General features: G+C 37.5%; 1 pseudogene; it reads right to left on the bottom strand.

The window, feature by feature from the left end:
• Window positions 1-42,418: 42,418 nt before the first annotated feature.
• Window positions 42,419-46,137, bottom strand: LOC149161176 (3-oxo-Delta(4,5)-steroid 5-beta-reductase-like; annotated as a pseudogene).
• Window positions 46,138-72,089: the final 25,952 nt, after the last annotated feature.

The raw sequence follows: 72,089 nt of genomic DNA, 5'->3' as shown, positions 1-72,089 counted from the left end.
GGCGATTCTTATTGCAACACGTGGCAAAAATATAATGGTCAGATCTGCGTTGTCCATATTGCAGCGTGTGGCAAGCATCTAATGCCCAGATCTGGACCGTCCATATTGGACCACGTGGCAAGCATATAACGCCCAGATCTGGCCATCCACCATATTGCGCGACATAGCGACCGAATCTTGGTCGCCCAGATTGTGCCACATGGCGGAGATCCGAAAGCCAGATCTCGACTGTCCAGAGTGCGCCACGTGGCTGAGATCCGACTGCTAGATCTTGGTTTTCCAAATTGCGCCACGTGGTAGAGATATGATGGGTAGATCTCGATTGTCCTAATCGAGCCATGTGGCAGAGATCCGACGGTTACATCTCAATTGTCCAGATCAGGGTATGTGGGGAGATTTGACAGGTAAATCTCGGTCGTCCAAATCGCGTCACTTGGCGAAAATCTGATGGCCAGATTTTGGGCCGTTCAGATTGCATCACATGGCGAAGATTTGACGGGTAGATTTTGGCCGTTCATATTGTGCCACCTGGTAGAGATTCGACAGTCAAATCTCGGTTGTCCAGATCGTGCCACGTGGAGGAATCTGACGATTAGATCTCAGCCGTCCAGATCGCGGCTCATGGTGGATATTTGATGGTTAGATCTCGGCCATCGAGAGCGCACCATGTGGTGCAGTTCTGAAGGTTAGATGTCGTCCGTCCAAATCACGCCACGTGGCGGGCATATGATGGTTAGATCTTGGGCATCCAGATCGCGCCATGTGGTAGACATCTGACAGTTACATTTTGGTTGTCCAGATCGTGCCACGTGGTGGGCACATGACAGCCAGATCTCGGTCGTCCGGATCGTGCCACGTGGTAATTATTTGACGGTTAGATCTTGGCCATCCAAATTGTGCCACATGGCAGTTTTCTGACGGTTAGATCTTAACAGTTGAGAGCACACGGTTAGATCTTGACCGTCTAGCTCGCGCCACGTGGCGGGCACCTGATGGCCATATCCTTGTCGTGTATTTTGCCACGTGGCAAGCATCCAACAGTGATAATTGGGTCGTCTATTTTGCCACGTGGCAAGCATCCAACGACTCTATCTAGGTCGTCCATATTTTGCCAGGTGCCAAGGATCTAACGGCTATATCTGGGCCCTCCACATTTTGCCAGGTGGCAAGCATCTAACGGCTATATTTAGGTCGCACGTATTGCACCACGAAGAAAGCATCTAACGGCCAGATTTGGGTTGTCAATATTGCACTGGGCACCTGACGGCCATATCCTTGTCGTGTATTTTGCCACGTGGCAAGCATCCAACAGTGATATCTGGGTCGTCTATTTTGCCACGTGGCAAGCATCCAACGACCCTATCTAGGCCGTCCATATTTTGCCAGGTGCCAAGAATCTAACAGCGATATCTGGACCCTCCATATTTTTCCAGGTGGCAAGCATCTAACGGCTATATTTGGGTCGCACGTATTGCACCACGAAGCAAGCATGTAATGGCCAGATTTGGGTTGTCAATATTGCGCCATGTGGCAATCATCTAACAGCCAAATCTAGGCGGTTCTTATTGCAGGACGTGGCAAGCATCTAATGGTCAGATCTGCGCTGTCCATATTGCAACACGTGGCAAGCATCTAACGGCCAGATCTGGACCGTCCATATTGGACCACATGGCAAGCATCTAACGGCCAGATCTCGCTGTCCAACATATTGCGCCACGTAGGAGCTGAATCTTGGTCGTTCAAAACTTGCACATGGCAGGTGACTACAACTTTCCCTATTTTGGAATACAAATATTGAAATTTAGTGTATTGATGGATGGATGTGGGATATATACATATGCTAAAATACGTATACTCTACTTGGTCGGTGCTTATCCTTGTTGTTGCTTCGGTTACGTCTATTCTTCCCTCCCCGGAGTATCTTTCTCACGGTTTGGTAGAGGAGAGAGGCACTCGAGGAGGTCCAGCAGTGCCAGTCACGGCCTTAAGCTTTGAAGGAATTATTATGTGAGAAAGAAAGCAAGCAATACCCTTCCCCAACCTCTTCTTTTGCGGAATGGTTTAATCTCTGCAACCGGCCTGGCTTTGGCAATTCTGGATACCCTATATCCCTCTTGGCAAGCCATTACAGGTTTACGGTTCGGTTCCGAAATAAGGAGTTGTTGCACTGTGACGTCTGTATCTTCATCATCTGTGTTCATTGTAATCGATTTGTAGAAGGATATTTTTGTCTTTAAATGCTTAGCTTTTCCACTACAAAATCATATATGTAGTACGACCACAATATCCTCTTTAACGTCAAGCCTCTCATCGAGGGCTCAAATTTGATGGCCAGATCGAGCGTTTGAGAGGTTGCCACTTGTCACAAATCCGATGGTTAGATTGGGCGCCTCTGAGAGCACCACTTGTCACTAATTCGATAGCCAGATCAAGCGCCTCTGAGAATGCCACTTATCATAGATTCGATGGCTAGATTTGGTGACTTTGAGAGCGTCACTTGTCATAGATTTGTTGGCTAGATCGGGCGCCTCTGAGAGCGCCACTTGTATTGGTATAGTTGTCTACATGACCAAATTTACAAGGTTCAAACGGTTTTTTTTTTTTTAGGCATAGGGTGAATCAGTAACTACCAGACCTAATCTAAGGAAGACCCAGAATCAATTCTCGTCACTGCCACTATAACACCAAGGGTACATCCAACAACCTGCAAGCAAATATACTAATTTCTTATGATTTTGGCAATAGCCGAGACTCACAGATAAGGGAAGTCTACTCCTTGAGCCGCACACCATAGCAAGATAATATACTCAATATGATTTGACCATTAACCTTGTGGGTTTCACCCAACAAACTTAGCCACCACACCACCCATCGCCACACCACCCATCACCGTATGAAAATGTTTTCAGCGTTTCTTGGTTTTCAACCAAGAAGTCAGAATTTTCAATTAACTACCAACGCGAAACCGTATAACTATGCCTTACTGCAAGCAATGTGAACATCACATAATAACCATTTCACTTCACCCAGGCTCAAACGGGGATTTTGAGGTGCAATACTTTGCCCTCATGAACGACACCTTTTCGGTTCTCTACTGCTTGAGAGACACTTAGCCGGTGACCACGTTCATTGGTTGATTAGTCGACGAGCATCCGTAATGGGGGCATGTTCACCTTTGTAACAAGAAATAACCCAAAGCAAATACGGAAATATACTTCAGAAAATATAATACTAAATAATAATTTAACATTACCTTTTATTTTTTAGATCAAAATATTCTAGAACCAGAACGGTGGTGTTGTTGAGTGAGGAAAGGAGTAATACAATATCTCCATTCCCCTTGCGTATGCCCATAGTCATTTTTTGTAAGTCACCCAAGGCAATCTCCGTCCCAATCAAAGTTTTATTTTGTAATCTTCCTTTTGTGTTTTAAGTTGGAATAAGGGAATATATATATATATATATATGAGAGGTAAGATTGTGATATTTCGCTATTTAAAATGTGTTTTCTCGAATGAGAATGTGATATTTGACTATTGTGAGATTGTGATATTTGGTTAGAAAAATATTTTGATGATATGTAATTATTTTTTGTAGCTTGATTTTTTTGGATGGTAGAGGTCATTTAGGTCTTTTTTTTTAATGTATCTCTGGTTTGAAGATGGATTGCATTCATCTTACTTTGGTTATGTGTACTTTTACATGCTATATAAATGATAAATTTTTCTTATGTGTATAAATGGTTTGGATTCAAATAGACACACATGAATATATGTGGTCTTCTTTAAAATTTGAATAATATGTGTTTTTGGTTGACCTATTTTTGGAGGAGAAACTCGAATATGACACCCATTAACAAGATAAAAAACCATGAAATCACGACACAAGGATAAACCATTTCGTGAACACCAAATATTTCAATGAGTTGAATGAAAAAATTATTTATTAGGAGAAAAGAATGACTTACCCATCCTCTGCTACATTTTTAGAGTGTATAAGTATATTCACCACATGACCTTTTTACATTATACAACTGTAGTTGCTCACTACACCAATGTTGTTAGAACCAGACCAATCATTGAACCGGTAAACTCCCAAGACCAAGAATCGACACAAAGTCAGTAAAAAAACTAGACCAAAAAACTGGTCAACTAAAAATACATAAAATATTCAAATTTGACAGAAAACCACATATATTCATTTGCATCCATCTTAATCAAAACCATTTATACACAAACAAGCAAAAGTTCTCATCTAAAAAACTAGACCAAAAAACTGGTCAACAAAAAATACATAAAATGTTCAAATTTGACAGAAAACCACATATATTCATTTGCATCCATCTCAATCAAAACCATTTATACACAAACAAGCAAAAGTTGTAAAAATTTCTCATTTCCTACCCCGGTTTTCAGTTTCACCTTATTTCTCCAAAATAGTTAAATGCCCATTCCCATATCCATACATTCAACACTGGAAAATAAATTTTAGCTGAAAACACAAATTTTGAAAATTTTACAGAATGCTGGAAAATGCAGAAATATAAAAATCAGCACATACAAACAACGATTTAACTCATTTAAACACAGTGATTTTTTGTCAAGGTGACCTTGGAAAAACCCCCTACAACTCTTGGGGAAAACCAGTTCGAGAGCTCTTTCTTATTTCTGGAAAATGCTTTTTACAGTGAGAAATATTCAGCAAAAAATCAGCAAGTAAACTTTTACAACTTATCTCGTTTTCCGTGCCTCACAGCCAACTGGAAAAACTTGCAAACAGCAAAATCTGATCAACAATAAATGCTATACGTCCTCCTCGATTTATGTGCCAATTTTCAGCCTTAAATTCTATTGTACGACCTGCCTAGAAAATCGTGTAAGCTGCTAGAAATTATGATGTACGATTTCCTCGATTTCTGTGTCGAAAACTGTTGTACGACCTCCTTGAAAATCTGTTGTACGGCCTCCTTGAAAATCGTGCTAGCAAACTCGGATTTCTGTGCAACGTGTTGTACGAGCTCCTTGAAAATCGTGCCCAAAAATATGCCTTTCACTGTATGCTAACTCAACTGTATGGACTTGCTGGAATGCTGCCTTGGAATGTGTGCCAAGTTGCTGCCTCTTTCTCCTCCCTGTCCAGAAATCTCCCTTGCTCTCTTGCTCTCCTTCTCCCATTCTGCTCATGAAAGAATGAATGACCTTTTCCTCTTTTAATCTAACCCTAAGTGACTTTTGGGTGATCCCTAAATCCAATGGCTGAAATAGATTGAGATCTAGGGCTGAGATTAAATGCTCATTTAAATCTCACTTTCTATTTTTTTAATTCACCTCACTTTAATAAAGACCCACTTAGTCATTTATTTTCAAAGTCACTTTTCCCTTCTAATTTTACATTGACTTTTTTAAAGTCACTTTAAAATTAGACTTTAGTAACTTTATCACTTAAAGTCACTTTTAAATTAGATTTAACTTTATAAAAATTATAAAGTCACTTTAGGAGAAAAATTAAATTCTTTTGGACACTTTTCCCTAGGCCAAAGATCAAAGCCTGAGGGAACCACCTGTCCTCCGGTACCAAATTTCAACACTCCCTCTTACCGAGGAAGGTGTTCCTCACCACACCCATCTTGTCTCTGAAGTAGTCATGCTTGCCCCATGGTAAGGCTTTGGTAAGAATATCTGCAACCTGCTCATCGGTGGGAATATACTTAAGCTTCACAGCGCCCTTCTGAACACAGTCTCTGATGAAATGATATTTGATCCCGATATGCTTTGACTTGTCATGAAACACTGGATTCTTCGTGAGTTTAATGCAACTTTGATTATCACAGTAAATCATTGAAGGTCTCAACGACTGACCAAATAAGCCAAAGAACATCTTGCGAAGCTAGATGGCATCACAACTAGCTAGACTGGCTACCATATACTCTGCTTCCGTTGAACTCAGTGCTACTGACTGCTGCTTCCGGCTGAACCATGACACTATTGTTGAACCCAACCCAAAACAACACCCTGAAGTGCTCTTCCTATTAGAAGCACAACCTGCCCAATCAGAATCAGTATAACCTGTTAGTCTCACTCCATCCCCCTGCCTGTAGTCCAGACCATAATCCACTGTCCCCTGCAAGTACCGCAAAATGTGTTTTGTAGCCACCCAGTGAACCTTCCTAGGCTCACACATAAACTGACTCATCGTGTTGACTGCAAAACAAATATCTGGTCTAGTGTTGACCAAATACATCAAGGAACCAATCAGCTGCCTGTACAATGTGGGATCCACCAACTCGGAATCCGAAGCATGAAGCTTCTTCCAGTTGGTGATCATCGGTGTCGACATGGGTTTACAATCCTCCATGTGGAATCTACCAAGGATGTCCACAATATACTTCCCCTGCCCCAGGAAGAAATGCCCCTCCTCCTGCCACACCTCCAAACCCAAAAAGTAATGCATCAAGCCGATGTCCTTCATCTCAAACTCCGCCGCAAGATCTCTCTTGCAGTGCTCTATGAGTCTCTCTGCACCTGTAATGACCAAGACATCCACATACAACACCAGAATGAGAGGCTCATCACCTATCACAATAAAGTAAAGGTTCGGATCTGCCTCACTCTTTGTGAAACCCATCCCCTGCAAGTATGTATCTATCCTGGAGTACCAAGTTCTGGGAGCTTGCTTCAGGCCATAAAGGGCCTTCTTCAGTCTGCACACATGGGACTCCTTCCCATGCACCTCAAAGCCCTGTGGCTACTCAATGTACACCTCCTCCTGTATGAAGCCATTGAAAAATGCAGTCTTCACATCCATCTAGTGGATCTTCCAACCCATCTCTGCTACTATCGATATAATGGAGCGGATCGAAGTATATCGAGCCACGGGAGCGAAGGTCTCTTCATAATCAACTCCCTCTACTTGGGAGAACCCTCTAGCCACAAATCTCGCTTTTAATTTCTCAATGCTGCCGTCTGTAGCATGCTTTACCTTGTAAAACCATCTGGAAGTAACCACGGATTTGTCCTAAGGCCGCGGTACTACCTCCTAAACATCATTCTTCATGATAGAAGAATACTCCTCCTGCATGGCCTCTCTCCAGACCTGTTGGCTAGATGCCTCTTCATAGCTAGAAGGCTCAGAGTCAAGGATGCTGGTAACCATTGCCATATAGCTACAAAACCTCTCAGGTGATCTACTCTCTCTGACCGGCCTCTTAGGCTCAACAACAGATGTGGCATCTCTCAAGGTGTCCTGAAGCCACTTAGGCTTCCTCTTCCCTGAGCGCACTTCTCCCACTGGAGAATGAAACTCCTCCTCATCATCATCAAGAGCCTGAACTCTTGACTGTCTGTCTGTTGTCCTCCTGCCTGCACCTGAACCTGTAGAAGTTGAGGTACCATGTGAACTGTCCATCAGTGGACTCCCTAGTGAACTGCTATGTATGCTGCCCGAAGCACCACCCCTCTGGCTCGGTGAGCCACTGCTCACTGATGGACCTGACATCCTCATAGATGTACCTCCGGATCCTCCTGATCCCTGCCCACTGGATCCATATCACTGACTCAACTGCTGCTGAGGTTCTGGCTAATCCAGATACTCTAACTCCTGTGATCTCCTAAAGGCCCTGTCTCCTCGAACTTCACATCCCACCTGACAACAACTTTCCTCTGTGTAGGAATGTAAATCCGAAAGGCCTTTGAGGCCTCACTGTAGCCCACAAATATACCCTTCTCTGCGGTGGGCTCTAGTTTGGTCCTCTTCTCCTTGGGTATGTAAGAGTATGTAATGCACCCAAAGATACGAAGATGACCAATATCAGGCTTCTTCCCAGAAAAAGCCTCCTCCGAAGTCATGTTCCCCAAGGCACGATGCAGACTCATGTTCTGCAAATAAACAGCGGTGTTGCAGGCCTCTGCCCACAAGAACAATGGCAACCCCTGATCATGTAACATGGCTTTGCCAGCCCCTACGATGGATCTGTTCTTCCTCTCCACAACCCTGTTCTGCTGGGGGTTGTCAGGAATAGTGAACTCCCTCCTAATGCCTGCCTCCGCACAATAGTCAACAAACTCTCCAAGGGTGTACTCTCCCCCATTGTTCGACCTCAAGAACTTGATCTTCCGACCTGTCTGTGTCTCTACAAGAGCTCTAAACTCCTGAAACCGCTTGAAGACCTCACTCTTAGTATTCAAGAAATAAATCCAGGTCCTCCTAGAGTGATCATCAATGAATAAAACATAGTACTCATATCCACTCAAGGAAACATGAGACATCCGACCGCTCACATCGGAATGAATCAAATCAAGTATCCCAATCGCTCTGCTGTCACTACTGGGAAAAGGGGATTTGGCAAACTTTCCCATCGCACATCCTCTGCAAGTATCAAGGTGATCAATACTGAAATCTGGCACACCTATAGTGATCTCCCGCAAGGTCCTCAAGGCTCCATGATACATATGTCCCATCCTGCGGTGCCGAATCTCACACAGCTCAGAACTGCTAGCTCTGCTGTCGGTACTACTGCTCAATGCCAAAAGGGACTAGAATGCAAACTTGTACACCTTTGCATGGCGTACACCTATCACTCTAGCTGAATCAGCTGGAGTGCCCCTGGGATACATCAACACCTGTCCTCCCCTGAACAGTACCTCATATTCTCTGTCCTCTAAAGCTGAGACAGATATGAGGTTCTTCCTCATCCCTGGCACATAAAGAACATCTGTCACCTTCAAGGGAGGTTTGGACTCCCTCTGAAATGTCAGTGTCCCCACTGCGACTGCTCTAACAACTCTGTCATCACCAAGTACTACCTCTATATCAGTGTCACTCTCTGAAAGCTCTAAGAAGTACTCACGGACTCTTGTCATGTGACGTGAAGCCCCACTGTCCACATACCAGATACCTGAAGATGCTCCGCTAATCGAGGGAAAAGCATGCTCCCTCTGAACCTGTGTGGCAGGTGATCCTGCACTAGAGGACTCATACGCAGTGAACCCAAACTCCCGGTCAAAACGAACTGCAAAGTCCTCAACCTCTGTTAAAGCTGCCACGCTCTGGTTCTTCCCCTTCTTCTTCTTCTTCTCCGGACACACAACTGCATAGTGTCCCATCTTTTGACAATTCCAACACTTCACCTTGGAATAGTCCTTCTATGTGTTACCCTGTTTACCTTTGCCTTTGCCTTTGCCCCCACCATTGCTTGTGGAAGCCTGCTTCTTCCGTTTGCCTTTCTTGCCTCCTGCCGACAGTGCTACATCCTCATCCTGCTCAACTGGCTTGGCTGCCCCAAGCTGACCTTTCCTGATCTCTGTCTGAATGCAATCATCCCAAAACCTCTCCCATGTGGGAAGGGTCTCACGTGCACAAACCCCATCAACAAAGTTCATCCATGAACGGGGGAGGCCATTCACTGCAATCTGCACCAACTCAGTGGGTGGAATGACCTCTCCAACTGCTGCCAATTCATCTCTCACATTAGTAATCTTTGTGAGATATCCAGTTGCACTGTCATTACCCATCTTAATGGTCTTCAGCTTCTCCTTCAGGACCATTTTCCAGTTCTCATTGGTACTCTGGTAGAGATTGGACAATGTTGTCCACATCTCATGGGCATTTCTCTTTCCTCTCACATGAGGAATGCAATGATCTTTGACTCCGTCTAGAATCAATCTCTTACCCTTTTTGTTCTTTTTATTATACTCAACCAACTGAGCAGCATCAATAGGCACAACAACAGGGTTCTGTGTGGTATGCACCATGATGTCCCAGACTTCTGCCTCCTCAAAGATACTCTGCATTCTCTCCTTCCAAACGCTGTAATTTGTATGCCCATCCAGCCTATCCTCCACCCTCAATCCCAATGACATCCTGTTGTCTTAAAACTGAAAAATAACACTGTTGTAGTAAAGATAAAACTGTTGTTTGTGAAAAATCAGCGTGCTGGAATTTTCTGAGTGAAAAATCAGTAGGATGTAATTTTCCTCCTTGTTGTCCCAAACTGCACCTCAGCACTCAAGCTCTAATACCATGTAAAAATTTCTCATTTCCTACCCCGGTTTTCAGTTTCACCTTATTTCTCCAAAATAGTTAAATGCCCATTCCCATATCCATACATTCAACACTGGAAAATAAATTTTAGCTAAAAACACAAATTCTGGAAATTTTACAGAATGTTGGAAAATGCAGAAATATAAAAATCAGCACATACAAACAGCGATTTAACTCATTTAAACACAGTGATTCTTGGTCAAGGTGACCTTGGAAAAACCCCCTACAACTCTTGGGGAAAACTAGCCCGAGAGCTCTTTCTTATTTCTGGAAAATGCTTTTTACAGTGAGAAATATTCAACAAAAAATCAGCAAGTAAACTTTTACAACTTATCTCGTTTTCCGTGCCTCACAGCCAACTGGAAAAACTCGAAAACAACAAAATCTGATCAGCAATAAATGATGTACGTCCTCCTCGATTTTTGTGCCAATTTTTAGCCTTAAATTCTGTTGTACGACCTGCCTAGAAAATCGTGCAAGATGCCATAAATTCTGTTGTACGATTTCCTTGATTTCTGTGCCGAAAACTGCTGTATGGCCTCCTTGAAAATCGTGCTAGCAAACTCAGATTTTTGCTCCTCGATTTCTGTGCAAACTGTTGTATGGCCTCCTTGAAAATCGTGCCCAAAAATCTACCTTTCACTGTATGCTAACTCAGCTGTATGGACTTGCTGGAATGCTGCCTTGGAATGTGTGCCAAGCTGCTGCCTCTTTCTCCTCCCTGTCCAGAAATCTCCCTTGCTCTCTTGCTCTCCTTCTCCCAATCTGCTCATGAAAGAATGAATGACCTTTTCCTCCTTTAATCTAACCCTAAGTGACTTTTGGGTGATCCCTAAATCCAATGGCTGAAATAGATTGAGATCTAGGGCTGAGATTAAATGTTCATTTAAATCTCACTTTCTATTTTTTAATTCACCCCACTTTAATAAAGACCCACTTAGTCATTTATTTCCAAAGTCACTTTTCCCTTCTAATTTTACATTGACTTTATTAAAGTCACTTTAAAATTATACTTTAGTAACTTTATCACTTAAAGTCACTTTTAAATTAGATTTGACTCTATAAAAATTATAAAGTCACTTTAGGAGAAAAATTAAATTCTTTTGGACACTTTTCCCTAGGCCAAAGATCAAAGCCTGAGGGAACCACCTGTCCTCCGGTACCAAATTTCGACAAAGTTCTCATCTATAGATGTAAGGGTGCACATAACCTAATTATGACTGAGTGCAATCCATATTGAACATAAAATTCATCAAAAAACAACACCTAGATCGCCTTTAGCATCCAAAAATTATACAAAAAATATCTGCATGTCATCAAAATCTTTGCCTATATTGGGACCTTCGTCATCAATATCACCCTATAAGCATTAAAATAAGATAAAAAATGTGTTAAGTTTTGGAGATAACATGTTCTTACTTAGGACATATACTACATTAGATCATTAGCAGTTCTTATTTTGTTAGAAATCTTAGAAACTGAAGAAAGAACATTAAATATAAGAGCAGATGACAAGCCAAGCCAATGGAACACAAGTATATGGCTCAAGCGAGTGAAAAACCCCAAGATGGGGAAAACCCTTTATCAATTTTTCTTATTATAAATATCAAATGATCAATAGAGAGAGAACGAGTACAATAAAATTTACTTGCCAATGAAATGTCTAACAAAATTACCCTTAGATAATAAGATATTCTAGTCAATCTAATGTTTTGACATTCTTAGCAAGATCCAAAGGTTGGTGACGTCTTCTCTGTAGTTCTGAATAATGGTTGGGGCAATACGCTGTCTACTTACAGTACCTTACATAACCAACAAACATTTAATTTGGCTGCGACCTCCCTTCATAGAATCCTTTGATCATCTTCTAAGCCTCAAAATGAACCATATAACACACTTTCCAGACATCGACCTCCCTAGAAGCTTCTTGGTCTACTGAACTAGACCCACGACACCTTCCTGTAATAATAGATATGAAGAGTGGCTTCCCAAGGAGAGAGTTTGTCTCTCACAAACTGTCCCAAAGATAACAAATAAGATCAGATTGCCTTTCTGCTCTTGAAACTAAACTTGATAGGAGAAATTTTCCCAAACAATCCACTCAGAATATTCCTAAAGGACTGCGGCTGACCATCTAACGAATCTCGACCTAGAAGAAGAAGAGAAACCCTATACAAACAACCCTTCGTCCTCCTTTAAATACTCAACTTCCCCAGACATAAATTCAAGTACTTGGATGTGTCCAAAATTACGAAGAAAACTCCTCTATATATATAATTCAGTGGAAGGTCAAGAGATGTGACCATTGGACTAGGTGGGCCGACATATGGGAGAGGCCAACCTTGATAATTGCTTGTGAGAAGACAAAAATTCAAAATCCCACTTCCGCTTATCCAAAAGAGACGATCTTTATGTCAATTTTGGTCCTCTCGAAAAGAGGAATTCAATGGAATGATTATATCCATCGACTGAGCTACCTAAAGTGGAATTTGGCCCCAGTTTCCAATTTTAACAAAATGCTTAGCATGTTAATTCAAGATTTTTCTTGAGTCATGGGTACATTTTTAGTAGGATCACGATAAAGAAGTTCAATAATCAATGCAACTAACATCAAGGTACATAGAGATATTGGTGCTCTTGATTAAATGTTAGTTCAATACCCTCATACATGATAGAATTCCATGGAAACATTGCAATCCCCGCAATATTGAAATCCTGAAAAACTGTTAAGTCTATTGGATTTTGAGTGAGATCTAAAATTCTATTTTCTCCATATAAAATCCAATGAGGCCAGAACCACTCTCAAACATCCTGAGTCATTTCATGGTAATGTTAAAAATTTAAGTAAAATGATGAAAATGACATATAAAGGAGAATGTCACTTTTACCATGAATTGCATAGCAATAATAGGGCCATAGGCTTAAATATTAGGCATATATTGTGGGATAGTGCTGAACTAAGACAAAAATTAAAAGAAAAAATGCAAAATAGGCCCCAATTGTTAAGTTCTATGCGACTTTACCATACCTAACTAGCCAAAAATGGTTCAAGTCACTAGTTCGAACCGGTTTTTGCCAAAAAATGGCCGAACTGGTCTAAATCGGCTGGTACAGTCCGGTCTTGATAACACAAGTACTAATAAAATTTTTAAGGGAAGTAATTGCATTGTTGGTACCATCCTATGACCTCCTTTTTCCTCCTAAAACATATCATTTGCCTATTCCTTTTCATCATATATCTCTTAGAATCCTTGAAAATTGATTAGTTAATAGTCCTATAGTTATTAAAATGCATTGAAATTGATTTAGGAGTTTTATGTTAAAGAATTAGAAGTTTTTGGTAAAATGGTTACAGGAAGTTCCAACATCCTGTAATTGGATCATTGTTTGACATGTGGCACAACAGCTGGGCTAGAGCGAAAGGTATGGATGAAAAGTAGAATGTCAAAGCATGGACGAATACCTATCCTACAGCAGAATCGACCCTCCTACATGCGTGGTCAACACAGGTCAAAGCATGGCACACTGGCGACAAAGGCAGCAACAGCAGAGCATTCTAATTTGATTTAGTTTTTGTTCTTTTTGAAATCAGTTTAGGATGGAAACATTTTAAAAATCTCGAATGTAGTAAAAGCGGCAACAACCATATCATGTATGTACATTCGTTCTTGAATGTGTTGTAAAAAAAAGACATATGTAAATACAGTTCAATGTAATGAACAAGGGTTAATGGTTGTATCATTCTGAAACAGAGTTTTTGAACTTAATATTAAGAATCCAGTTACAGTCACGACCCTTGTCTTGTGCGTTGATTTGATAACCGGTTGAATACAGTCCAGTATACCTCTGGAACGCGGACGGGCCTTGCGTTAAACTGGTATACTGTCCTTTTCATTTTATTCACACTTAGGGTATTACATGGTTTGCACAGTAGTTAAGATTGGTTTCCGATTTCAATAGTTAGGATTGGTTATTGACTTTCATCGAATACATATGGTTGTGTTTGTGATAATGCTTGAATAGCCCATCGCTGAGATCGTGAATCGTGTCCTGTAAGGGATTCGATCCCTGTGTTGCCTTTTGAAGCAATGTCATGAACTTTGTTTTTATTTCAAAATCTGTTTATGATCTCTATATATTTTTATCTTGCATAAATATTAGTGAATGTTGGGTGTTTGCTGAACAAGGGTTTTGTGTATAATGTCTCTGTAAGGAGATTGAAATCTCGGTTTGCAGTAATACACAGTGTTTAATTTCAGTGTTTAATTTGGCGAATGAATTTAATGACCGCATTGTAATCAGGTATATTAGCAGAGTGACCTGAGTGTTTGGATGATAGGTAACATACCCCAATCTTTCGTAAAGAAGTTCAATGACCTACATCATAACCACTTAGCTAATAATCCTTTATGTCTATATACTTTAGACACATGCCTCTAAGCTTACGCATCTTGGTCGATAATAAATATGGTCTAGTCTAGTACCCTAGATAGAACACTACATTTTGGCGCCGTTTCCGGGGAGGCGTACTTAAAGGATTCAAACAAAAAGAAAAAAAATTTCAATACACAAAAATAAACAAAAACACAGTTAGAAATCATGTTCATTTATGCCTAGATTTAGAGACAGTCAAGGTAGATTTGTAAAAACCCCCCACCATCTAAAAACTAACCCATCATCATTAGGAGCAGACTCTCTAGGGAATACAACACCAGCTGAGGAAGTTATCCAAGCATTGGAAGAAAAACAAAAGTCAGGACAGAGACTTACTCTTATTGAAAGGCAAACTTTATTTACACATAAATCGCAGAAGAAGCACTTTCCTAGACCTTCCACACAAGGAGAAAGTAGCACAGTGACCGAACAATCTTTCTTTAATCTCCTTTTTCAAACAAGTGACACTGACACAGAGAGACCTATTAGAATGGCTGAGGAAGGATCTGGATCAGTACCACGCCAAGGAGATGAAGAGGAGTCAACTTTTAAGTTTCCCATACATGAACCACAGGAAGATGATGAGATCAAAATGAAAAACATACCCCCATCCGTGCTACCAAACTTCTATGGTATGGCTTCGGAGGATCCAGACTCATTCTTGTTCGAGTTTGACATCGTATGTCGAACATATGGCTATACAGATGATGCCCATAGGCTTAGATTATTCCCAGCGACATTAAAGGCATCAGCCTTAAGATGGTTCATGAGGCTTGGTGAGCATGCTATAGTTGATTGGGATGGCATGAGGAGAATATTTCTTAGGAAATATCAGCCTTATTGCAGATCCAAAGATTCTAAAGTTGATATCTTTAGAATGAGCCAGCAAGAGGATGAAACCTTAGAGGAATATTTAGAACGGTTTGTCTATAACTTACAAAAATCTAAACACCGAACTATGCCTCTTGATCTGATCCGCACAATATATTTGAAAGGTATCCGAGAGGAATACATGGATGACCTCAACTTGATGGGCAAAGGTGACATTTCTGCCTTACCCTTTGAAGAAATCGCTGAGTTGTGCGAAAAGTATTCAAGGAGTAAAGCTAAAATGGGAAAGAGAACCGTGTCATCCAAGGTCACAAAATCTGCCTCTGCAAGTGTCACAAGGGCTGAAATAGGGAATCTTTTAGAAGAGTTTAAAACAGATCTGTTAAGCACCCTAGGGAACCAAATTGACACTTTAAAATCCAGGAAGAAACAAAAAGATGAAGATCACATAATGGCTATCTTCTGCCCAAAATGCCGGAAGAAACATGCATTAAAAGACTGCCCTCTAGAAAACATCCAAGTTTGTGCTTTCTGTACTGAACATCATGATATGTTTAACTATCCTAAAGTTAAGGTTTTGCAGAAATGTAATATGGCAGCCAATGCAGAGATGGAAAATGTGTATTACATGGGTGCAAAGAGACCATGGCAGCCAAGGCCAGCACCTCAAGGTATGTTTCCAAGTCAAAATTTGCAATTTCCTATGAATGATCAAATGTATGCACAAAACTCATGGAATGTACCCATGCCATGGCAGCACCAAAACCAATCACAACACCAATGGAGACCGTCTCAACAGTACTCCCAATCTTATCATACATATCCTCAATCATACCCACCATACTCACAACCATATCAGCAATACCAACAACCGTATTCATCACATTCTCAACCATATCAGCAATATCCTCAGCAAGTTTCTTATCAGCCCCAACCTCCTCAACAAGCACTGCCTGTTCCTCCACCAATAAATCCACCACAACTGCAATTTCCAGCTAACTCACAACCTCCCAGACCCACTCAAATTCCTGCTCAAACTGTCCCAAATCCAAATAATAGAGCAGAGAGGCCAGCTTACAATGTAGAAGAGGGAACCTCATACTCCACACTGCCTTTGCAAAATATTAACTTGAGGTCTGGTAGGATACTCCACAAAGATTCTCCAATAACAGATAAGCAAGAAGAAAACACAGAAAATGAAAATGAAATGACAAATCAAAGAAAACCAAACAATGATACCAAAGACAAACAGATACAACCACTGCATCCACCTTTTCCAGACCGATTGGTCCAAATAAAACCTCCACTGTCTATACCACAGTTTGATGTCTTAGATGAACTCAAGAATGTCTACATAAAAATTCCACTGCTGCAAGCTATAAAAGACATTCCTATCTATACCAAAGCCATCAAAGACATGTGCCTCAAGAAGCCTGCTAGAAAAAGGATTGATCCTCAAACCATTCATGTTTTAGGAAATTTAGCAGGCCTTATGACCAATACCATCTCCATGGAGAAGTATGTTGATCCTGGCATCCCCAGAGTGACCACCATCATTAACAACATAAAGATTCCAAACACTTTGATAGATCTTGGGGCCGCAATCAATGTCATGACTCTTGAAACCATGAGAACACTCCAGCTCGTAAATTTGCAACATACAACGATTGTTCTAGAACTAACTGATAGGTCTAAAGTGATTCCTGAGGGGATCTTGGAGGACATCATTGTCTCATTGGACTCTTGGGAGTATCCAGTGGATTTCTTAGTCCTTCAACCCAAATCCAATTTAGGAGGACACCCTATCATCCTTGGTAGACCATGGTTAGCGACTGCTGATGCATTTATAGGATGTCGATCGGGCAACATGATCATTTCAAGGGGGACCGAAAGAAAACAACTCACCCTTTATCCATCGGCACAATCACCAGCAGTAACACACAATTTGTGGCTTGATGATAAATTTAATGATAAAGAAGAAGTACAATCTATTTTTAGCATTGACCAAATCTATGATTTCCAAGAACAAGACAACAATGATTTGGTAGAATTATTCCTTTCTCACCATTCAATCTTTGCAAACCACGTTTCACGACATTTTTCCAGTTCAATCCATCACCAACACACAGAGTCAGATCATAGAGATTAGTCCAGGGAAAACTCTGAACATAGGCAATCACCTAGACTCATCTCAACAAGAGAAAGTGATTAGACTCTTGAGAAAATACCAAAGAGCCTTCGCTTGGGACTACACCGATATGCATGGGATTCACCCCGACACATGCACTCACCATATCTATACAGATAGCACCATTAAACCAGTGAGGCAACCACAGAGAAGAATGAACCCCATGCTCCAAGATATTGTCAGGGAGGAATTGCAAAAACTTTTGAGAGTTAATTTTATATATCCTATTTCTGACAGTCAGTGGGTATCCCCATTGGTTATAGTGCCCAAGAAAAATGGTAAGTGGCGCATTTGTGTTGATTACAGACAGCTGAACAAAGCAACGCTCAAAGATTATTTCCCACTACCATTTATTGACCAAGTGTTAGACACCCTAGCTGGCAAATCATCATTTTCTTTTCTTGATGGTTTCAGTGGCTACAACCAGATCAGGATCGCCTCAGAAGACCAGGACAAAACCACATTCACCTGTCCTTAGGGCACTTATGCTTACAATGTTTTGCCATTTGGACTTTGCAACGCTCCAGCTACATTTCAGAGAGTTGTGCTAGCTATTTTCGTTGATTTAATTCATGATTGTGTTGAAGTTTACATGGATGATTTTTCAGTATATGGCAATTCATTTGAACATGCATTAGACAACCTTGAGAGAGTTTTGAAAAGATGTATTGAAGCTAACCTGTCCCTCAGCAATGAAAAGTGCTTTATGATGTTAAACGAAGGGATAGTGTTAGGTCACTATATTTCTTTTCAAGGCATCAAGGTTGACCCAACAAAGATCCAGATCATTGTTGATTTGCCAATTCCACAGAATCAGAGAGAGGTAAGAAGTTTCCTTGGGTATGCAAGCTACTACAGAAGATTCATTGAACATTTTAGTAAAATAGCTTTACCTTTGTTTAAACTTCTAACCAAAGATGTACTTTTCAACTGGAATGAGAACTGTCAACAAGCATTTGAACAACTCAAAAAGAAGCTATCAACCGCACCAGTCTTGAGAGGGCCTAATTGGAGCCTACCATTTCATATCTTCACGGATGCATCTGACACTGCAGTGGGTGCATCCTTAGGCCAAAAAGAGGAATCTTGTACTTATGCCATTTATTTCATTAGCAAAAATCTAACACCTGCAGAGTTAAACTACACAGTTACAGAAAAGGAAACACTTGCCATCATTTATGCTGTGAATAAATTCCGACATTATATAACTGGTTATGAGGTCTTTGTACATACTGATCATTCTGCCATTCGACATTTAATGAATAAACCAATAACTAGTGGCAGAGTTACCAGATGGTTATTATTGTTACAGGAATTTAACATCACAGTGTTAGATAGACCAGACAAAGAGAACCAGGTGGAAGATTTTCTTTCTAGACTACAAAATCCAGGTGAGGTTGTTCCAGTTGAAGATTCTTTTTCAGATGAAAACTTATTTGCAATTTCCATAGTAACTCCTTGGTATGCTGATTTGGCCAATTATTTGTCTACAGGAAGGACACCTCCACACTTTACTGCAAAGGAAAGGAAGAGACTAGTCAAACAAAGTGCTAGATATTCATGGCTTAATGGCGATTTGTTTTACACTGGTTATGATATGATCATTAGAAGATGTGTAAGAAATGATGAGGTAATTGATATTTTAAAATCTTGCCATGATGAACCGTGTGGTGGGCATTTTGCAGCTAAGCGGACAGCATTCAAAGCTCTTACTCTTGGATACTACTGGCCATCCATTTTCAAGGATGCCAAGAAGTATGTAAAGAGTTGTGACAGCTACCAAAGAATGGTCAAGCTAACAGCTACCGATGAGATGCCCCTTCAGCCCCAAGTTCACCTAGAGCCATTTGACAAATGGGCTCTAGACTTTATAGGACCCATTAACCCAATGTCCAATGGTAAGAAGTACATCTTAGTATGTATTGATTACGTCACAAAGTGGGCTGAAGCAAAAGCACTGGTTAGAGCCACCGAACACACAGTAGTAAATTTCCTTTTTGAAGAGATTTTTGTGAGGTATGGAGTACCAAGGGAAATTGTGACTGATCAAGGTACTCAATTCACCTCAAAGCTAGTGAAGGACATCACAGACAAATACCAAATCAAGCATAGGAAAAGTACCCCTTACCATCCACAGGCCAATGGGCAGGTGGAATCCACAAACAAAACTTTGGAGGGGATCATTACTAAAACTGTGGCAATGAATAGGAAGAATTGGGAAGAGAAGCTCAAAGATGCACTCTGGGCTTACAGAATTACGTGGAAAGATACTACCGGATTTACACCATATCAATTGGTGTACGGCAAAGAGGTAATGCTTCCTATTGAGTTTCAAATACATACTTTTAAACTGACTGCAGATTTGCAAATTGACTTGGACCAAGCACAAAAAGAAAGAATTCAGCAGTTGAACCAGCTGGATGAAATGAGGCAGCAAGCAGAGGAGACCACAATCCTCATGCAAAAACAAAGGAAGCAGTGGCATGATGCACATATTAAGAAGAAGCAGTTCAAGGAAGGTGACTGGGCTTTACTTTTTGACTCAGAATTTAGAGATCATAAAGCCAAGTTCACCACCCATTGGATGGGCCCATATGAAATTATTCAGGCTTACGACAATGGTTCAGTCAAGCTCAAAACTATTGATGGAGATGGTCACTCCTTTACTGTCAATGGTCATTGCCTGAAACTATACACCAAGCCCATCAGAAAGCAAGATTTTCTCCATACAGTATCTCAGCAAAGAGAGGTTGAGGTATTGCAGCCCTCAGCTGCAGTATCACTGCCTTAGTTCATTCCCTTTCAATTTCAGAGTCAAAAAGAAATAAAAAGAAATAAAAAATAAAACAAAAACTAAAGGAATATATAATTTTTTTTTAATATATATATAAAATAATGGGTTAGATGTGAAAACCAGCCTCTGGCACACTCTAACCCCGAATTCCTACTTGAAAACCAATTCGTTGGCGGGTATGAATTCTCTTTCTTTTGTTCACTGTTTGATTTATCAACCGAATCATGACTTGAGGACAAGTCAAAATTTTAGTCGGGGAGAGAAGCATCAACATTTTGTTCTTTTATCTCTCCATTGTAAATTCTTAAAGATTTCTTATCCTATCTCTTCACTGTAAATTTCCAAAGCAGCTTGTTCCAGCATTCCAGACTTCAATAAATAAGTTGTTTTGTCATTGTTTTATCTCAGAGGGACCTGGTTATAAACATTATGCAAGGGGACCTGTTCTGTCCAGACGACTATGCTACCAACATCAGCAGTAATGGGACCTGTTTAAGACACCTAGAACGGACCTGTTAAGGAGATTGACACCCATGGCTACTTCAACAAAGTTTCATCAAGTTTCTACAAGGATTTGGGCACCAAGACTCCATCAAATGCCCAAGTTCAATGAACCTGTATACATATAAGGAGCTGCATGAACATCTTCAAATTTTTCTCAAGGGACCTGTTGCATTTAATCTTTCACAAGGGACCTGTTGCATTTAATCTTTCACAAGGGACCTGTTGCATTCAATCTTTCTCAGGGGACCTGTTACAACAAGAAAAAGAACAGTAAAAAAGGGGCTAGTCCTACTCAGCATGTCAATACAACAACAACCAACAAAAGAGTAATATGTTTCTTATTCTTAACATTTAATTTCTTAGATTAATTTTTAATGTAAATTTGATGACTGTGACTGTTATGATCGATTTCAAGGACACCTACATTTTCCATCATCCCTTATCCCATCGATTCTTATCATTTTTTTTTTCATACTTCAACCTATTCATACCTCTGAACCCATTACCAACACATCAACCTTGTCATGCTAAATGCATCCTACAACCATACCAACATCTTCCATTTGACTGAATGCCAACCGAAACAGGACACGTGGTGGATTGTGTTTTTAAATAAAAGGGGAAAGAAACAAATGTAAAGCGGCCTATTCATTGTATTCCACACGTCCAAATCATGACTCCACCACCCGACGTAGCCAAATGATCAAGGGACTCCCCGAAATCATACCCAGCATTGCATATACGCTCCCAGCACTCTTATGGTGACATCTATACAAGCGTACAACACTCCTCTATTCTAAAAAAATGAATACGCTATGAAGTAAGTACAACTGGGTATCCCACCATCATTTTCGGTTATCTTACGCTGGCATTTGATTTCCCGTGACTTCCACAGTAAAAATCAAAAGCAGTGAGCGCCGAAGGAAATATTATCATATGGTTTTGACAAGAACCGGAAGCAGTGAGCACCAAAGAAATATTACCATTTGTGTTCGACTTACACAGTGAGGATTGGAAGCTGTGAGCGCCACAAAAAGGGAAACATAACCACTCGGTTTTGACTCCCACCAAAGTCATAAGACAGTCGACCGACTGAGCATCATATTAAGGGAGCGACACACCAGGTAACGAATTGAAATTTCTTTGTTAAAATTACAAGACATAAACAGAGAAGGGTTAGAGCACGACCCTCTGCCACTATGACTAATAGGGTTGAACCGAGTGTGTTCGACAGTTCTCAATATCATGAAGATGGCATTGCAATTCTTAGAGAGATACAGTGGTTACCATTTTTAGAAAAATTTCATGGAAGTAATGAAGAGGTTACCAAACAATTTGCTTTCACCTTCAATGGAGAAAAAGCCCTGATAGGTAACTTCTGATTCAGGGTTTTAGAGGATATTATAGCTCAGTCAATAGGGATTAGTCCAGAAGGGGAGAAGTACTTTAAAACAAAGCAATTTAAAGAGAAATCGTGGACACAGTTTATGTCTAGATCCAGAGTCTCATCAGTTAACTGGAAGAAAGGTGTTCCAAGAAGTTGGTTGATGCATCCTTGGGATGAGATGGTCTATATCCTTCAAAAATTCATAACCTGTGAAGGCCGTTACAGTATTGTTTATCTATACCATATTAAACTACTGCTCCACTTGAAGAAACAATGTGTTATCAGTCTACCATATTTTCTATTACAAAGCTTAACCAAGATGTCCAAGACCATCCAGAAGCAGAAGGGAAATGAAGACAAGAGCCTATATCACTTTGGCTTAATTAAAATTCTTATTGAGCATGAATTGCAGAGAAGAGGGAAACCGTGGAAAGAATTCCTAGCTGCTAATCAAATTAGAGATGAGGAAGACAAAGAAGAAGTGCAAGAGGACTCAGGGTTCATGAAGGATATTGATGAAGAAATCCCAGTATCCAAAGCTAGCAAGGCACCTCTACCTGTGGGCAACATAAGGACTAGGAACATGAGAAAGGAAGATGCTAAGAGGGTAGAACAAGATAAAATTTTCACCACTTACTCACGAAGAACAAGGAGGACACCAAAAGCCCAGTTACAAGAAGACCAGCTTGAATCCAATGCACCTGTGCAAATGGATGTTGAGAGTGGTGACCACTCACCACCAGGGCCAGGAGTTGATATAGAGGTAGAAAGCAATAACAGGCAGGAAAAATGTTCACCATCTCCCATTAAGAGTTGAATAAATTGGAAAAACAAATTGAAGAATTAAAGGAAGAGCTCATGGAGGCTAATATGCTAGAAAAAGTTATCAAGAGAGAAAATGAAATGCTTCGAGCGCAGAGTAAAGAAACTCAAAAGAAGAATGAAAAGTTAAGGGAGAGAATCAGTGAACTGGAGGCTAAGAAAACGGAGATTTCTAACTGGGCCACTAAGTGGTACAATCAGAAGAAGACCCTCAAAGAAAAATACAAAAGATTAAAGCAGGAGCTCAAGGGTCAGAAAGATACCCAGGTGAAAAAGAATGTGGACACATTGCTAAAGGCAGCAGAGATCCAGGCAGGGACAGAGTTCAAGGGAAGCACTTCGGGGTTAGCATGAGGACATGCTAATTCCTTAAGTCGGGGAGAGATGTTGTTACCATCCTATGACCTCCTTTTTCCTCCTAAAACATATCATTTGCCTATTCCTTTTCATCATATATCTCTTAGAATCCTTGAAAATTGATTAGTTAATAGTCCTATAGTTATTAAAATGCATTGAAATTGATTTAGGAGTTTTATGCTAAAGAATTAGAAGTTTTTGGTAAAATGGTTACAGGAAGTTCCAACATCCTGTAATTGGCTCATTGTTTGACATGTGGCACAACAGCTGGGCTAGAGCGAAAGGTATGGATGAAAAGTAGAATGTCCAAGCATGGAAAAATACCTATCCTACAGCAAAATCGAACCTCCTACATGCGTGGTCAACACAGGTCAAAGCATGGCACACTGGCGACAAAGGCAGCAATAGCAGAGCATTCTAATTTGATTTAGTTTTTGTTCTTTTTGAAATCAGTTTAGGATGGAAACATTTTAAAAATCTCGAATGTAGTAAAAGCGGCAACAACCATATCATGTATGTACATTCGTTTTTTAAATGCGTTGTAAAAAAAAGACATATGTAAATACAATTCAATGTAATGAACAAGGGTTAATGGTTGTATCATTCTGAAACAGAGTTTTTGAACTTAATATTAAGAATCCAGTTACAGTCACGACCCTTGTCTTGTGCGTTGATTTGATAACCGGTTGAATACAGTCAAGTATACCTCTGGAACGCGGACGGGCCCTGCGTTAAACTGGTATACTGTCCTTTTCGTTTTATTCGCACTTAGGGTATTACATGGTTTGCACAGTAGTTAAGATTGGTTTCCGATTTCAATAGTTAGGATTGGTTATTGACTTTCATCGAATACATATGGTTTTGTTTGTGATAATGCTTGAATAGCCCATCGCTGAGATCGTGAATCGTGTCCTATAAGGGATTCGATCCCTGTGTTGCCTTTTGAAGCAATGTCATGAACTTTGTTTTTATTTCAAAATCTGTTTATGATCTCTGTATATTTTTATCTTGCATAAATATTAGTGAATGCTGGGTGTTTGCTGAACAAGGGTTTTGTGTATAATGTCTCTGTAAGGAGATTGAAATCTCGGTTTGCAGTGATACATAGTGTTTAATTTCAGTGTTTAATTTGGCGAATGAATTTAATGACCGCATTGTAATCAGGCATATTAGCAGAGTGACCTGAGTGTTTGGATGATAGGTAACATACCCCAATCTTCCGTAAAGAAGTTTTGTGACCTACATCATAACCACTTAGCTAATAATCCTTTATGTCTATATACTTTAGACGCATGCCTCTAAGCTTACGCATCCTGGTCGATAATAAATATGGTCTAGTCTAGTACCCTAGATAGAACACTACATGCATACTGAAGATGCAAGGTTTTTTGAGTGATTCAAGCACAAAATCAAGAAGTTGTAGTGTTGATATTGTGTTGTCAGAGGAGAAAATCTCAAGCACACAATTCAAGGTACTGCTGCACAAATTTTGAGAAGTTTTGGGCATCATTTTGAGGGTTTAACAGAGTTGTTAGCGCTGCTATAACAACATGTAAATAAAGAAATTTTGGACAGAAATTTGAGTGGTTATCTGGCGTGTGATTTGAGGGGACTAATAGAAGCATTTATTATTGTCAAACTATACTGGAGTTGGCTAAAATTTCTGAGCAAGAATGCAAAAACATCAAGGAGCATATTCAACACAGTTTCCAAGGAATTTTGGGCAAGAATTTAGCAAGATAAGTCCACTATGATTACATTCATTGGACGTTGTAATAATTTCCTTGAAAGTAATAAAAATCTCTCTCTACTCACTAGTTTTCCCTTTGGGGTTTTTCTAGAGTCTTTGGACCAAAAATCATTGTGTTAAATTGTGGGATAGCTTGTCTTATTCTCAAAAAATAGTTTAGCAGAGTGGGCTTATGTGTTTCATGTTTTTTGAATATATTGATGTTTAAAAATAGTAGCATAAAACCATGAAGGGTTGAGCATTAAACTGATGTGATTCCTAAAACTTAAAACCAAGTTAGGCCTATTGTCACTCATTGCTAAATGTGTTTTCAACTGTGAAAAGGGTAAGAAATAGAAGTGAATTTTGAACCCATTTCCCAAGTCATAGGAGCTCTCAAATATTAATCAATAATCGGATCCTCTCCGCTGGTTAGTTCTCAGAACAAGCTTTCCAACGATAGGTGAAAGTTCAAAAATTGACTCCTGGATAAAAAATTAGAGAAAATTGAAGCCGCCCCTTTGAAAGCTAGAAAACAAAGAGAAAAGGCTAAGGGTCAGGAAAATCGCAAATCACAATTGGGGCTTTTCTAAAGCAACAATCAGAGCAGACAATGAAATCAACGATCAATCGATCGTCGATATCTCAAATCATCTATTGGCGAGTCCAAGGCACGACATATCGGCTTATCAATGGTGGGAAAGTCCCGAATATCACAATCCCGTAGTCCCACATATCACAATCCCGTAGTCCCGCATCATCGCAATCCCGCGATATCACAATCTCGCAATCCCACATCATCGTAATCCTGTAGTCCTGCATCATCGCAGTGCCGCGATATCGCAATCCTGCAGTCCCGCGATATCAAACCCTGTAATACCGACAAACCGACAATCGGTAGGTCTTATGGGCAATCCTTAAGGAATTACGGGGGCGAAATAGGCCGATAGCGCAAAATCGTCCAGAATTTGGGCTTTAGTGTTAAAGCGTTGGGAGGGGCTGATTTGATTTAACAAAGGAATTCATGGAAAATCCAAGGGCGGATGGGCCCTTTTCTCTCTCCTCCAGGGGGCCACGTGACAGAATCCTATTGGTCCTAAGAATCCACGGGGCAGCTGACGTCAACATGATGTGGCAGTATGGAAAAGATGCGGCAATATGGAAGACACATGGCATGCACATTTAACTTTTTTAGGGGTCCGATGGGGGCATTTCTGAGTGACACGTGTTAGCACTCAATAGGTTCCACGTGGCACTGATGACACCATCAATCTCTTTTATCGGCGATCAACGAAGGTAAAAGGTCGCAACTCCGGTTACAAGGCTTGTGATTGCGATATGCGGGAACTCCCCAGATTTGATATTTTATACATTGGATTTAAATACCTGTTGGGTCCGCCCCTTTTTAAAGGCCGCATAATGATTGAGTGCCCCCCATCTCTAGACGACCCAGATTGACTTCGCCTTAATCAATTATTCCCAGGCCTTTGTGGCCCCCCGGTGATGTTTCCCTTTATCAGCAGGGGGGGTTCTGAAAAGCAGTTTCCCCACTAGACCCCTCTGGCACGTGTCCCTCTCATATCATTTCACACCCCCCCCTCACTTACCACTTACAACTCATGGCCCCCTCTAAAAACCACTCATCCTCACATTCTCTCCCGTATTGCGATTGCGATACCCCGGGTGGGTCCAATCCCACAAATCGATGATCGCAAGGGTCAAGGGGAGATATCATAGGCAAAGCATTAAAAATCGCCAGTATGCGGGATTCGAAGTAACAAAGGAAAGAGACCCCAGAGGGAAGCCCGAAGGCTCTAGCGCCTCAGGGCTAAGCCCTAGGTCACAACCCTCAGTCCTATTATGCAGAAACCAGTGTTTTAAAAAATGGCAGAGTCATTAATGACTCGGCCGAGTTGATCCGAGGCACACAATTTTTTTTTGAAACGGACTAATGACCAGTTCGGTTGACCGAGTCATGGCTGACTTGGCCGAGTTATTGCATGACTCGGCCGAGTCAGCCATGACTCGGTCAACTCGGCCGTTTCCGCAATAACTCGGCCGAGTCACTAACTGCGGCCTGTAACCCCAAAAAAAGTGTGATTTCTCATTTTTTTTATAAATTTTTAAGTGATAGCTGATTGATGGGGACTCCAATGTGTTTTATAAATTAGTTAAATGTTATTTGGAGTCCATTCCCCCCTCCCAAACCCTATTTAACACACTCAAATGCTCTCATTCTCTCACAACCATCTCATGCATTTGAGTGAGAACTTCAGTGAGAGTGAGCAGTTCTTGAGTTTGTTTTTGGAGCATCAGTGAGGAGTCTTGGGCAAGCATTGTTGCTGGAGTGAGGAGCTTCTTGGGCAGCCATTTGGAGCAACATTGAGGAGTTGATTCTTGGAGCAAGCTTGAGGAGGCAGTTTGTGCCTGTAGGTATTTTTTTTCACCTCTACAAATCTCTTTTTGCTTATTAAATTTTAGGTGCATATCTAGAAAGCCTAGAAACTGTATTTTGTGAAAGAAATGAACATTGAATCAATGTTGGTTTTTTTTTTTTTTTTTTTTTTTTTTTTTTTTTTTTTTCAGATTGTTTGCTTTCATTTCCTAGTAAAAAAATGGCACCTAGAGCAAGAGATCCTGCTTGGGCATATGTTGAAATGGTTGATAGTCAAATGCAATGCAAATTTGGCCATAGGAAAATTAAGGAAGGTCCTGGGGGCATTAATAGGCTGAAACAACACTTGGTGGGGTTTAGAGGCCAAATTACTCCATGTACCTCACCAGAAATTGGGGAGATTAGGAAGCAATTGTTGGCCAGCTTTGAGAAGTTTAAAGAAGATAAGACTAGGCAAAGAGAGTTAAAGGCCGAAATTGGGAGGAAGAGGGAGATACAAAAAATGAGGGCTACCAACCCCAATTATGATTTTGAGGGTTCTTCCTCTATCCCTCATACTGATGCATTCAACCCTTTCCGATATGTTTCTCCCTCTTTTGGTTCTGTTCAAGATAAGGGAAAGGGTAGAATGAAAAAAGGTGATATGACTATCAAAAGTTATTTCACTCCCTCCTCTCCATCAGATGCACATGGTCCTCAAGTTAGTAAAAGTCAAATGTAGCCCACTTTAGATGACCATTGAAAGAAAGAATTGAGGGAGACTGCTTGTGAGTACATAGCTAGATGGTGGTATGATGCTGATATCCCCTTCAATGCTTCCCGTTCACTATATTATAAGCCTATGTTTGATGCCATACATGTTGCTAGAAAAGGCTTCAAAGGCCCTACTATGCATGAACTAAGGGGGTATCATTTGCAGAAAGAAATTGACTCCATTAATGAGTATTTGAAAGATTTCAAGGACTCATGGGCAAGAACAGGATGTACCATCATGTCAGATGGATGGACTGATCAAAGAAACCGTACCGTCATAAAGTTTCTTGTCTTCTGCCCACGGGGAACCATGTTTTTAAAATCAGTTGATGCATGTGATAAGGTAAAAGATGGGCAATTGTTGTTTCAGCTATTGGATCAGGTTGTTGATGAGGTGGGGGTGGCTAATGTTGTTCAAGTCATAATAGATAATGCCTCTAACTATGTTCTTGCTGGTAAACTGTTAGAGGAAAAACACAAGACCATCTTTTGGACCCCATGTGCTGCACATTGCATAGACCTCATGCTTGAGGATATTGGAAAAATAGATTGGGTCAAAAACACTGTAGATCATGCCAAAAGCATAAAATTTTTTATCTAAAATCATTCATTGATTTTGAGCCTCGTGAGGAAACACACTGGGGGCAAGGATATTATTAGGCCTGCCATCACTAGATTTGCTACTCATTTTTTGACATTGCAATCTATGCTTTCCCAAAATAGAAACATGCAAAAGATGTTTGCCAGTGATGAATGGAATCAAAGAAATTGGTCTAACAAACCGGAAGGAAAAGAATTGAAAAAGAAAGTTAATGAATAAACTTTTTGGAGAAAGGTAGTAGAGATTGTGAAGCTTGCTGAGCCACTGGTTAAGGTGTTGCGGTTGGTGGATGGGGAAAGGTTGGCTATGGGCTTCATTTATGAGGCTATGGATCAAGCAAAGGAGCAAATAAAGAGGGCATACAAGGATAGAGTGGCTAAGTATGGGCCCATTTGGGCAATCATTGATGAAAGATGGAACAATCAACTCCATCACCCTATACATGCAGTTGGGTATTTTTTGAACCCATTGTATCATTATAAAGCTAAGGAGTCAGGAGCTTTGAGGGTGGAGGTCAGAGATGGACTGATTGATTGCATTGATCGCACGATCCCATTGGAGTCTGATCAGCTGGAGATACACTGATAGGTCACAACCTTCAGCAATGCCTCAGGTTCCTTTGGGAAGAACCTAGCAAAGATTGCAAGAGAAGCAGATAAGCCAGGTAAACAAAAATTTCAGTTTTCAAATTCTTAATAGTTTTACTTCTTTTTTTTTAAATTTTGTTAAATCGTTTATAATTTGAAAGTTGGATATAATTTGTAATTTTGTTGAGCTAACTCATTACGCTCCTATGTTTTTTGCAGCACAATGGTGGGAGGCTTTTGGTGGCCATTGTCCTGAATTGCAGAAGTTTGCAATTCGTATTTTGATTCAAACTTGCAGTGCTACTGGGTGTGAGCACAATTGGTCTATCTTTGAGAGGATTCACACAAAGAAGAGAAACTGTTTGGATAAAAAACAGTTAAATGATCTAGCCTATGTCCAATACAACCTCCGACTCAGAAGAAACCAATTGCTAAACAAAAGACCTGATTCAAATCCCATTGTGTTGGAAGACATTGATCCAACATCAGATTGGGTAGTGGAGAGTCATCTAGCAGAGTTTGATCCTGATGAGGATCTTGATTTAGATTTAGATATCGTGGCATCAGTTGAACATGATGTTCAGTTGAATGCAGATCCCGATCCAGCCTCAGCCTCACAGCCAGCAAGGACTCTAGTTGCAGGTGCTTCCTCTGCTCAGCCACAACAGAAGCACAGCCGCATATCTTCTCTATCTCAGCTTGCATCTGCTGCGGTTGCACAACCTGCTAGTGGTACCACTTCTACAGTTGCAGTTGGAGATGATGATGATGATGATGAGCCATGGCCCCCCCTGTCTAACTCTGATGATGATCCAGAGATTGATTAACATGATCTTGGCTCCTCTGGAAGTAGCTACTAGCCAGTAGTACTAGAGTCTGGTCACAGTTTACTTTTGTTGTAGAGGCCATTTCTAGCCTCCTTGGTTATGTGTTTTTTGTTTTGAGTCTTTGATCATGTATGACAGTTGACTATGTATTGCCATTGGACAGTGCATTGGGTGCCATTTTGATATAATGGATTGGTTCATGAGCCTACTTTGATCATATATTGTCTTCCATCTATATTATAATGCTATGTGTTTGGAAACATGAAGAAAATCTTTAAAATTATGTTTAAAATCTTTAAAATTATGTTTTTTTTATAAAAAAAAATATTTAATGTATTTTTTACAATGACCGAGTCATTGAAATCGAACCGGCCGAGTCATTACTGTTTTGGAGTCGGAGTCGGAGTCGATCCTCGGCCGAGTCGGAGTTAGAGTCGAAGTTCTAAAACATTGGTAGAAACATAGAAGGGGGTTAAGTGACAAGGGGCCAAAGGCGATCAAGACTCATTGTTCTATGACATCTTTTAGAGTAAAGGTCCCGATGCGGTAATGATCCGATAGCATGGTGCAGAGCTTTAAATGGCGGATGGGTCGGCAACGGAAGCAGTGAATGAAGTTGGTGCAACAATAAATCAGTATGGGGGGACTCAGGAAGATTAATAGCTCAGAATGGAGCCCCGCTCTGTCATAAATATAAAGGACTACCTGGACAAACTCTGTTGTTGTTCTATAACAAGCAAACTCAGTTTCCCACTCCAAACTCCATAGAACGAGCAAGCGAAACAGTTAAGACCAAAAGCGACGGGTGGATTTGCCGACACATCATGGAAGAGACATTGCCTGATTAGGGGCCTTTACAAGAAGCACAAGACGAAAAATTCCTCCATCTTTCCATTTTCCTCTTTCTTTTAAGTATTATGTAATTTCTATGCATTTCCACAAAGGGATCAAATCCCGATTGTAATCATTTTTGGAAGTAGAGCCTTGCATGCCAAGACAGCTGGAGACTCTAGTGAAAATATTTTGTAAGTGTAATCCAAGCTCCCCTTCTTCTTATAAATTGGGGAAAGAAACACTTAGAAAAGGTTCCAGAATTCTACACCTACGGGTTAAGATTTATGCGATTCCACTTTGGTTCTACTTGCCTATCCATGAGGGACTTTAGTGATATGTTGGCTGAATGTAAATGGACTAGTATGTTGGACTCATATTGGATTAATGAAACTCCTTGGTGATTCCAAGCAGATAAATACAATATGTTTTCTCTTCTATAATCTCTTTTCATATATGTTTTCCTTCTCCAAAAATAGTGTGATGAATTTTTCAATTTCCCTCTGATTCATGGATTTATCTAGGCTACTAAATAAGCAAACAATACTTGTGCATAAGAAAAATTTATTTGTGTTAGCCTATAACCTACAGTACCTGTGTACAAGACAAATTTACTTGTGTTACTTGACTAACCTACAACACCTATGTGAGCCCAGATTTACTTTTTTTGTTTAGCGCTAATGGTACCCATGTTGTATTTGGTACAAAAACTAAATAATCACTCTGTTGTTTCTATCTTTCCACCTTCTCTCTCTTCCATATTTCTACTAGAACACTGCCTCTTAGGATTCTATCATGTTTACAACCCTATGTATCGAATTCCCTCCTTCCTTTCCTCCTCTTCACTTTACTACAACTTCAATATAAAGTTGCCTATTGTTGTGTGTCGGCCACTAGAACTAGACATTTCTCTTTGAGGTTGGCCTGATTTACCCCTTGAGCATTTGGATCCATGTATCGGCTTGAGTTTACCTGCATGACAGACTTTTGAACCAAGCCCTCTTTATTCTCTTTTTACTTACGTGACAATTGGAGTGCAACAGAAACCCCACTCATAATCTTCCATGCACTCCTCTCTTTAAGATGTCCTAGGCATTGGTCTACAATCAACCTAGAGGTTGTCTCTAGGAGGCTTTCTATGACCCCTGTAGCACTCATGTTGAAGGTGCTAGAAAAAGCCACAACAAGGCCTACAAATTTCTATAATTTGCAGCTGACACATTGTATTTAGTTACAACATGATATGGTCCATCATATATTGTATATTGTTCACTAGAAAAGGATTATTTGCACATGATCCCATGCATTCACTTGAAGATTGTCCATTTGGGGGGTTGAGTGACTTACATATCCATGCATGTGAAGGAGGTTTGACTTGCACATCTTCTCATGGGGTTGAGTTGTCCACATATCTCTTGTCTATTTTGATTGAATAACTCTTCTAGAGGGGCACATTTGAGGATGAAGTTGTTACTACTATTTGGGATATTTGACTTGGTTTACCATCAAACCAAGGAGGCCATGCTCCCAAATGCAAAAACAAAGATCGATAGTAGTGGAAAAACAAAAACAAAAGAAGAAACTCACCCTCTATCACAAAAGATAACTCACCCTCTATGTCATTGCCTCTACATTTGCTATAGTGCCCCACATCTCTCTCACACAAAGATATTAAGTCATTTCATCAGTGTTCCTCCACCTTCCTTAACCTACATTGCATTTAAATTTAAACAAATGAGATAATTATGAAGTAGCAAATGAGTTAAATTAAAATAAGGATAAAACTAGCATTTGCACCTTATGTTGCAAAGGAAACGCCGTAAGGCATAGAGTGGGGAAGAATAGGTAATCAAATCCATCAAAATTAAGATTAAATTGATCTATTAATTTTTCATTTACATACACTAAAATCATATGCAGCGTGGGATAAGAATCTCAAGAATCTCAAGTTATCATTCAGATAAATTTCTATAGTCCATGTTCTATTTTAAATATTTTACTCTTTTGTCATAACTGGAAGAATCTCAAGTTATCATTGAGACAAATAAATCTTTATAATACATACTCGTTATATATATATATATGAAGTTCTCTGCTATGATTTAGATTACTGTGGCAATGCCATTTTTCTCTCGCAAAGTTGCATCCAATGGTTTTTTTTAAAACATTAAAAGAATCTAGCTACTATGGTTTGTTATGATTGATGGGTTATCTTTCAGATTATATTGTAGATGATGTTAGATACATTAAATCATTTTGAAATAAACACGGACATGCCGTTGGCATTGATCCTAGCCATCCTAGCGGCTAGGGTAATCCTAGCCATCACCCTCAGCTGCTGCAGGAATTTGCAATTTCCATTTGCTAGCTCAGCTGCCGCCTTCCGCTCATTCCAGGACTCCTTTTCCATGACTGAGGATTTATTATGTTTGCGAGTTTCATTTTTGTTGATTTGTGTTTTCTGCTGTGTCCTTACTGGTTGATGGCCGAGTTTTAAGAATTCGCCCGCAAATCAGAGTTGTTGATTTAAAGAGTTCTTTGTTGGGTGGTCTTTGACTGCCCCATGGTTCAGTGATTCACCTAAGTAGCTTTGTAAAAGGAGCCGGCACAATTCCTTCTCTTAATTTGGAATTTTCTTCTGTGGTCAACGAGAATGTTAAAATTCTCAAGGAAAAAAGGGTTGATGGGTAAGGTTATCCGCCTTTGCCCTAATTATACTTCTATTTAGAACAAATTTCTAACAATCAGGTAGATCATGAACTCATTGGTACTCTGTACTATGGAAACAGATATCATGATTTTATTGTGATATCATGCTTTTATTGTTGAATGTGAGGACAAAGATTTGATCTTCAGATCTGAGCCTTCCTTCATAGACTCCAGGAAAATGTTTCTCATCTATTTGAATTTTAATTTTAATCCTAACATAGAAATTTTCTACACCTGCTGGGATCAAATTGCCATATCTTCCCCTTTTTTTTTGGTATTTTTAAATCTATCGACAAATTGGCCCGCTATATTGGCTAAAATTTGTGTTAGAAATGTATTTTGCAAAACTCCCAAAAGTAATTTGACCTGCTATATTACTAGTTTACAGACCAAGGAATACAACTTCTAGCATGCCAAAATTTGTGTTGAAATGTATTTTGCAAAACTCCCAAAGGTAATTTAGCTGACTTGGAGGGTCCAAGTCATCTTCAGGTTCTAGATTATGAGCAAGTTCCTTTCAAATGTAATTTTTGCGATAAGTATGTGTTTTACAAAAATTTGTCCAAATACTATAATATCTCAACTTCTTTCTATTTCATCGTCATCTTCTCAAATTAATAAATAGCAATGAACATTCAAACAAATTCCAAGGAAACACAAAAGGCCTCATTCTAATAGATTTGAGTCTCACCAACATTCTCCCTCCAGTAATAAATTTGGAATTTTTCACTCTACAGAAGTAGAGGTCAAGGTTGAATGATTAATTCAATACCCCATTTCAATCATGTAGTTCCATTCTCCCTCTAGAAATAGATTTGGAATTCTGCAATCTACAGAAGCAGAAGTCAAGGTTGAATGATTAATTCAATATCCCATTTTGATCAGGCAGTTCCAGATCTAGTGCAATCAGAGATCATCAATTCACCTGTTGAGGAAGAGGTTTCACCAAAGGAAAGGACAAAAACAGTCTTTTAGAAAAGAAGTAAGAAGTAAAGAAGAAAAATATGTAATCTTTTTTTTTTCAAATGTTCTAAAAATTAATCAATGTTATTAACCATTAATAAAATATAGAATATATCAAAGTAAGAAATCTCCAAAATCTGGTGTCTTGATCTTCCTACAGATCTAGTAAAAAGATGGTTTCACTTAAATTCTAGAGATGTTTTATTTTTATATTACCTTGTGCAAGCAATTTGTAAGAATCTATTCATGTACTCAAAAAACAATGTATTTAATTTTCAGTAGATCTAGTCTTGAATCCCCTGCTCTCTTTTTGTCAAGAAAAGTATGGTTTTTTTGTCCTCTCCCTTTTACATTTATTGAAGAATTTTTAACATGTTCTAATAGCAATTTTTTTAATACAAAAATTGTAACCTCATTCGTATATACTGCTTTAGCAGCCTGTTCCAGTAGCAATTTTTTTTTTAATACAAAAATTCTCATTGCAAAAAAAAATCCAATATAAATAAAATTTTTAAAAAATACATCTATAAACCCTATTTTTGATCTCTTGATAAATACATCCCAAATTAGATTCACATGTATCTATTGATAAATAGATACCAAATTAGATTCATGTGTATCTATTGAAACATTCCGATAAACAAACTTGGAAAACAAACAACGTTAAGCAGATACCTCACTTCTACGAGCACGAAGTACACATCTTATAGAATATCTCGCTTCTACGAGCACAAAGTACAAATTTCAAAAACACACAAATGTGAAAATCAATATGCAGTTTATGGTGTAAACATCGACGCACCTTTATATATAAGGGCTGACGTGCCGTCATAAGGGATGAGGAGGACAAGAGGCAGACTGAAAAAATTGGTGTTCTGTGTGGGAGCAAGTTTTATTCTTCGGCGTCATTCATGGAACAGCAACGGCAAGCCACTCTAACAATGTTGATTGACTTCTTAGTCTGCCTCTAGCTCTTCTGCGCTCCTCTTTCTCTGCTCGTCTCAGATCCCTTTCTTTCCATATTTCAATACTCTTCTTTGTGTGGTGTTCAGTAAAATAGCAGGGCATTTTTCCATATTTAATCCTCACCCCTTTTAGATATTAAGAAATAGGAGCAGTACCTTTACAGAGAGTAAATTTATCGGCCTTATACAACCATACCATACAGTGAGAAACATTCCGAGGTAACAACCAGCTACATCCTCGTTGCCTTCATATATACACTGCATAGTTAAAATTATACAGACAAGCAAGCAAGCTCGCGTATATACCATATCAAAGCTGTGCAGCGCAGGATGCTAATCGGTCCTGTAGAGGGGCAGACTCGACCACATGATCCGCAGAATTCGCAATGTACAAATCTGCAAGAGCTTTCAAACCTTGAACTTGCATTTGAAGATTCAAAATATAGTCGGCGGTCTCCTGAAAAAGTGTATGAACTACCATTTTCTTGCCGCTGGGAACAATCTTCTGCAGAGTCCGGAGTCTTCTGTCAATGGCACCATGATCTGGCCGCCTGTTTTAAGATCAACATTATTACAACATTTTCAATGGAAAGATGTCGATTTCATTTTTCTCGCCAGCGTTATGAGGGAGGATTTCTTCTACTTCATCATCGTGATGGTCTTTTTTATGCGCATGAGGTGGAGGTTCAGAGCTCGAGTCCAGTCAGAGCCCTTGTTGGCAGTTCGAGCCAAGCACATGTCAGCTGCGAAACGAATGGCTCGCTAGCGGTGCGTCCATCCCACTTCCTCATTAACCGTTCAGTTTTGGATCAGTGTTGGATCAACGATCACACTTCATTCAATCGTCTAACACCACAAATCCACGGTCAACAATAGGACACGACGGCGGCTGGGGCCATTCATTTCAAAGGGAAACGCCTTACGGCGTAATTATTGGTTTCTTATCATCTCTAAGGTGTAAGGATCATAACAATTAGAATGTATATGGATCACTGAACATCTGGAACTTTTATGAAAAAATTGGATCCAAATGTGGTCTGTCAATTGACATGCCTCTCCTATGGAGGTGGCACAATGTGGTGGAGACATGTGGGCATAGCACCACCACATGTCAACAATGTGTCCATATGACATGGTGTAGTATGGAATGGCACATAGGCACATGATTGCCATGTGTTAGCTATATGGATGTTGACATGGCGTAGAGTGGTAATTCTTCTGATGGCAATAACATTATGCCCATAGTTGAAAATGAAAAAGTTATATCATTGGAAAGCTCTTGATGAGTAGAAGAGGAGGGTGATCTAAAAGAAAAAGATTGGAGATGGTCCAAAAAGAAAAGAAAAATATAAAAATTGATACTCTACCTCCATAACATGACCCTTGGGGTTGGATATGTTACATATCTAAAGGAAAATTATGTCCCCCATGATACAACAAGGCAAATAAAAATATTGTTAATGTTTTGAAATATTATTATATGACACTTAATGTTTACTATATTCATAACAAGCTTATAATTTATAATACCATGTCTAAGTATGAAACCCATACATGAGAGCATATCAATTGAAGTAAATAATCTAAACTGGAGTACCATGATCATCTGTAATGAAAACATAGTGGACTAATTGGTAGTGCATGCATCATCTATGTTAAAAAGAAGTTGTATACCATTGTTGAGGCATCTAAGGAGTGCTGTGAGGCAATATCATCATGTATCTAAAGGAGAGCTTAGAATAACAAATTTGAGTCGAATAGTATGAAAAAGGGAGCTCATAAAAGAAACAACGCCACACCTTGTGAGAACATGATTTTAGAAGTAGTTTCCATTGAGGGAAAAATAGAGCCAAGGAAGGGAATATGCCCATAAAGGCATGGTTTGTGTTGTAACTAAAGATTGTATAAATGAAAAACTCAGCAACCATTCAAAGTTGATTTTCTCATTTGGGTTTCCAAGTTAAAATCGTTGTGTCCATTATGTAATTGATTTTTATATGAGGTGAGAATCATTTATATTTTCTTGATATATTACTCTTATTCATAGTCAATTGTTTCTTGTGGTTATTTTAATGGCGAGAACTCATACCCTAGTGATAGTTTTGATTGTTTCACTTAGAATTTCAATCTCCATTGGAAATTGATAAACATCAACAATGAAAAGACACCCACTGTCTAATTCATTATGAATCCTATGATTAGAGGTTATAATGAAAAAGGTGTTTCCCTAGTTTTCATTCCAATCCAATTTTTAAAGTGTTGGATTAATCATATATAGCAATTTTTCTGTTGCAATTTTTCTGTTCCAAAGTCATTGGGCCTTATGGGAAAGATGTGGGAAATTTTCATCATAGATAATTATTCAATTGATGGATGAAATCCACTCTTTTGCACTTATATTTCATGTGGATTCATTCGACGTGAAATTGGAATTTGTTGTGTTAGGAATTGAAACCATGTGGATTTAATAGTAAGCATTATCACTTGTAAGCCATATTTCCCTCCTCAATGTTCTGTGTAGCGACCTTATTCTACAGCCAACTCATAAAGAAGAAATATTGACAAACAATACAACTTAAAAAAAATAGCTTTCTTGTTTGATTGTGTCATTATTTAAAAATTATCTCCCTTTGCATAAAATTCAATTCATTTATACACCATTGACAATGGAATGTTGTCCTATCTATTTGGATAAAATCAACTTGGAAATAAGGGAATATTCTAGTAAATGTGGGCAATACATTGTATGAGGACAACAATGGGCAGATAAAATTCATTTCTTAAGTTTCTTTATAAGCAATTATATATTCTCAATTCCTTGTTAATTATCAAGGAAAATAAAAATTAAGAAAACAATTTAGGTTTTAATTTCTTTTGTTGTCATGTTGGGTGCAATTGAACATATGTTAAATGTTTTCTAACTCCCTCAATACTTGATTGTGTATTTATTTGTTTATCTTATCTATGTGAAAGAGGGAGGATTGGAAATAGTTTATACATGATAAAGCTTCAAACATAAAACTAATGGTGGGCGTGACAATGTTGGACTAAGTTTTAAGAGTAGCTTTAGCTCATACTATTCACCTTGATGCCACACCCTGGTTAGTTGCATACACTATCAAATTGGATAGCCATTTAGGATGTCTAAGAAAAGAGAACATTTGTGCAAGCCATTATTGATAAGAGGATATAAAAGAAGAAAACTTTAGAGTAAGTGATAAGATGAAGGAGAGAGATCTCTTCACATTCTCACTAGTTGATTACAAAATATAAATAATTGTTCTTTCATCAAAATCACTAGAATGGAAGTGTCGAGAATGTATTAGACATAGAATATACTCTATTAAATAATCCTCAACCCAAACTAAAAGGGAGTTTGTTGATTGGATTGAACATTGCTTTTGTATATACAATTAGAAGCCATTTTTTTGGACAATTAGAACCAACAACTTCATCACTTATCTCAACCATATGCCTCATAATTATGAGTGGTTGGATGTGCTCTATATTTAAAAGAGAGGGATAGATGAAGAAATTGACAATCTGATTTGAATTCTTGATAGGGTTATGCACAAATAGTTTTGATGATTGACACCTCACATAGTGGGTTGGCCATTGTTAAGCACTCATCAAGACATACACTTTCATACACAAGTTACACTAGACATGAGTGTGTAATTGGATGACATTTCAATTGTGCATGCTTGTAGAAGACCATGGCACATAGAAGTTTGCACTTAGCATTGAAATGTTGGAACATGCCTTGCAATGATTAGAAGAGCATGGACCTCTAAATGAGACAAATAAACATGGATTTGAATTTAATTATGTATATGATCCATGTTGGTGAAGCAAGTGGGCTATAAGCTCCTCATTTAAGGAGATGTCTTGCTAAACGTTCTTGTTGGTTGAGGTTTGTAGTGAAGGTGGATTCTCTTACTAGAGTCTAGGATGCTTTGGAGAAGTCCTCGATTGAGATAAAGAGGAAGAACTTGATATGCCAACATTGGAAAAGATAGGATGTTGTACTTTATATTCATATTGTGATAAAGGGTTGTACCAATGTTTTCTTAATTTCATCATTAGTTTTATACAATAATTTATTGGGATAGTGAAGATGAAATGTTGAGTGATTTGGTATGCCTTAAATGAAACTTAGGATTTGAATGTGTTGTTATATATTGGCTATTAATAAATGTAGTTTTCATATATGCTTAATTAGATCATGCCGTAAAGGTTGTATAAGTATTTTAGTGTTTTATCTACTTGAACATACCTAGATTATTGGTGGACAGATTTAAGATGTTTGCAAAAATGTCTTTGAATATTTAATACTAAGAATTCTATTTCTATGTGATAAACACGCGGCCTTATTGAAATGATGTAAAAGTTTCAAATTAACTAGATTTTCAAAATTTGTACACTTAAACAAGGTAGTTGAAGCAAAAAAGAAAACCACTCTTACTACACTTCAAAAAGGTGGTTGAAGCTAAAACAAAAACCCACCCTTACCCTATGTCAAAAGTTCTCATTACTTGTTTTCTTGGGCTCAATATGATAAATAACATCTTGGAAATCATTATGATGTTTGTCTAACATAATGGCAAGACATACTCCATAATTATTTTTAAAAAATCGAATTTAAAAGTTAGTTAATTTTAAAGTTCATAACTCCACATCAATATGATAACATGCAATTTAATGTGTATAGTATTTAGTTAATTTTAAAGTTCATAACTCCACATCAATATGATAACATCCAATTTAATGTGTATAGTATTAACACGACCTATCATTTTTCCAACTATGATAATTCAATCTTGCACTCCAATACTTTTGGCCTAGATTGCATAACTGAGTAGAATACACAAAGACCAATAATGGGCTTCAATGAGCATGGTCTACAGGATTTTGTAGATATTATCAAGATATTGCTAGATGTGATCATTCAATAGTGGGGGTCCAAGTAATGAATTCAAAGAAACTATACTTAGTGTTTGATCAGAATTTAGTTTGACATAATCAATTCAATCTGATTTACAAACACCATAAAAATTACAAAGAAGCTAAATGTTAATCTAAATGAAATTTCAAATAATCAATTAGCTTTCATCTACAAATATCATAAAAAATTACAAAAAAAAAACATAAAACACCTACTTGGTATTCTAAAATAGGAAGTAAATACAAACATTCTATTCACGGTCAAGGAGTACTTCTAACACAATGTTGTTTTTTTCCTCATCGAAGATAATAATATTCAAAACAAAAGTTGCAATATATTAAGAAGACCAAAATGATAGACTTGCCATTTAGTTATTTTAAAACAAAACTAGTAAATAAGTTAGTTTCCAGCCAAAACTAACCATGGTTGCAAAACTAACCATTAGAGAAGATTCTGACATGGCATTGAATGGTATTGTATAACAGTGTCCTAATTAAGAGGTTGGAGGCATTGCAATTGTAATATGTCAATTCCAATCCCTCAACCAATGATGTAAATGTGTATATAATGAATAACTATAAGATGAACGAACATAATTTGTAATCGAAACATTGAATATTAATATAAAGGTGAACTTTAATAGTTTTATGTTTTTTTCTTTTTTCACCAGAATTCAATGATACAATTCTTGGTGAGACCGCTATCTCTTGTTGCTTGAAATGCATAAATAGATTCAGAGTTTTGAGAAACCCTTGGGCACTTGGTATGTTAGTTATAGTGTAATATTTATAAATGTAATGAAGACTATTTGTAATGATGATTGTTATCATTCTGAAAGTTTTCTACAACTCAAAATATTTGGAATTCCAACAGTGAAAATTCTTGGCCATGCTATGTTGGAGCCCGGAATGAAAGTGGATTAGCCTAATGGATTGTTGATTAGTAAAACTGACCCCATTCCTTGGATTACAAGCTAACATGAAAAAGTACTATGGATTGGGGTTGTTGTAGATGAAAAATTGTTTGTGAGCAGAGAAATTGAACTATGTGAAGAGAGTTAAAGTTAACCATAGGTAAATCACCCTTGTGGATTCATAGTTTTAGCTTAGGGGTTGGCCTCTATTGCAATGAGAGCTGGTGCAACAGGGATACTTCCTAAAAATGAAGTGTTCATAACTTGTGATTATGCTGAATTAATGTTCTTTTGATATGGATTATATTACTTTCCAGTTTGTCCAAATCTATTTGCAAGTTTAAGTGTGCATTTTAAATTTATAATTTATGGTGATGAAATAGTTTAATTATATTGTATAAGCCTATATTCTAGTGACTGCATATGTTCGTTCATTGATAATAAAGTAATCAGGAAATATATCAAAACAGGAATCTGGAAATATGAAATCAAAGTAACATATTTAGAGTGAATATTAGTGGTTTTGAAGAAATACTCCATATCCTCCACCATACACAAAGAACAAAGAGTATTTGGCAGATAACCATGATACCTCAACTTGAATTTGCACTAATTGCTCTAGACGCTCAATGTTGACAGCCTACACAATTTGATAAAGATTACGACGATACACATCAACGATAATGTAAGATGGTGATTTTCAATGCTCGATATTAGTACCAGAACTAAATGGCTTGAAAAATTGGATGAAATAATAGAATCAACTTGAATTTGCAACACAATTTGATCAAGATTAAGACGATACACATCAACAATCCTGTAAGATGGCCATTACCAATGCTCGATTTTAGTAACAGAACTAAATGGCTTGAAAAATTGGATGAAATAATAGACTGGAGATTCAGCTCTTTCTGGAATTCCATTTCAAAGTTACAACACGCCAAATATCAAGCAATTTTCAAACCAGTCTCACAAACTATACTTCGACTTGACAAAACTACGTTCCTCTGGAAATATGCTCTGTTATTATCAACACCTCCAACTAGAACTTTCAAAATATAGCATAACTATCCTGAATCCTCCACTGCACAATTTGAAAGTTGAATCACAAAAGCAAGTTCTGAATGAACGGTGAAGTAAGCCCTCCGCTTGGTTTTAATTCAAGACAATGGGATCGATCAAACCTAGGGAACAATATTAGATGACCTGATTTTGTCAATCCATTGCCCCATGGAAGTTTCTGTGTTTCGAAACCCAAAGAAACCATATCTTTACTCTTATTCATGCTAAGTACAGATCCCCAAGGTGGATTTAGTATTAAATCTGCAAACCACCAGTTTCCAACTTCTTTGATCTTTGTTGGGCGGAGCTTATTTTCATTGACAATGGCATCCCAAACCAGATTTTTGTCTTTCATCGCCTCAGCCAAACTGAAGCCTTCACCCTCATATGGTAAGGGGTCCAGATCAAATTTCTCTGCGAGTATTCCCCAGAGGTGTTTCCATTTATACACGTCTCCATTAGCATAATTAAAGGCCTGGTTCTTGGCATAAGGATCTGTGGCAGCCCAAATTTCTTGTTCTGTAATTAATTCTGCATCAGATGCATCCATAAACTGTTCCCACGAAATTATGTTCCCTGGGTACTTGAAAGGAAACCCCTCATGTTTGCAAATGGCAGCGTAAACACAGAGTGTGCCTAAAACATTCATCAAGCTCCACGGAGAGAAGCCAAATATGTGTGTCGGACGGTGAATGGACCAAGTTAATCCTTCTTTCTTCTTTGCAGCCTCAAATACAATATCCTCGAGAGTGTAGTAGAAATTGGGCACAGGTAGCCTAGGTAGCTCTTCGTGAAAGGGTGCCTCGTGAGGCTGATATTTACAATTCATGGCCACTGCATCAAATGGACCAATGTAGTGTTTCCCTCCAGTCTGAAGACATATGTGCTGTAAATTCTCTGCATTCGGCAGGAGGGCATCTAACACATTACTCAACATTCTTCCATTGTCCTCACAGTTCTGCTCCTCTGTCTCTCTGCTAACCCAAACAACCCAAAAGAGATGAGTGACATCCTTCACCTTTTCTAAAGTTTGCTCTCTATCTAAAACATCACATTGAACATATTCCACTGGACTATCTGGAGACCAATCTGGCTTAGGCCTCCTAGCAACTCCATAAACTTTCCAAGGTCCACCAGGAGTGTCAGATAATGGCAATATTTCTGCCAAGCAATTTCCTACAATTCCTGTTACCCCTATGACCAATGCCACTCCCTGCTGCCTCCCAGATTTATCTCTGGAGCTTTCAAGATTGGTTTGGAATTCTCTCTGCATTGAAAGAGTTACGAGTTACCAAAATAGCAATCCACAATGCAATATAATGAAGCAAGAGCAACAATTCCAAATGCAGAAAGCAAGAGCAACAATTCCAAATGCAGCAAAATGCTTATCATTTAACGCATCCAAACACGGCTTTGAGAAACACATCGAGATTATGAAGCCAAGTATGCATGTTCAGATTTAATACATGACCATTTCTATGTTGTCGAGATATGCTGCCTAGCTTCACAACCCAGCTATACATATCAGACCAGGTTTAAATGGATCTGTGTTAATGTTCATATTCAGTGCACTGTACCTTGAATGCACCTATATATTAAAAGAAAGTGTTTGATCAATTCATTAACTTAGCCCAGACCAGCACCTCAATAAATGTTCGATAAATCATTTATCCTCACCCAGTAGAGCAGCTCAATTCGTGCTCAGGTTTAGATGGATGTGTTAATGTCAGTATTCAATGCAATCTACTTTCAAATCGACTCACCCATAAACACAGCGAGTGTTGATGAATCCTTCACCCTGACCTTATTCACCACCTCAATTTGTGTGAACTCAACATATGTAACGTGGCATGGATATTAAGCTTGCCTTACAGGAGTCTGTGCTAATGTCGATATTCAATGGACCCTAAACCCAGCCCCACCATGTACAGAAATGGCTCTCTCAGTGCAGTAACCTAACCCTAAAATCCTAAATAATTACAGGAGAAAAAAGAGAGCAGTCTTTAGCTGTAACGGTGTAATAACCCTAAACTAAGAATCGTAAGAATTACAGGAAACAAAAGTTCAGTTTTTTAGCCCTAGACGATGCTGAATGTTTGAATTTAATATTAAATTATTTAAGAAAATTTTATCTGAAAAGTTTTTTTAAATAATACAAGAGACCATCAATTCCGGAAGAATTGGACAATATACATCTTAAATTTATAAAAACACCAAATTTAAAAAATACATAGAACTGTAATTGTTGAGGGCAGTAAACCCTCTCTGGGGAAAAGTAGTGAACCCGCATCATATGAACAGCCATCCACAGTCATCTCGATGTGCAGAGCATCCTGTGGAGCATCGGTGCCGAGCTTGGACAAGACATCGGCAACAAATTTGTCTCAGCTTTTTAAACCATTAAAGAGAACACTAGAATTTTGAAATCTGAGAAAATTTCACCTCACCGTTGAATGAATCATTAGTGAATATTTTTTCGGCTGTGTGAGAGATATTTTATTTTAGTCCTACCCGTCTCGAAACCCTTCACCGATCAGCAGCAGACCAGGGAGAAAGAAAATGGCATTTGCTTGTAGAACTTTGTCTGAGAAGCGAAAACATATCTGCAATCCATATAATAATTTAATAATAAAAGTACGAAGAGCAATCCACAGAGGCAAAACGAGAAGAAAGATTACTGCAATGCTACTTTTCATTAATTTCCCTAAAAATAACTGTATTATAGTGAAGAAAGAATACTAAAACCCCAAAGAACCAGTAACCCCAAATTTATCAGACTTTAAAGGACCATTAAATCGACCTAAAATAAATGTGCAATTATAAACTAAAACACTTACCCGCGAGTGCCAAGGGAACCTGTCCACCAAGAATATGAGCTCCTTGTGATAAAATGCACACTAATCCACACACCAAACTGTGACAAGAAACATCACTATCAATTTCAATTTCAGAAATGTATACATGCAAAATTAGCACAAAAAATTCCATAATCCATGACTTCATTTAATCTTCCCCACTAATCACATACTACCAACTTATAGGCTATCAGCGCAGTGCTGTAATGCCGTACTAATGGATTGTAGGTAAGCAATTTCAAGAATGAGGCAATGATTGGAGTTTCCACGGATTTCTCACATCTCTTACCCAAGAAAGGAGCCAAATGACCTGACTGAGGATGAGCTGCGAGTTCCAAATGGAATTAGCGTTGCAGTGAAGAAATGAACACAGCTGAGCAGAGACTCGGATTGGAATCCTGCAACAAATTCATTCACTTGAGCAAAGGGCGCGGCAGCACAGACATAAAAATCGAGCTATCGTGAGATTTATATGGGTGAAGCAGCAGGGATGGTAGATCTTTGGGCATTTTGGTGTAGATCATGCACCGGTAGGTTTGCACAGGGCAAGGTAGCCGGTCTGCGTTAAGTATACATTGCGGGTATCTTTTTCGGGTCTCTGTTTGCTGCACCATGATTATAACAAGCCCATATCAGCTGCGAAACGAGCCGCTGAAACCAATGGCTCACTGGCGGTGTGTCTGTCCCGCTTCCTCATTAACTTTTCAGTGTTCCAGATCAACGATCACACTTCATTCAATCGTCTAACACCACAAATCTACGGTCAACAATAGGACACAGCAACACCTGGAACAATTCATTTTAAAGGGAAACGCCTTACGGCGTAATTATATAATAGTAAACAAGTAAATTCTGTAATACATACATCCATTGCCTTTTCCCAATACAATCTTGGAACTAAAACCATGACATAGGCTATAATGACTTGTTTCACCAATTCTCCCTTACCCCCAACTCCAAGAAAAAGAAGAATGAAATTAAGAAAAATAGAAAAGAGGGCACATGAGAAAAAAATAAAAAATAAAACTAAATTATATATATCAACAAAAAATTAGCATGGCCATGCTCACAAATGTGAAGGAAAAAAAAATTAAGATTAGAAAAAAAATCACAACAATAATAAAAAACAACTAAACTAACAAAAAGAAAACATGAAAAAAGAAACAAATAGAGACGCCTATCCGCAACCCCAAAATGCTTCGATGGCCTATCAAGGACACCTTGCACAAAATATCAACATATCTTATGAGAAATATTAATTAGAGACCAACAATATTATGAGTAACCTTATGCACTATAAATCAAACCTAAATCATTAAGAGGGAGGAGAATTGTTGTATTTGAAATGAGAAGGATTTTCTAACAAATCATACACAGATTTTGCACCAAAAAAGAACTCACCTCTACCTTTGTCTTTACCTTTACACTCTACTACAATCTCTCATAAAGATATTTTAATAGTTTCATTAGTGATTCTTCACATTCCATTGTCTATATTGCATTGTTCTCAATAAGACATTACGAAAATACTAGGTACACACAAAATGTTGTGAGATATTATGAATAATCTTATGCACCAAAAAGTACATATTTTGCAAAGACTAAAAATCATAAACATGAACATGTTTGTAGGAGAATTGAATTTCAGAATGCACACTTTTGTAATTCATAATGTTTAGACCCTTGAACACCATTCATAGCTCCCTCAAATCCATCAAATATCTATTGGATCCAAAAGACATGAAAGGTGTTTATTTAATCCCATGTTCATGTGGGACCTCCTATATTGGAAAAACATGTCACTCTATAAATCAAAGGATTCGTGAACATGTTGCTGATATCAAATATTGTAGGACACACTCCTCAACTTTAGAGAAACATGTTGAGAAAACTAAACATCATGTTTGTTTGGAAGATTCCCAAGTCATTGCAAGGATAGACCACTTCCATCACCAAAAGTTTAGGAAGGATATCGAAATTGATAAAAAGGTTTATGTTGTTGAATAGATTTGATGGGTGGAAGATTAATAGTTGTGGGATCCCGTCTCTTTTTCCCTAAGTTGGTGCCTTTCTCCCTCTCCTTTCTTTCCCGACGGTTTCTCCTTTTTTCCTCATTTTTTTTTAAATTTTTTTATTAATGATGATCCTTTTATTTTTATTTATTTATTTATTTTCATTGAAATAATAATATTTTTAATATTAGTTCTTCATGAAAATAGAAATTGTTATTATGAGAATAATAATAACCTATTATTATAATCAATATTTTTTGAAAATCAAGAATAAATTTAGGGCATAGTCTAAGACGAAATAACCTTTTTAGTTTTTGTTGTTGTTTAAAATAAGTTTTTGAATGCATAAATGGATTCAACACCCTGAAAAACCCTTGAGGCACTCGAATTATGGAGATTAAACAATTTAAACTCAAATTTTTAAAAATATCTATCAGATTTTGATTAATTAATCAGAAAAATGTCGTCAAAAAGATCATTTTGTCTATAAGTTAGATTACGACTAAATTTAGTAATTCCTTTTTTATATTAATTAATTTATAAATGGTTTAATGTTTATAATTTTTAAATTATATAACTTTCATATTAATTAATTCATTATTATCCTTAGCGTTCATTTCTCTAGCCATTTTGCATCTCTTTAATATATAATTACATGATTTGATGAGTTCATTCATCAAGATCTTGATGATGAACCACATTGAGCGGTTCGAAACGCGTCAACTAGAAATATTGAAATGTGATTTACTAGAAAGATTCTCTCAATAGAATTGAAATTGTGCTAATTTCCATTGTTGATATTGTCCCCACAAGCATGCATATCATTTGAGTGAGCACACAACACCACCAACATCAAATTGTGGACTTCGATTGGAGAAAATTTATTATTCTATTTGGCATACTGTAGAATGTAATAGGAAATAACGAGTAGCTTAGATATACTTATATTCAACAAGTAGACTAATTGCACAACCACACATGACCAATGAACCGATAAAATAGATTAACGAAACATATTATTTATAGTTACTAAAAACAACATGATTGGAAACATCAAAGCTTCCTAGCTCTACATTGAGGATACAATCGAAAGATAATAGTAGAGCCAGGATTGGCCTACCAGGAATTATGATTGCAGTATTGAGAGTACAAATCTAAAGTACAAGGAAAAACAGGGAAAAATTAATGACACAACTAACACATACAATCTTCAACAAGGTCAATAGCAATAAACCTTATATAAATTGCTCTCCATCATATAAATACACTTTTTGATATATCCACAAATTAATTTAGGTAGTAATATGGATTAAGTGGGTGCATTGATTGTACTTGATTACCTATTTTTATTCTCCAAGAAAACCAAATGTTGGTTGCATTAAAGTCTAGACATATTCTAATTTCTTGTAAGAAGCAATTTCATTAATTTTCATGCATAAAGATGATGCTCGACAATAATGGTGGCCCACCTCTTTGTATTAATAGTTAGAACATACTTTTTCTTATGGATGAATGAGGACTTTTTACTTGAATGCAGAACAACTATTTGACCAAGCATCCCTTTCTCATTCTATACTCATGCTTTTCGAGCCACAAGATCACTCATCTCCATGAAGGCATAATTGAAGATTGATTGAAAGTGGTTGTAATTCAATGCACATGTTGACCAGTCGTAAATGACTCTAAGTTGTTACCTTTTACAAATCTTGATGGATATAACTCTTTTTTATTTTTGTAGAGATTTGAACTTCATATATCCCTCGACTTTACTTAAACCATTGTTCAATACAAGTCTTTATTATGGAATATATATATTACTAGCACAACCACATTAATAAATGTGGTTGATAAACGTCGATAGGCCCATATCAAGCACATATATTAATTATCAATAATATTAAGAATTAATGTTATTATCAATAATATTAATATAAATATAATAACCATATTAATAATAATAATTCTTATATTATTACTATTATATTAAATAATAATAATAACAACAATTATTTAAATAATCATTTAATAAATTATATTAATAATCATTTAATAAATAATAATGAAATAATTGTGAAATAAACATCTAATAAAAATCAAATAACAATTTAAATGTGGTTGATAGGAAATTCAACTTTAAACACTCCACTAGAACACAATTATTAAATGCTAACCTCTTCCAAAACACACTAAGATCGATGAAAAAAGTAGCACCAATTCAAATCAACAAGACAATGATCACAACCATTCATGTTTTCCAAACAATCCCTTCTCGCTTTGTCTTGCATTTTTGCATAACGCTGAAAAGTAAAAGGCAGTGAAATCTGCAAACTATCCATTGATTTCACTTTTGATATGGATGTAAACGTCATATGAATAATATTAAACAAGGGATAAATATTATTAACCCAAGGTATAAAAACCCTATGATAAATATTATAATCCTAAAATAAACATGCATGACCATGATTCACCATCATTGATTTTCATATTGAGACGATGTTTGTCACAATGCAACATTGGACCATGGTTGACCATGCTTGATTTTCATATTGAGACAATCTCTAACACATTGTAACATTGTACCATCATTAACCATGGATGACCATGATTGTAAACCCAAACGATTCATATTAAACACCAGGATTAATATTATAAACCCTATGAATAATATTATACCCTAGGAATATGAACCAAATAAACTCAAGGGATTGATATTATAAACCCAAGGTATATAAACCCTAAGATAAATATTATAAACCCAAGGGAATAATAAACCCAAGGGATTATAAACCCAAGGGATAAATATTAAACCCAAGGGATAAATATTATAAACCCAATGAATATATCTCCTAAGATAAATATTATAAACCCTAAGATAAATATTTGTCACAATGTGACGTTGGAATATGGTTGACCATAATTGATTTTTATATTGAGACAACATTTTTCAAAATGTGACGTTGGACCAAGAGATATACTTTGTCACAATGTGACCATGGTTGACCATGATTGAACCCAAAGCTATTATAAACCCAAGGGAATAATATTATACCCAAGGGATTAATATTATAAATGCAAGGTATATAAACCTTAAAGGGATTGATATTATAAACACAGGGAATTAATACTAAAAACCCAAGGGATTAATATCATAAACACAAGGTATATAAAACCTAAGATAAATATTATAAACCCAAGGGAATAATATTAAACTCAAGGGATAAATATTATAAACCCAAGGAATATAAACCCTAAGATAAATATTATAAACACTAACGTAATACTTGTCACAATGCGATGTTGGAATATGGTTGATCATGATTGATTTTCATATTGAGATAAATAAACCCTAAAAGAAACATGGTTGACCATGGTTTACCATCACTGATTTTCATACTGAGATGATGTTTGTCACAATCTGACATTGGACCATGGTTGATCGTGGTTGATTTTCATATTGAGACAATCTCTAACACATTATGACATTAGACCATCGTTGAACATGGATGACCATGATTGTAAACCCAAGGGATTTATATTAAACCCTAGGATTAATATTATAAACCCTATGAATAATATTATACCCTAGGAATATGAACCATATAAACCCAAGGGATTGATATTATAAACCGAAGGGGATAATAAACCTAAGGGATTAATTCTAAAACCCAAAGGTATTATAAACCCAAGGGATTAATATTATAAATGAAAGGTATATAAACCATAAAGGGATTGATATTATAAACCCAAGCGATTAATAATAAAAACCTAAGGGATTAAAAACCCAACAGATTGATACTATAAACATAATGAAAAAATATTAAACCCAAGGGATTAATATTATAAACGGAAGATATATAAACCCTAAGATAGATATTATAAACCCAAGAGCATAATATAAAACCCAAGGGATAAATATTATAAACCCAAGGAATATAAACCCTAAGATAAATATTTGTCACAATGCGGCATTGGAATATGGTTGACCATGATTCATTTTCACATTGAGACAATGTTTGTCACAATGAGACGTTGGACAATGGTTGACCATGGTTTACCATGGACGACCATGGTTGTGACAATGTGACGTTGGACCAAGAGATAGTCTTTGTCACAATGTGACCATGGTTGACTATGATTGAACTCAAAGGTATTATAAACCCAAGAAAATAATATTAAACCCAAGGGATTAATATTATAAATGCAAGGCATATAAACCCTAAAGGGATTGATATTATAAACCCAAGGGAATAATAAATCCAAGGGATTAAAAACCCAACTAATTGATAATATAAACCTAAGGGAATCATATTAAACTGAAGGGATTAATATTATAAACCCAACGTATATAAACCCTAAGATACATATTATAAAACCAAGGGAATAATAAACCAAAGGGATTATAAATCCAAGGGAAAAATAAACCAAAGGGATTATAAATCCAAGGGAATAAAATTAAACCCAAGGGATAAATATTATAAACCCAAGGATATAAACCTTAAGATAAATATTATAAACCCTAAAATAAATGTTAGTCACAATGTGACATTGGAATATAATTGACCATGATTGATTCTCATATTGAGACAACGTTTCTCACAATGCGACGTTGGGCAATGGATGACCTTTGTTGATCTCCATATTGAGACAATCTGTGTCACAATGCTACATTGGTTGATTTTCATATTGAAAAAATCTTTATCGCAATGTGACATTGGACCATGGTTGACGATGAATGTAAACCCAATGGATTTATATTAAACCTAAAGATTAATATTATAAACCCTATGAATAATATTATACCCTAGGCATTGTTGCAAAATCTTAAAAACAAATGAATAATAGATACTGAATTTTTCAAAAATAAATTTAGAACTGGAATAATCTCAAATCCCTAGGAAATTGGTGGGTGGGGAGCCACGTGGCATGAATAATTTTTTTTCAAATTTATTAAAGTAATGGACCATTTTGCTAAATAAAATTTGCTTATATATAAATGAATGTTTTAAATAATAACGAAGAACTTATTGGAATTAGAATAATATCAACATGGAGGAACTGATTAGAATTGGAATAATCTCAACATGGAGGAACTTATTAGAATTGGAATAATATCAAATCCCTAGGAAATTGGTGGGTGGGGAACCACTTGGCATGAATTTAATTTTTTAAATTTATTAAAAGTAATGGACCATTTTGCTAAATAAGATTTGCTTATATATAAATGAATATTATAAATAATATTGAAGAACTTATTATAATTGGAATAATCTCAACATGGAGGAACTTATTAGAATTGGAATAATCTCAAATCCCTAGGAAATTGGTGGGTGGGAGCCACATGCCACAAATATAATTTTTAAATTTATTAAAACCAATGGACCATTTTTATAAATTAAATTTGCTTATATATAAATGAATGTTATAAACATAATTATGAACTTATTAGAATTGGAATAATCTCAACATGGAGGAACTTATTAGAATTGAAATAATCTCAAATTCCTAGGAAATTGGTGGGTGGGGATTCACTTGTCATGAATCTAATTTTTAAATTTATTAAAGTAATGGACCATTTTGCTAAATAAAATTTTTCATATATAAATGAATGTTATAAATAATAATGAGGAACTTATTAGAATTGGAATAATCTCAACACGGGGGAACTTATTAGAATTGGAATAATTTCAAATCTCTAGGAAATTGGTGGGTGGGGAGCCACATGTCACGAATCTAATTTTTTAAATTTATTAAAAGTAATGGGTCATTTTGCTAAATAAAATTTTCTGATATATAAATGAATGTTATAAATAATAATGAGAAATTTATTAAAATTGTAATAATGTCAAGATGGAGGAACTTGTTAAAATTGGAATAATCTCAAATCCCTAAGAAATTGGTGGGTGGGGAGCTACATGGAACAAATCTAATTTTCTAAATTAATTAAAAGTAATCGGTCATTTTTCTAAATATATTTGTTTATATATAAATGAATGTTATAAATAATAATGAGGAACTTATTAAAAGTCAATGAAACCTAACAAACTTTGTAATACACTACAGTGGTTGATAAACATTAAGAAGAAGCATATGTTGAGCATATTCCTGTTGAGCCCCAAACTTGCATCTTTCCTATACACCTTTCTAGACTTTTTCCCATTTACCTGGACCTCCTAAGCTGTCAACATCAGTGCATATTAGTTTAAAAGAGCATATAAAGTGGTTTCCTAACTATGTTTTGTGTCTGTTGTTTGAATTAGATTTTTGCTCATTAAGCTGCAGAATCTTGCCACTTTCTGCAACTAGTTCAACTTTCCGCAGCCTTTTTGTTAAAGTCTATATTGCAGGTGTCTTCAGGCAAATCGAGCCACATGGGCAAGTTGGAAATAACGTGGACATGGACCGAGTCCTATTGGCTCAGTCGAATTCACCAAAGAAGGCCGTGGTCAAAGGTAGTCAAGTGGTGGTCAACATAAGAGTCCTACGGTGATAGAACTCCGTTTTTCACCACGTGAAGACTTGCGTGGCCGTTCCTAAATCTCAGGGGACATATCAACACCTGTGGACTGCTCCATAAGGCGAATCCAACAGCCACCCTCAATAGATTTAATCTTCACGGCAGCCATGATGCTAGATCCCTGGACGTGGTTGTTCACGTGTCTTTTATCTGCGCAGTTTTTAGGAAATTAGTTATGTAGTTTTCTGTTATAAATAATGCATTCCCATACGCATGATAGTTAGCCTTTGTAATGTAATTTTGACTGTTAATGAGCCCACTGTGCCGTGACATTATTTCTGTGTTATGACTGCATTTTGAATACATGAGAAGACTCTGTTTATAAGCTCAATTCGTGGTTGATAGTTGATTGCCCGAGGTTGTGCAGAGGGCCCCTGTACACACCGAGGTTTTGTTTATTGCTGTATAGTTTCATGCTTTATTTCCTTACGTTCCTGATGCCATAATTATTCACTTGTATATATTGCATTTCTTATGGTATTAACGTGTTATTTCTGTCCATAATTTTACATGCTTTTATACTGATGTTAACTGATCAGTGTCTTTGTTCCAGATTACAGTAGGCAGCCTGGGCATTTGCACATAGTTTTACAATGACTAATGAATTGGAATCCTTCTTGTCCTTCTGCTGATTTATTTTTCTTAGTTTTAATTCCAGCACTGTTTTATTTATTTCAGTTTTGTCCAATTGCTTTATTAGTTAGATTAGATATTAAATTACTCGTGTCATTATCAGTTACCTCCGAAAGCCATAGCGAAACTAATGGTGAGGGATTGAAGTATGAGTGTGTAGTTTGATATTAGTTTATTTTTCTGCAAGTTAGTTATTGAATTGCACATGTCATTTTTAGTTACCTCCAAAAGCCATAGCGAGACTAATAGTGAGGGATTGAAGTATGAGTGTGTAGTTTGATATTAGTTATTTTTCTGCAAGTTAGTTATTGAATTGCTCATGTCATTTTCAGTTACCTCTGAAAGCCATAGCGAGACTGATGGTGAGGGATTGAAGTATGAGTGTGTAGTTTGATATTAGTTTATTTTTCTGCAAGTTAGTTATTGAATTGCTCATGTCATTTTCAGTTACCTCCGAAAGCCATAGCGAGACTAATGGTGAGGGATTGAAGTATGAGTGTGTAGTTTGATATTAGTTTATTTTTCTGCATATTATATATCAGATTGCTCAAGTTGTTTATGATTACCTCCGAAAGCCATAGCGAGACTAATGGTGAGGGGTTAGAATAGGATTTGATGTAATTTGATTTTAGCCTTACTTTGCTTGCAATTTTTGGATTTCTTTTAGTACAGTTTCTTTTGTATTTAGACAGCAGCAAGGATAATGGGTTTCATGATCAATAGTTCACTGTTTGTTTAATTAGAATGGTGGCACATTTTCATTTTCTTTTAGGAATTAATTTCATCATTGCATGTTTTAAAATCTTTTTCAAAAGTTTGAAGTTTTGGAAATCATTTTAAAGGACATCATAGCCTTGAACATTTATATCCATACTTGTCTTTTAGAGTTTCCATCTCACATTAGGAAATCAACAGAGATAAACCCAAAACGAAATAAAAATCAAAAAACGACAAAAAGTAAGAAATAGGTTATCTTGCACATATAGTGCGTTGCACTTCGACAGTTTACTACTCCCGGATTGACAATTAATATAGCAATTTAGAACACTCTAAATTGACCAAACATTTTGGCGCTGTTGTGGGGGAAGTGTAACTAGGTAGCCAATTTCTTAAGAAAAAAGAGAAAAAAAATTCAAGGAAGGTAAAAATTGATAACTTCTCAAAGTGTGCTCTCCTCTTGCACCTAGTTTGATTTGGAGGATCACAAAAGAGAGTTATTTGTTTAATAATTTATTGAGTATGCTCTCTTCTTGCACCTAGTGTGATCTGGAAGATGAGAAAGAGAATTATTAGCCCGACTTGAAGATAAAAAATAAAAAAATGACATGCATAGAGCAAGAGATTCTAGGGGAAGGTTTATAGCTAGGGCCAAGAGTTCGATTTTTACAACTCCATCTACTTCAAGGCATAGACAAGATACACCTCCATCATCTCCAACTCACACTCCCAGCCTTAGGATTCCTGGAATTCAAGGGGCAGCAATTGAATTAGGAGACTCTCCCATACTATCCACCAAATCTGACTTAGGAAAAGAACCTTTCTTCACTTTTACAGGGGAACAGATTGTAATCAAAGAAGTAGAATCACCTGAAGAAGAAGAGGGAGAAATTCCTCCTCGTTAATAGAAGAACCAGAAGACTCTGAAATCTCTGAGGAAACTATCATGACAGAGGAAGTAGTAAACGGATTTGGAGGAGGAGGTAGAGGTAGACGTAGAGGAGGAGGAAACAATGGAGGAGGTAGAGGTAACAATGGGGGAAATAGGGATGGAGATAACTAGTTTGGATTTCCTATAGTTGATGAGGAATCTCGTACAACAATGAAAAACATCTCACCATCTGTCCTCCCAAACTTTTATTGGTTGCGAAGTGAAGATCCTGAAACATTTCTATTTGAGTTTGAAGTCATGTGCCGAACTTATGATTATATGGAAGACTCTCAAAAACTCAAATTGTTTCCTTCAACATTAAAGGGAACTGTTTTGAAATGGTTCATGGGATTAGTCACTCAAGCTATTAGGACTTGGAATGATATGAAACAAACATTTTTGGATAGATACCTAGACTATTGCATGCCCACCAACCATAAGGATGAGGTATTCAAAATAGTGCAAAAAGAAGATGAAAACTTGGAGGATTTACTTGAAAGATTTCAATACAACCTGAAAAGAGCAAAAATGAGTAACTTAGATAAGGAAACCTTGAAAGCCCTTCTATTAAAAGCCATTAGAGATGAATGGATAGATATTTTAAACATGATGGGAAAGGGAGATATTTCTCAACTTCCACTTCATGACATAGCAGAACTATGTGTCCATCTCTCAAGGGGAAAATCTAAAACTGGAAAAGGGCCTAGAGATCCTTCTCTCATTAGAGCAAACAAATTTGCAACTGGATCAGTAAGTAGGGCAGAGATTGGAAATATGCTTGATGAATTCAAAACTGATATTTTAGGAAACCTTAGTGAGCAACTAGACACCCTTAAAATAAAAAACAAGAAGAAAGCAGAAACTGAAGCTTTGGCCATCTTTTGTCGAAAATGTAGGAAGAAACATGCTCTAAGGGAATGCCCCATGGATGCAAAATTTGTAGAAACATGTATGATTTGCTCAGAAAGCCATGAGACCAAGGATTGTCCCTCAATTCCTGGGCCCAAAGCTGTCTTTCAAGAAGATCCAAATTCAATTGAGTCTCTCTGCTTTGTTTCAAGGAGACCTTGGCAGGGGCAACAAAATCAAGGGTTTAACAAGCCCATGAACTTTCGACCGCCACCAAATTGGAATTCTTGGCAACAACCTTGGTCCCAACCACAAAATCCATATCAATCATGGGTACAAGGTATGCAAAATCCTTATGTGAGATTTGCTCAATTCTATCAATATCCTCCATCTTTTCAAAATCAACGAGCTCCACAACTTCCAAATCAAAACCCACAACTTTCATTGCCATTTCCACAACAACAACAACCTTCTCAACAAAATCCAAATTCTCAACTCTTGCTTCCATTCCAACAAAAGACAAATCAACTACCATCCCAGCCATTGCCAAATCCCAATAATAAAAATCCTCAGAATGCTTACATGGTAGAAGGACAACAATTTCCTACCTATATGATTGTTCCTCTCAATGATGTACAACTCAGATCTGGTAGAGTTTTAGAAAAGCCTTTTATAGATGCTCAAAAGCAAAGTATTTCTGAAGAAGATTCTCTTGAAACCAATAAAGGTTCTAAAGCATCTCTTCAAAACACAAACACTCAAAAAGAAAAAGGAAAAGAGTCAACCCCCACAACTCCTATAGTTGAGAAACCTGCATCTTCATCCACACCTCCTTTCCCTGAAAGATTACAAATTGACAAAGGAGTGGAAAAACAAATCTTGTTGCCTGACTATGATTTCCTAGATGAATTAAAGAATGTCTGTATCAAGATACCCTTGCTACAAGCCATTAGAGAGATTCCTATTCTAGCAAAGACAATAAAGGAGTTGAGTCTCAAAAGACCAGGAAGGAAACCAAGAGATACAAGAAGAATTCACCTGGTAGGAAAAATTGCAATATCACGATGGGAAAAATTACCATACAGAATTATGTAGATCCCGGTAGTCCAATTGTCAAAACACATATAAATGGGGTAGAAATTCCAAACACTTTGATTGACTTAGGGGCTGCTATCAACATTATGAGTAGATAGACTATGGAACAACTAAAACTTCCTAATCTTCTTTTTACACCTACTTTATTGCTACTTGTAGATAGATCAATAATCAAACCAGATGGTGTATTAAAATATATTTCAGTCTCCTTAGATTCTTGGGAATATCCAGTAGATTTCATGATTTTGACTCCCAAGAGTAATTTAGGAGGGCACCCACTTATTTTAGGAAGACCTTGGCTAGCCACAACTGATGCTTTCATTAGTTGTAGATCTGGAGATATGTACATTTTTGATGGTATTTCGACAAAGAAATTCAATTTGTATCCTCCAGCAAAAGCAATCACAGAAGTAGGAGATAATGAATGGGTCAATGATGAGGACACTATACAACCTGTGTTTACCATTTCTGAAATCAATGAAGATAGTCAAATTTTGAACACATTAGAAAATTTTGAAACATCTTCAGAATATGACCACACACAATTTCAGTTAGATTCTGACATTGAGTATCTATCATCTAGACAAATGTCTCTTTACTCTATGGAAGAGTTCAGTAGTTCTGCCATTGAGATTTTTACAGGTAAAACATTGAATATCAACAAAAACTTGGAAAAATCATAACACGAAGAGCTAACCAAAATCTTGCAAAAACATTCTACTGCATTTGCATGGGAGTATACTGATATGAAAGGTATTGACCCTAAGAGTTGCATTCATCATATGTACATGGAGGAAAACAGTAGACCAATCAGACAACCTCAGAGAAGGATGAATCCAAACCTTAGCGAGATAGTGAAAGAAGAGCTCCAAAAACTACTCAATGTAAACTTCATTTATCCAATTTCAGATAACCGATGGGTTTCCCCTTTGGTTATAGTACCTAAAAAGAATGGTAAATGGAGGGTATGCATTGATTACAGGGAATTGAATAAAGCAAATTTGAAGGATCACTTTCCTTTGCCCTTTATCGATCAAGTATTAGATACAATAGCAGGCAAAAAGTACTTTTCATTCTTGGATGGTTTTAGTGGCTATAATCAAATTCAGGTAGCACCTGAAGATCAAGATAAGACCAAATTTACCTGTCCATGGGGAACTTTTGCTTACCGAGTGCTTCCTTTTGGATTATGTAATGCACACGCAACATTCCAAAGAGCACTACTAGGAATCTTTTCTGATCTAATCCATGATTGTGTAGAGGTTTATATGGATGATTTTACAGTTTATGGTAATTCATTTGAATAGGCATTAGAGAATTTGGAAAAGTCCTTATAAGGTGTAAAGAAACAAACCTTTCATTAAGTCATGAAAAATGCTTTAAGATGTTTACTGAAGGTATTGTTTTGGGACATCACATTTCAGGGGATGGGATTAAAGTTGATAGATCAAAAGTTGAAGTCATCTCCAAGTTGCCTATTCCAAATTGTCAAAAAGATGTTAGAAGTTTTTTGGGATTTACTGGATACTATAGAAGATTTATAGATAACTTCACTAAAATAGCATCTTCACTCTTCAAATTACTTACAAAAGACTGTGAATTCAAATGGGATCTTGATTGCCAATCAACATTTGAAACTTTGAAAACAAGAATATCTGAAGCACCCACCTTGAGAGGGCCAAATTGGAAACTTCCTTTCCATATTTCTACAGATGCTTCAGATACAGCTCTAGGAGCTGTGTTGGGTCAAAAGGATTTAGTTCCTTATGCCATTTACTATACCAGTAAAAACTTAACTCCCACTGAGTTGAACTATACTGTGACTGAAAAAGAGTTCTTAGCTGTTGTTCATGCAATCAATAAGTTTAAACATTATATAATAGGCTATGAAACTTTTTTCCATACTGATCATTCTGCGATTAGATATCTAATGAACAAACTTGTTACTAATGGCGAAGTTACAAGGTGGATCTTACTTTTATAGGAATTTAATATTACTGTGTTGGATAGACCAGGGAAACAAAATACAATAGCTAATTTCTTGTCTAGGATCAAAAATACTAAAGAAGATTCTCCTGTAGAGGATAAGTTTCCGGATGAATATTTATTTGCAGTAACTACTAAGACTCCTTGGTATGCAGATATTGCTAACTATTTGGTTACAAGGAAACTACCTCCACATCTATTTCCTAGTGAAAGAAGAAAGATTATTCAGGGGAGTTCAAAATATTCATGGATTTCTAACGAATTGTTTAAAATAGGGCCAGATCTTGTGATCAGAAGATGTGTTAGGGAAGATGAAATGCCTGACATCCTCAAGGCATTTCATGATGAACCATGCGGCGGACACTTTGCTGACAAAAGGACAGCCTATAAAATCCTTTCTTTAGGATATCATTGGCCTTCCCTCTTCAAAGATACAAAAGAATATGTCAAAAGGTGTGATAGCTGCCAAAGAGTAGGGAAACCGACTCTTTCAAGTGAAATGCCATTGCAAGCACAGGTACTCATCGAACCCTTTGAAAAATGGGCTTTAGATTTCATTGGACCTATTAATCCACCATCTAAATAAAAGAAGTATATATTGGTATGTACTGATCATGTCACTAAATGGGTAGAAGCCAAAGCATTACTTTCTGCTACTGAAAATTCAGTTGTTAGTTTTCTTTATGAGGACATTTTTACTCGCTTTGGTGTTCCAAGAGAAATTGTGACAGATCAGGGAATTCAATTCACATCCAACATGGTGGAGAAGCTGATGGAAGAATACAAAATCAAGCACAGAAAATCCACCCCTTACCATCCGCAAGCAAATGGTCAAGTGGAGTCTACAAACAAAGTTATTGAATACATCATCACCAAAACTATTCATCTACACAGAAGAGATTGTGCAGAAAGGCTTCCCGAAGCCTTATGGGCTTAAAGAACTACATGGAGGAATACAACGTGACATTCTCCCTATGAACTTGTTTATGGGAAAGAAGTCCTGCTCCCCATTGAGTTTCAAGTCAAAACTTTCAAGATGGCAGTTCAGTTGGGGATGGATCTATCAGAAGCCCAAAAGCACAAAATGGAGCAGTTAAATGAGTTAGATGAGATCAGACAAGAAGAAATCCTAAGAACTGATCTAGTTCAGTATCAAAGAGCTAAGTGGCATGACAAATACATCAAAGAGAAAAAGTTTCAAGAGGGAGATTGGGCATTACTATTTGATTCCAAGTTTAAAGACTTCAAAGGTAAATTTCAGACTCATTGGCTTGGGCCATATGAGATTAACAAAGTATTTAGCAATGGAGCGGTAAGAATCAAGACCATTGATGAATTTCAAACTCCTCTTATTGTGAATGGCCACAGATTAAAGATTCATCATAAGCCACTCTCAAAAGAGGAATTTGTCAAAATGTTTCAAAATAGTTCTGCAATAAGGCTGGTGAAGAAGAATCCTTCTTCTCTACCAGCCTAACCTTTGTTCCTTTCTGTTTCAAAAATAAAAATAAAAATTTATAAGCATGAAAATCAATCACTGATTTACAGTCTTATACAGAAAATATAGAGTGAAAATCAGGAACACCTGACACCCTATATTTTCCAAAAAAAAAATCTCTCTTTCTTTCCCATTTTCATTTCACTTCACCTCATTTTCATTCCACTCCATTTCATTTTCATTTCACTCCACTCCATTTCATCCCACTCCATTTCATCCATTTCATTTCATTTCATCAATAAAAGTCTCTTTCATGACCATTTTCACTCAGTCAGTTATCATCTATCCATCTTCATTCAGTCAAGTGGTTGTTGTGTCAGTTTCTGCAGCTGGAATCAGTTTCCACAGCCAGAAGCAGTTTCCGCAGCCACCACTCTGTTTTTCAAATTGACAGTCAAGATGTTAGTTCAATAATCATGAAATCAAATGCAGGTATGACCGAGGACATATTATGAAGACATGGAGCACCTAAAGGCATCAATAAGGAGCAGTTGATCATGGACAAACAAATGGCAAAAATCCAAGGTATGAGTAAAAAATTTAATTCAAATAGCAATCAAAGCACATTTTTTCATAGTTATTAAACCATAAGCTCCACTATATGCAATGATTTCTGTGATAGCTCCATAACCATTCCACGACATTCCTCCACAAACCATGCATTTATTTTCCAAACGGTCTTATGATTAGCCTTCGGATTTAATTTGTGTTGGCTGCATTTTAACACTCCACCTGTAATCATGATGTGGTCGATTTGACTACGGCTCTTCTCAGCCGCATAAAATCCGCAGCCGTTTCATAAACGTGTTCATATCTACTCTGCGGCCACCCAATTTAAAATTCTGCCGAATGTACTTTATTCCCCCTACTGTTCTATTGACATCACGGCTGCATTTCCACCTTGCTCACATAAACCTTCACCCATTTCATGAATTCATTTCCACTGTCTGTCCTCTGTTTTCTGCTCACAGTCACTGGTTTTCTCCATAACCTCTGTTCACTCCCATAGCCCAGCCGTCTCACTTCCGCTAAATCCTCCTCACGCAGAAGAGTTTAAGAACAGAAGGAAGAATGGGTCGGTTGTTGAGGGCAGAATCGGAAGGGCCCAAGTTTTTGGAAGGATACCCGTAAGTGAAAGACATACTGAAGAAGGCAAAATGGCTACGGTTTATTCAAAAGTTCAAAGGCTACAACAAGGAGATTACAAAGGCCTTTGCGAGGTCTTTTAATGGCCAGGAGGTGGAAATTGGGGACCTTAAGTTTACAATCACCGAGGCATCCATAGCAGCTGCTACAGAAATTCCCCAGGAAGGTGAACACTGGTTCAAGAACAAGAGCTTTGACGAGCAGACTTGGAGGGTCATACTACGCAACCCAGGTATGGACGTAACTATATTCAAAAAAGGTATTCCTGTCCATGCTTTAAAAGAGGAGTGGGTCAGCTTACTGTTAATCATTCAAAAGTTCATTACTTGTGAAGGCCGTTTTGGAGAAATGTATATGTATCATACCCGGTTATTGATGAACTTTTTAGAGAACCAAACCCTCAATCTGCCCTACTTTTTATTGTTGAGCTTGAAAAAGATGTGCACAACAGTCCAAAAGAATATAGAAGACATAGAGCCCCATTTGTATCATCATGGGCTTGTGAGAATTCTAATTGAGGACCAATTGAAGAAAAATAGGGATACCTGGGAACGGTTTTTGGTGAGAAACTACTTTCAAGAGCCATCCGAGGCACCTGAAAGTAGTACACCAAGAAGGAGTAGGAGAAAGGAGAAAAGTGTAAGAATTCAAGATCCTCCTATTAGCAAAACCAAAGAAGTTGATCAAGAAGAGAGGCTGGAAAGAACAAAGGATAGAAACCAAAGAAAATAAAAAAGAAAACAAGACATAGAAGCTGTATCTCAAACTGCAGAGCCTTCTCAAAAAGAAGATCACCAAACACTGTCCGAAAGGTTAGCCTATCTTAAAGAACAAGCGGCTGTAGCCAAGAAGAAACGAAAAGGAAAACAGAGTATGAGTAAGGAGGAAGATACTAGTCCATAGCATGTGAGAAGAAGCTCTAGGCTTAAAGGGAAATTAAAGATAGTAAAAACCAAAGGGCCCCACTTTATTGATTTGGGGGGGAAACCCCAGAAAAGCCTTCAGCAACCTTTGACATGAGTCCTTCTCGGCCAGAGTTTGAAATCAACCCTTCTCAACAGGATTTTGGGGTCAGCCCAAGGAAGGCTACACCTGAGGTGGACCCAAATCAGCAAGAGATGTATGATTATATAGAATCCTTAGAGAAGACAGCTGCAGGTCCAAGCACGTCATCCACTCAGCCTCACACAGCACAAGAAGCTCTAGTCCAATCCGTTATGCTCTTAACCTGCGAAATGATACCCAAATACTGAATATGCGAAGAAAAGATACCCAGAACACAGAATAGCAATGATTTTATTATTCAGAGAGTAATGTTCACTTGCCTCTTCAAGGGGGCAACCTCCAATAGAGCAGAGCTCGACTACAAAATAAGACATGATGCTCCTTGCAGGGAGTCTCTATCCTTTATATATGACTCATACATGCAATACCATGGGCCAATACCGTGGGTTTTATTAATACCATCTATCTAATACTACGGCCCATTTGCAACTAACTGTGGTTCCGTCATTAATTGCGGATTAACCACTTACAATTATTAATATGGGCTTTATTGACTCTTGACTATGACATGATCCCATTACATAAATAAGGGGGTTAGGGTGGGACCCTAACATGCCCTCCCCTTAAGACTAGCCTTGTCCTCAAGGCTGAAGCTGCGGAAACTGCTGAAGAATAGTGGCTGGTTCCCAAGTTGCATCTTCCGGAGAGGTGTCTTTCCATTTGACGAGGACTTCCTTAATCATGCGGCCGCACAGTTGCTTGTCTCGTGTGTCTAGGACCTGTTCGGGTTGAAGCCAGATGGACCCTTCTTCGTCCAATTCAGGTAGACTAGTCTGAATTCTGCAATTGTTCCCAATCACTTTCTTGAGGCATGAGACATGGAAAACTGGATGGATTTTTGCAGTAGGTGGCAAGGCCAACTTGTAGGCCACTTCTCCAATGCGCTGAAGTACTTGATATGGTCCGTAGAATTTGGGAGAGAGTTTCTGACACCCCTTGTCTTTGAGTGATGTTTGCTTATATGGTTGGAGCCGTAAAAAGACCTGATCCCCTTCTTGAAATTGGCGCTCTGAGCGATGCTGGTCTACCTGTTGCTTCATGCGATTCTAAGCTTGATGAAGATTCTCTCGAAGATGGGCGAGCATGGTTGCGCGGTGTTGTAGGAGTTGATCCACTACTTGTACTTTTTAGCATCCCTTGAGATATGAAGTAGGTGAAGGCGGGAGTTGACCATATACTGCTTCATAGGGAGTCATTTTGGTGGTGGCATGATAGTTGGTGTTATACCACCATTTAGCTAGAGGTAGCCACTGTACCCAAAGGTGTTGCTTTTCTGAAGTGAAACACCTAAGGTAGGTTTCTAGACATTTGTTGACGGCTTCGGTTTGACCATCTGTTTGCGGATGATAGGAAGTACTGAGTTTTAGTTGAGTGCCTTGTATTCTGAAGAGTTCCTGCCAAAAATTACTGGTGAAGATTGGGTCGCGGTCGGACACAATAGAAGTGGGCATGCCATGCAATTTGAAGATCTGATCCATGAAATATTGAGCAACCAAAGTTGGTGTAAATGGGTGGGGTAGGGTGCAGAAATGAGCATACTTCGACAGTCGGTCCACAACCACCATGATGACTGACTTGTTCCCTGACTTTGGAAGACCTGTAATGAAATCCATAGAAACCTCCGTCCAAATTGATGCCGGAATGGGCAATGGTTGTAATGTGCCTGGTGTGTTGACGGTTTCCCCTTTGTGGCGTTGACAGACATCGCATTCTGCTACGAAAGTAAGGATGTCCTTTTTCATGCCTGTCCAAAAAAATTATCTTCTGGTGCGAGCATACGTCTTCTCAAAGCCCGAATGTCCTGCAATGGGAGATGAGTGCAATTCTGCCAAAATGCGACTTTTGAGGGTGGATGTTGGTGATATTATGACTCTGTCCTTGTAGCGAAGAATATCATCCTACCACGAGTAGCCCTTGGTGAATTTGGATCTACCTGCAATTGAGAAATGAGTTGGGAGAGCCCAGGGTGTGAAAACCATTCCCTGTGAGCCTCTTCAATCCATTCTGGAATGGGGAGGGAAATTGCTAGCAGAGTACTTTCCTCCTCAAATTGGCGGGATAATGCATCTGCTACACTATTGTCTTTCCCTTTCTTGTAAATGGTCTCATAATCATATCCCAGCATTTTGGCTAGCCATTTATTTTGTTGTGGGGAGGATAGGCGTTGCTCCAAAAAATATTTAAGACTGTGATGATCTGTGCGGATTTGGAAAAGTCGCCCCAATAAGTAAGGTCGCCAGGTCTCGACTGCATGTAAGATGGCCATCATTTCCTTCTCGTTGGCCCCGATTCCTTTATGATCCCCCGATAGAAAAGGGAACTAAGGTCTTGAGGAGTGTCAGGTGCTACAGATCGCAATATACATAAGGGTCTGGCAGTAGTACTCAGCCCAATGTTTCAGGGCTCTAACTAAGGAAGATCAACCATACCCTTAGCCATACAACCCGACTACCCTATCGTACGGGTGAGTAATCTCCCCGAGTGCTGTTCTCGGTGTACTGTAGCCGCAAGACGGCTGACAGTTTATCTATGGCGAGGTTTCAAGGGAGCCTAGGGGGCTTCCGATATACCAAGAGGGTACGTGGAAGACAATCCGTGCACGGTTCTGTCTAATGCGCTACTACTCGAAGGGGTACCCACAGGGGTTACAAGGGAGTCCAACAGACGTGACCATCTCTTGTATTTCCTGCGTGCATGCCTCCCCAAATCCGCAGATTTATGCGCTCAACGACAGACCCCGTGGTTTAAATACGTCGGAACACGTCTCTAGCCAAAAAAAAAATTGCTAAGAAATGGAGATCCCACCGTCCCTAGAAAGTGCTATGATACCACTTGTTATGCTCTTAACCTGCAAAATGCTACCCAAATACAGAATATGCGAAGAAAAGATACCCAGAACACAGAATAGCAATGATTTTATTATTCAGAGAGTAATGTTCACTTGCCTCTTCGAGGGGGCAACCTCCAATAGAGCAGAGCTCGACTACAAAATAAGACATGATGCTCCTCGCAGGGAGTCTCTATCCTTTATATATGACTCATACATGCAATACCACGGGCCAATACCGTGGGTTTTATTAATACCATCTATCTAATACTACGGTCCATTTGCAACTAACTGTGGTTCTGTCATTAATTGCGGATTAACCACTTACAATTATTAATATGGGCTTTATTGACTCTTGACTATGACATGATCCCATTACATAAATAAGGGGGTTAGGGTGGGACCCTAACACAATCAATGAAACAAGAAGTATTTGAATTAGAGGTTTTAAATAGACATATAAAAAATGAAAATGAAGCATTAAAGGAGCAAAGTAGATTGGACAAGATCATTCATGACAACACTATGTTACATCTGGGACTGTGGCAGAAAAAGAACAAGAAATTAAAGAAAAAGTGCAGGAAGTTGAGTAGGGAATTGATCAGTTTCAAATTCAGATGCTTGATGACGAAGCCCGGGATGGTAGTAGTACCTAGGAAGAGGAGAAGAGGACTGGATGTACTGGAAAAAGCTTCAGAGCACATGGACTAAAGGGAGGATGATCAAAATTTTGGTTGCATGGGGACATGCAACACCTTCACAGTGGGGGTATGTTGAGCCCCAAACTTGCATCTTTCCTATACACTTTTCTAGACTTTTTCCCATTTACCTGGACCTCCTAAGATGTCAACATCATTGCATATTAGTTTAAAAGAGCATATAAAGTGGTTTCCTAACTATGTTTTGTGTCTGCTGTTTGAATTAGATTTTTGCTCATTGAACTACAGAATCTTGCCACTTTCTGCAGCCAGTTCAACTTTCCATAGCCTTTTTGTTAAAGTCTATATTGCAGGTGTCTTCAGGCAAATCGAGCCACATGGGCAAGTTGGAAATGACGTGGACATGGACTGAGTCCTATTGGCTCAGTCGAATTCACCAAAGAAGGCCGTGGTCAAAGGTAGTCAAGCGGTGGTCAACATAAGAGTCCTGCGGTGACAGAACTCCGTTTTTCACCACGTGAAGACTTGCGTGGTCGTTCCTAAATCTCAGGGGACATATCAACACCTGTGGACTACTCCATAAGGTGAATCCAACAACCACCCTCAATATTTAATCTTCACGGCAGCCATGATGCTAGATCCCTGGACGTGGTTGTTCACGTGTCTTTTATCTGCACAGTTTTTAGGAAATTAGTTATGTATTTTTTTGTTATAAATAATGTGTTCCATACGCATGATAGTTAACCTTTGTAATGTAATTTTGACTGTTAACGAGCCCACTGTGTTGTGACATTATTTCTGTGTTATGACTGCATTTTGAATACATGAGAAGACTCTGTTTATAAGCTCAATTCGTGGTTAATAGTTGATTGCCCGAGGTTGTGCAGAGGGCCCCTGTACACACCGAGGTTTTGTTTATTGTTGTATAGTTTCATGCTTTATTTCCTTACGTTCCTGATGCCATAATTATTCACTTGTATATATTGCATTTCTTATGGTATTAACGTGTTATTTCTGTCCATAATTTTACATGCTTTTATACTGTTGTTAACTTATCAGTGTCTTTGTTCCAGATTACAGTAGGCAGCCCGAGCATTTGCACATAGTTTTACAATGACTAATGAATTGGAATCCTTCTTGTCCTTCTGCTGATTTATTTTTCTTAGTTTTAATTCTAGCACTGTTTTATTTATTTCAATTTTGTCCAATTGCTTTACTAGTTAGATTAGATATTAAATTACTCATGTCATTATCAGTTACCTCCGAAAGCCATAGCGAGACTAATGGTGAGGGATTGAAGTATGAGTGTGTAGTTTGATATTAGTTTATTTTTCTACAAGTTAGTTATTGAATTGCTCATGTCATTTTCAGTTACCTCCGAAAGCCATAGTGAGACTAATGGTGAGGGATTGAAGTACGAGTGTGTAGTTTGATATTAGTTTATTTTTCGACAAGTTAGTTATTGAATTGCTCATGTCATTTTCAGTTACCTCCGAAAACCATAGCGAGACTAATGGTGAGGGATTGAAGTATGAGTGTGTAGTTTGATATTAGTTTATTTTTCTGCAAGTTAGTTATTGAAATGCTCATGTCATTTTCAGTTACCTCCGAAAGCCATAACGAGACTAATGGTGAGGGATTGAAGTATGAGTGTGTAGTTTGATATTAGTTTATTTTTCTGCAAATTAGATATCAGATTTCTCAAGTTGTTTATGTTTACCTCCGAAAGCCATAACGAGACTAATGGTGAGGGGTCAGAATATGAGTTGATGTAATTTGATTTTAGCCTTACTTTGCTTGCAATTTTTGGATTTCTTTGAGTACAGTTTCTTTTGTATTTAGACAGTAGCAAGGATAATGGGTTTCATGATCAATAGTTCATTGTTTGTTTAATTAGAATAGTGGCACATTTTCATTTTATTTTAGGAATTAATTTCATCATTGCATGTTTTAAAATCTTTTTGAAAAGTTTGAAGTTTTGGAAATCATTTTAAAGGACATCATAGCCTTGAACATTTATATCCATACTTGTCTTTTAGAATTTCCATCTCACATTAGGAAATCAACAGAGATAAACCCAAAACGAAATAAAAATCAAAAAACGACAAAAAGTAAGAAATAGGTTATCTTGCACATATAGTGCGCCGCACTTCGACAGTTTACGACTCCCAGATTGACAATTAATATAGCAATTTAGAACACTCTAAATTGACCAAACAATTCCATTGAGAATCAATCTAGGCCCTCCATTGAAAAAAAATTCAACAAACTTCCTTCCATCTAAAGTTCATATATATACTCCTATCGACGAAAAATTAAAGATGCAACGTTGGAGAGCCATGGGCCGCAACACCACCAAAATTGTTTAAAACATTGGAGAGCCATGGGATGCAACACTGCCAAAATTGTTTAAAACATTAAATTAATGGCGATAACACAATTCTTGGAAATTAATGGCAATAACATAGTTTTTGGAAACATTCAATAAATTAAATTAAGATGTAATGAGTTATTAATTAAATTAAAATGTAATAAGTTAATATTTAAATTAAGATATAATAATATATTAAATACTTTGTAATTGTGTCAAAAGAATGAGATGCATTCTAAACAGTATGAGACATCTCAACATGTATGCATTACACATGAAAGCATATCAACATATTGTTGAGACATCTTGGCATGTGTCCATTACATATGCAAGCATATCAACCCAACTACCATGCAACTCAATATTGCTTCGCAAGCTGCTCAATATTATTTGGCAGCCCTATGACCTACTGAGATGGAACCATCGTTCCTACAACACCAGACAAACTGGAGACACACAGATAAGAGAGACTTACTATGACACACATAGATCTAAAAGTAGGGTCTAACCAAGTTATCAAGTAACATACTGGAGACACACAGATAAGAGAGACTTATTGTGACACACATAGATCTAAAAGTAGGGGCTAACCAAGTTATCAAGTCACAAACTGGAGACACACAGATAAGAGAGACTTACTATGACACACATAGATCTAAAAGTAGGGGCTAACCAAGTTATCAAGTCACAAACTGGAGACACACAGATAAGAGAGACTTACTATGACACACATAGATTTAAAAGTAGGGGCTAACCAAGTTATCAAGTTAATAAACTCGATCAACGACATCTCAATCCCCAAATGGCTCAAGATCTCATGTCAAAGAGGATCTCATTAGAATTAGAATAATATCAAATCCATAGGAAATTGGTGGGATGGGAGCCACATGGCAAGAATCTAATTTTTAAAATTTATTAAAACTAATGGACTATTTTGTTAAATAAATTTTTCTTATATATAAATTAATGTTATAAATAATAATGATGAATTTATCATGGAGGAACTTATTAGAATTGGAATAATCTCAAATCCCTAGGAAATTGGTGGGCGGGAGCCACGTGGCACGAATATAATTTTTTAAATTTATTAAAAGTCAATGCAACCTAACAAACTCTTTAATACACTACAACTATTGTTGATAATTCTTAAGACTAAGCATATGCTCAGCATATTCCCTTGAGAATCAATCTAGGCCCTCAATTAAAAAAAAGTCAATAGATCCTCATCCACCTTAAGTTGAAATAAGAAGCCTTCAGGAAAATATTCATAATATACACAAATCATAGATATATTATTTCTAATTTTTTCTTTTAATTAAATTGATTGATTGAAAAAAATGGCATATGAATGAATGTCATATGAGGTGAGTGATGGTGTTTTGGGCAAGTGGTATTGATAAGGCATGCTATTGTAACAAAACATATTTACAAATTAAGAAGATCTCTATAGTAAAGTGGGGTAAATCTTAGTGGTTAAGAATGTTGTTCCATGTTTTTTTAATGGATATACATTTACTTATATATTAAACAATTTTATAATCAATAATATTTTAAGATAAAGCTATAATTTAGTTAGGTCATAAGATTTTTTTAATTCTAACTAAGTGAGATGTATTATCCTTATTATGCATTTTGGCCTTTACGAAACATTTAATTTATATGGTTGCACCACTAACTATTAATATTGTATAGTTGGTAAAAGGTAATATGTGTGTGTGTTCATGACAATGATGATTAATGTCCACTAAGACCAATATGGTCTATAAGGCCTTAAAAGAGTGAGAGATTAGTTGAGATTCTTTAATATTTTATATCTATAATCGAAATGAAGAGAGAGAAGCATTCCTAAATCACCATAGTTTTTTTAACTCAACAATTCAAGAAGGTTGGTAGAGTGAATTTTTTTTTTTTAAATTAGAATAGATGTAAGAGCGGGATAATACAAGAGAATGTTGCCCATTATAAATGTGATAGTTTCTAAATATAAAAACTATATTACATGATTACATACTATCAATAATAATTAAAATTACAAATAACATAGGAGAAGCATATCAATCTTATAATGTTGTTACTACATCCATCCATCCATAACATGTCGAACCTTATGAAAGCTTAATTTTTTAGAATTTAACTTATTTCAAATTTTCCTTTTCTTTAAAATAATTATTCTAAAATTTAGAAACTTGAAAATATAATTCCTACTTGTTTCAGTTTGGATTCATTCTATGTAAAGGAGTTTGTTCCTATTCTCTAGGAGTTGCTTAGATTTAGTTGATTCCTAGATAAGTGT

Source organism: Pinus tabuliformis, chromosome 5_2 (genome assembly GCF_031772625.1).
Source record: "Pinus tabuliformis cultivar Carrire ecotype Pingquan chromosome 5_2, CPIR1, whole genome shotgun sequence".
In the NCBI taxonomy this organism is placed as follows: Eukaryota; Viridiplantae; Streptophyta; class Pinopsida; order Pinales; family Pinaceae; genus Pinus; species Pinus tabuliformis.
This window is presented reverse-complemented; position numbering and strand designations above follow the sequence as displayed.